This window comes from Schistocerca piceifrons, chromosome 7 (genome assembly GCF_021461385.2).
Source record: "Schistocerca piceifrons isolate TAMUIC-IGC-003096 chromosome 7, iqSchPice1.1, whole genome shotgun sequence".
In the NCBI taxonomy this organism is placed as follows: domain Eukaryota; kingdom Metazoa; phylum Arthropoda; class Insecta; order Orthoptera; family Acrididae; genus Schistocerca; species Schistocerca piceifrons.
Window position 1 is genome coordinate 141,596,773 of NC_060144.1, and position 72,089 is coordinate 141,668,861.

The following is a 72,089-nucleotide window of genomic DNA, read 5'->3' on the forward strand; positions in this document are numbered from 1 at the left end:
CACAACAGCTTGGTAACTAGAAAGCTCAGTTAGAATAACGACGCAACCGTTTAATTTATTGTGGATATTTTCCGCTCGTCAAGCCATTGCTTCGGCATGACTGACAAGTATCGCAAAGGCTTCACTTTTATCCTCAATGCAATGTAAGGTTCCTTTTTTCACGCACGTAGAAACAGAGGTACCGCGCAACACCAGCGACAAGGAAGCCCTACACTTGAACTACCGCAGCAGTTAAGTTCGTCAATATACACCGTGTTCATAAAACACTCAGCGCCCACGACAAGATGTTCTGACACAGTTAGAAATTTAGTATCCAAGCTACAGTGCTTACAGCAGACACAATATTTCATCCGATGCGGGCAGTACACTATTTGCAGCAAATGATACTTTTCACTCAAGCTAACTCCAACGTAATTCTGCCCTATCCTGTACCGACCATTTACCGTCACATGACACATGTCCACTGCCAATGTCCGGACGCGTCCCCCGTTCGCCTTATCGCCTTATGTGAGTGTTCAGGGACCGTTTGTTTTTTCATGGACGACGACCAAAATGCCAGTCCACTCCTTGCCGAACGCCGAACTGCCTCGCGTCATCCACGACGGCGCCCTCTTTCGCCGCTGGTGGACAACCGCTGTTCTCCGGTGGCGTGCTCTTCTCAACCGCCGGCCACGGAGGGAAGTTCAAACACGAGCGCTCGGTGTGACCCCGTAACTCACAATTACGATCTTCATCGACATCAAATATTTATAATGTTCACAGAATTCTCACAATGATTTTCTGCATGCCTAGTTCGTTATCTATACAGGGTAGTCCATTGATAGTGACCGGGCCAAATATCTGACGAAATAGGCATCAAACGAAAAAACTACAAAGTACGAAACTTGTCTAGCGTGAAGGGGGAAACCAGATGGCACCATGGTTGGCCCGCTAGATGGCGCTGCCATAGGTCAACCGGATATAAACTACGTTTTTTTAAATAGGAAACCCCATTTTTATTACATATTCGTGTAGTACGCGTTTTAGTTGGACCACTTTTTTCACTTTGTGATAGATGGCGCTGTAATAGTCACAAACGTATAAGTACGTGGTATCACGTAAAATTCCTCCGGTGCGGGCGGTATTTGCTTCGTGATATTAATATGGACTGCTTACCAATTGCGCAAAAGGTCGATACCGTGTTGATGTATGGCTATTGTGATCAAAATGTCTAACGGGCGTGTGCTATGTATACTGCTCGGTATCGTGGACGACATCATCCAAGTGTCCGGACCGTTCACCGGATAGTTACGTTATTTAAGGAAACGGGAAGTGTTCAGCCACATGTGAAACGTCACCACGACCTGCAACAAATGATGATGCCCAAGTAGGTATTTTAGCTGCTGTCGCGGCTAATCCGCACATCAGCAGCAGACAAATTGCGCGAGGATCGTGAATGTCAAAAACGTCGGTGTTGAGGATCCTACATCAACATCTGTTGCACCAGTACCATATTTCTATGCACCAGGAACTGCATGGCGACGACTTTGAACGTCGTGTACAGTTCTGCCACTGGGCATAAGATAAATTACGGAACGATGACAGATTTTTTGCATGCGTTCTATTTAGCGACGAAGCGTCATTCACCAACAGCGGTAACGTAAACGGCATAATATGCACTATTGCGCAACGGAAAATCTACGATGGCTGCGACAAGTGGAACATCAGCGACCTTGGCAGGTTAATGTATGGTGCGGCATTATGGGAGGAAGGATAATTGGCCCCCATTTCATCGATGGCAATCTGAATGGTGCATTGTATGCCGTTTTCCTTCGTAATGTTCTACCGATGTTACTACAAGATGTTTCACAGCATGACAGAATGGCGATGTACTTCCAACATGATGGATGTCCGGCACATAGCGCGCGGTTGAAGCGGTACTGAATAGCATATTTCATGACAGGTGGATTGGTCGTCGAAGTACCATACCATGGCCCGCACGTTCACCGGATCTGACGTCCCCGGATTTCTTTCTGTGGGGAAAGTTGAAGGATATTTTTTATCGTGATCCACCGACAACGCCTGGCAACATGCGTGAGCGCATTGTCAACGCATGTGCGAACATTACGGAAGGCGAACTACTCGCTGTTGACAGGAATGACGTTACATGTATTGCCAAATGCAGTGAGGTTGACGGACATCATTTTGAGCATTTAATGCTTTAATGTGGTATTTACAGGTAATCATGGTGTAACAGCATGCGTTCTCAGAAGTGAAAAGTTCGCAAAGGTACATGTATCACATTGGAAGAACCGAAATAAAATTTTCAAACGTACCTCCGTTCCGTATTTTAATTTAAAAAACCTACCTGTTACCAACTGTTTGTCTAAAATTGTGAGCCATATGTTTGTGACTATCACAGCGCCATTTACCACAAAGCGAAAAAAGTGGTCCAACTAAAAAATTCATATTTCCTTACGTACTACACGAATATGTAATAAAAGTGGGGGCTCCTATTTAAGAAAACGCCGTTGATATCCGTTTGACCTATGGCAGCGCTATCTAGCGGGCCAACCATAGCGCCATCTGGTTTCCCCCTTCAAGCTAGACAAGTTTCGTGCTTTGTTGTTTTCTCGTTTGACGGTTATTTCGTGAGATATTTGGCCCGGTCACGATCAATGGACCACCCTGTATACCTAATGGGGGAGTTAGTCTGAGATCCTTGAGGATGATGATCCATAATTTTTATTATTTACTTTTGCTATCACTATAAAGTCAATTTCAAAAGGAAATTCAATTTCACAGTAGTTCCTAAGGTATTAATTTTGAATTTTTTGTGAAGATTCCTAAGATGCTGTATTAAGCATCATTATTTAACATCTGCCTTGAACGTTATTACTGGGCTATCTAATTTATTTTTCGTAGAGCCAGAGCATTGGTTTCTTCTTCATGAAAGAGAATGAATATAACGATAACGTATCATCACGTGGTTTAGTCTGATATGTCTTTTCTAACACTTTGTAACCATTTATGTGAATCTAAAGGTCTACTGTACAGAATTTTTAAAATATGTTAGTGATCACTTCTCATCCGTTTTATAATGGTGTTTACAAAATTTATCCCTTAAAGCTTTTTGTCCATAATATAAAGGTGGCCTCTTTCAGAGACAAAGGCAACTTGCTTAAAATATATCCTAGGTGCATTGCGTAGCTATGTGAAGGCAAGCCGGGAAAATTGGAGTCCCGAGGAGTGTTGGGTAATAAGGTCAAGAGCACTCATAACGCGGTCGGTGGGGGTGGGGCGAGGGTGGAAGTAGGGATTAGCTGCAACTCGGCGCCCCACCCCCAACCCCTACCCCTGCGGCAGCGTGACGTCACGTTAGTCGGCTGCGGTCGCCCGCCACGAACTCCTCCAGCTCCTCAACGCACAACTCTGCCAACAGCGCCAGGCGACAGGAAAATTGGATAGACGCCGCAGGATCCCATTAAAAAGAATAAGGTCTTCTGGAAGTGTTAAAACTTATGTGCAGAGAAACTCCCAGTAATTGCTTCTTTGCTAAGTCAAATTCGCGTTCTGTCTCGGGCACACCACCTCCGCACAGACCTTCTTTATATTACGGAGCTACCGCTGTTAAAAGCCCTCTCCGTACTGCTGTGAATGTAATGTTTTACCGCGGGGTTAAGTGGATTCACTTAATCAGTGCGGCAGGCTAAATTTACTTGTGTTCTAACTTTTCATGATTCTAATTAGAGCTAGGCCATATACTACGGGGTATACTACAACTGCAGCTAAAACACTCAAATTTTTAAAGAACTTTATAGTCATCACCTTGGAGAAACAAAAAAAAATTGAATAGCGTTCCTTCGCCGATTAAAGTTATTTTCACCGGGAGTTCTGTCAAAGTACATAACTTACGCAATGTCCACTGTAAAATAACTCGAATAAAACTTCGAAAAATCGTGAGACTAACCGTTTTGTATGAGTTTTGATTGAGACGCTTAACACTTGTAACTCAACTAACTTCTGACTCGTAAAAGTTATTTGTGACCTCTTTTCCATCTACTTTAATAGTGAGCAGGGCCTCATGAGACAGAGTCGAAGGCGATTTTGCAACTCCATTAATCTACGAAATACATTAACAGACATTTATTTGTGGAACTATGGAATATTTTGCTGTAGAATAACAGATCTGTATTTCACAGTGCATCTCTTTGTTGTGATTTAAATGCTCAGAAATGTAAAATTGTACAGTTCCAGAAACGAGAAATACCATTATCCTGTAACTATAATATCAATGAATCACGTTTGGGATGGATCAATTTACACAGAAATATATTTCATACAGCAACAATGTGTCGGAGATGCATATTCTTGAAGCATTTGAGTAGGCAGGAAGATATTGTGTGTGATTGAGAATAAAACAGTGTTTAATGTTTGTCATTGTTTTATTGTTCTGGTCACTATTTAGTTACAATAAGGGTTCCCAATGAGCACCACTAACCCCAGCGCTGAGTTTGTATCGGCGTAGCAGGAAGTCCGGTGTACGCTGGAAAATAATTATTGTCTTCTGTATTTGTGTAGCCACTGCCAGAATTCTCTGAATCAATTCCGCTTCCGAGACAACAAAGGTAGAGTACATCTTGGCCTTCACGTAGCTCCAGAGAAAGAAGTCCCCTGAGGTGACGCCCTGGGATCTTGGAGGCCAATGTGCAAGTCTTCCGTGACTGATACACCGATTGCCAAAAATAAAGATCATTACTGCTCGGGCTGGTTCAGCAATGTGCGATGGTGTCCCATCATGCTGAAACCATATACTGCTTCTGCCTTTAACCTCAACATAGACAAAGTGAATGTCTCGCAGTTCCTCCCATATTTAGCGCTCCATGTGGTTGGTGGACACATACAAGAGGACGGGACATTCATTTGCGGATAGTTTCAGAATGAGTGGAATTTTCATGTTACGAGAGCAAACCAGTCGCATGTGACATCTGTGGAATAGTCGATTTACGGCAGTAACGGTAGTATCTCTGAACTTGTGTACCTCTGGCTCTGTTATAGAACGGAGAGTAGTCGAGCGTTGGATATGCAGTAAGCCGGCAGATCTTCCAGCGTAGTGCACACTGGAGGAGGATTTTTCTGAAGAAAATTGATAGCAGTTACTGATCCGATGGAAAGACTCACAAACGCACCATTTATGGAACATAGAGAATAGATTTGCATTGAGTATATGTTTCTAAGGTAATAATTTTTGCTTGCGCGTACTGATAATATTAGCGATCCCTGCAACAGTCCTACTGCCCACCTGAGTTTAGCTCATTTTGGTTTAGTTCATTTCAGTTTGCTTAATCGTAACAGCATTGCCTTGGAAGATGTAAGGATTTTGATTTTCTGTGAGTTTTATGATCTTCTGAAATAAGATTTTAAAATTCAGAACTGTCACTACGATGAACGGATTGGTATTTTCATTTAAAGGAAGAAGGTTTTTTCTGAAGAAAATGATCCCAATCTTTCTCCCCAAAAGTTTAGTTTTAATTTAGCATATTTTTGCTGTTGTGATTTCTTCATGCTTTGCTATTGCTGCTGCTTATGCTGTAATTTTTCAGGTGACATTCTTTTCATATTTCTTTGTTTCTTTCTTTTCTCACCCCACGTTTCCAAAGCGAAAATTCTAAGCATTTCTTTTGTAATTCAGGTGTTTAACGGGCCAGTGAAGAGAGTGTGTTTCGTAGTGTTGGTACATCAACTCAGTGTTTCAATTTATTTATTTATTTTTATTAATTAATTAATTTATTTATTTGTATTTTGTTTTGTGGGGGGGGGGGCGTGCACAGTTTGATTTTGGAAGTGGTTTTAGAGTAACAGTTTTGATTTAATTTCCTGTAGAGTGTACGCCAGGTAGTTTTGTCTTCATGCAAATGTATGCACTGATACACGTTGTTCAGAGTAGTAGTCTCAGTTCAGTCTTTTATAACAGAGGACAGTGTACTCAGTTATGAGTAAAAGGTAGGCAAACATTTTAATGATCATGATCGAATGATCGATCGGGTTAGAGGAAATAACTTTCTCATGTTGACACTGCAGCTATCATGTGGGCACTAGTTCTACCCGCTGTTTAATGACTTAAGTGTCGAAGAGTGTGACATCACATCATATTGCGTTCCTCAAACTAACGTTTGAAGTAACAGTGTTAGACACAACGACCTCTTCTCCGTTCAAGTATTACTTACTCATGCTCACTGCTAATGTAGTATGGGTTCCCGACACATGGTTGCTTTCCGAAATATATTTGCTTTTGCCTCCAGTATAATCCTTGTTAGTTTGTGCGCTGAATTTTTGAACGCCCTGTATAAATATCACAATGTAACACTTTGAAGATTTATGAAATGGAACGATAACATAGGCTCAGACGAAGGTAAAGTGGGTAGCAGTCTTACTTTATTGGTAGAATAATAGTGAAACGCAATTGATCTACATAGGAGATAGCTTACATATCACTTGTGTGACCCCTCCTAGGATATTACCAAAGTTTGTGGGATCCATATAAAATAGGACTAACAGGGGATATTGGGTCACAGGTTTCTTTTACACATAGGAGAAGTCACGGAGATGCTGAAAGAACTGATCTGGCAGACTCTTAAAGGTAAACGCAAACTATCCCGAGAAAGTCGGTTTAGAAAATTTCAAGAATCGGCTTTATGTGTGACTCTAGGAATATACTACAACCCCTATTTATAGCTCTCGTAATGATCTTGAGGACACGGATGGATTAATTACAGCGCGCACAGAGTCATTCAAACAGTCGTTCTTCCTAGGCACCATACGTGAATGGAACGGGTAAAGGCCCTAATAACGGGTAAAATTGAACATACCATTCGTCCCTCCGTCGTGCAATTTCACAATGGTTTTCAGAGTATAGATCTAGATGTAGATGTAGAATCAAGCCTGTTGTATATTTTTATTTTCAGTTATTTATTTATTTCATCAACAGGTCAGAATAAGAAAAAAGTAAGGTGGGTCAGATGCTTGTAAATCTAAAAACAAAGACTAGCTGTTAATGCTACTTTAAATAATATAAAGAACATAATATGTAAAAATTTCTCTAAGCTTACAGAGAATTGAATTCCTAACAGTAGTTACAGTGGTTCTACATAATACATTACTGGCCATTAAAATTGATACACCACGAAGAAGACGTGCTACAGACGCGAAATTTAACCGACAGGATGAAGATGCTGTGATATGCAAATGATTAGCTTTACATAGCATTCACACAAGATTGGCGCCAGTGGCGACACCTACAAAGTGCTGACATGAGGAAAGTTTCGAACCGATTTCTCATACAAGCAGTGGAGATGACAGGCATCTTATGCGCATGGCTGTAACGGATCGTGCAGCCACGTCTCGATCCCTGAGTCATCAGATGGGGACGTTTGCAAGACAACAACCATCTGCACGAACAGTTCGAAGACGTTGGCAGCAGCATGGACTATCAGCTCGGAGACCATGCCTGCGCTTACCCTTGACGCTGCATCACATACAGGAGAGCCTGCGATGGTGTACTCAATGGCGAAGCTGGATGCACGTATGGCAAAACGTCATTTTTTCTGATGAATCCAGGTTCTGTCTACAGCATCATGATGGTCGCATCCGTGTTTGGCGACATCGCAGTGAACGCACATTTGAAGCGTGTATTCGTCATAGCTATACTGGCCTATCACCCGGCCTGATGGGATGGGATGCCATTGGTTACACGTCTCGGTCACCTCTTGTTAATATTGCCGGCACTCTGAACAGTGGACGTAACATTTCAGATGTGCTACGACCCGCGGCTCTACCCTTCATTCGATCCCTGCGAAACCCTACGTTTCAGCAGGGTAATGCACGACCGCATGTTGCAGGTCCTGTACGGGTCTTTCTGGATATAGAAAATGTTCGACTGCTGCCCTGGCCAGCACATTCTCCAGATCTCTCACCGATTGAAAATGTCTGGTCAATGGTGGCCGAGCAACTGGCTCGTATCAATACACTAGTCACTACTCTTGATGAACTGTGGTATCGTGTTGAAGCTGCATGGGCACACGCCATCGAAGCTCTGTTTGACTCAATGCCCAGGCGTATCAAAGCCGTTGTTACGGCCGGAGGTGGTTGTCCTGGGCACTGATTTCTTAGGATCTATGCACCCAAATTACGTGAGAATGTAATCACATGTCAGTTCTAGTATAATATATTTGTCCAATGAATACCCGCTTATCATCTGCATTTCTTCTTGGTGTAGCAATTTTAATGGCCAGTAGTGTATTTTTCTGCCTAGTTGAGGAGAATATCATTTACATAATGCAAATATAAAAAAGGTATTAAAAATGTGCTGAAAATAAGTTGCAATATGTAGAGGGAAGTGGTATACTATATTTGGCTATGTAATATAGTCTAAATAGCTTGTTGGTTGATAACAGCCTATATCTACCTATTTCAGGTGATAAGGTCTCGGTTTAAACTCGACCATTTCTCATCTTGAATGGTTTGCATTTATGTGTGTTTGTCGTGTTTATGTGTATCGCTATATTACTTAGGGTGTTGCATGTCAGGACACTAAATAATATCCAGCAGCTGTTTGTCTGATAGTTGGTACTTGTGATGTATTGCGTGTAACAACTTAGATACATATACACCTAGTCATATACAGATTATATACTAATTGAACATTTGGTACACGGAATACATAAATACTGCATTCAGGTGAAAAAGTTCTATGTTACTTAACGTCACCAGCGTCTCCAATGTACGGAGGTTGGTGTCCCTTCCTATTCAATATGAAGGGGTTTCATTCATTTACCACGACAAGCACTAGTTGTCCTCTGTCGTCAGGTCTATCTGAGTTCCACAAGCTTATATAGTTCTTTGGGGTTTCTTTGGATGATGTTCAACCCTTAGGATCGTCCTGTCAGTTTTTTGTGTAGTCGGGAAGCAGAATTTATCCCCATTCTCATGCTTAAATGGCTCTGAGCACTATGAGACTCAACATCTGAGGTCATCAGTCCCCTAGAACTTAGAACTACTTAAACCTAACTAACCTAAGGACATCACACATATCCATTCCCGAGGCAGGATTCGAACCTGCGACCGTAGCGGCCACGCGGTTCCAAACAGAAGCGCCTAGAACCGCACGGCCACACCGGCCGGCATTCTCATGCTTAGTTCATATTACATAGCGAACAGCTGTTTGAAATACATCCTTGTTTTCTAGTCTGCTAAGTGGTAGGTCAGCTTCTAAGTTTTCATAGTTTACTTGATTAAAGGTATGCAACTTCGAGTTCTTCGTTGTGTCTGGTTCGAGTGTTCGTCTGTTGCTCCGATTTCGAGTAATTTTGTAGTGTAGCATGTTTTCCCTGCTTTATGGTTTCCGTTAGTGTGGAGGTTGATGTGTTTTTGCTGAGAATTTCCCCTGACAGTGACTTGTTGTATCTGATCTTCGCCGGGAACTTGTTGATGAAAGCTTACTGTTGTGTGTCCATTTCTGGGGTGGTTATATCTGGTGTTATGCCGATGCCGGATTTGTCCTTCTGTTCGGCAACCTTACTGTTTTGTTTTTCGTAGTGACTGTTCTAGCCCCATAGACAAAACGATCTGGTGTTGTATAGGGTGTAGATTTGGTTGTATCATATTCTACGTGTTGTGCATGTAGTGTACAGTTGTCTTCGTTTGTGTTTGCCTGTGGTATTGCATTTCTTGTGAACTCTCTGACATCTTCATTCTCAGGTTGTTCAAGGACGTCGTTACCTTTCTGTGTACTATCTTGTAATATTTCGTCCTCCAGTTCGCCTAGTCGTAAAAAGAAACCAGCCTAGAAGATGGTTCAATCAAACATGTGATGTTTTAGGTGCCCGGCCACATCATATTCAATTGCAGCCTGCATGCGCATATCGTCTATATAGAGATAAAGCTGAAGTGCCTGAATTGTATTGTCAACCAGAACTGATGCATTACATTAGTATTGGTATTAGGATTTGGGGGTAGTAATGGGAGGCGGGAGGGGTGTTCTGACGAGCTGTGGTAGCGTTCCTTGTTAATGGATGTTGCCAGGTACATCGTACTCTGTGCTTACTATTTGTCTTTCGTAGAGTTGTTTATAAGTAGAAATGTCTGCCCCCCCCCCTCTCCAGCATCTTACAGCATGTTCGGTTTCTGTGTTTGAATGGAATACAACCTACAGGATTCTCCCAGCTGCATTACGACTTTTTGTGTCCCGGTTTGCACGTCTCCCACATACTGGATCCCTGTCGTAAGGATTCGATGGGTGACCGAAGCCCCAACAGTTAAAACATTTTTGTACAGCAACAAAGTCGTTGATATACAAGGATTGAACAAAAACCCTTCCTATTTGATCTAGAAGTAATCGTATCCTTGATGTCACTTCTAAAATATTTTTTACTGTCCTTTTGCCCTTTGGTCCTGTTCTTTAGTAATGTGTTCCTCAAAATAATTTCGTATAGTTCTCCTAAGAACTCTTTGTCAGTTAAACACTTTCAGACATGGTGTACTGCCAGCAGCGGCCTAAACTTCTTGGCTTCTTCACACCTAATGTCCTTAAACTGTGTTGCTTTTTTCTATTACCTTTTTCTTATCTACTTGTGATTCTGTGTCAATTATTATAGTTTATGCTGTTGACTCGATTGATTTTATTTCTAATTTGTGTTGCTTGGGGTTACTATTTTTAGTGATGTTTCTCTAATGGTTCTGACATCTTTGTTAGTTTCAGATTTAAAGAAAAGTCTGCTGGACTGATTAGATTTTGTTTGTTGAATGCGTTGTTGTTGTTTGCTTCTATGTTTTGAAATTTGACCTGCAGTCCCAGGCACTGAAATGAAAGTGTCTGACTTTAGTCTCTGGTATTCGTATTTGAGTTCCGCTACTTGCTTCAAGCGCTGAGTCCGTTCCTGAGTATAGTGAATTTGCAACCGCTAGTTCTTTTCTGAGTCTGGCGTTTCAAGTTCTGATCTCTTCATCTAGTCCGTAAAGCCTCGACTGACCTAGTTCGGGTGCCCAAATTTTATTTCTAACGTGTGATGTAACTGTGATACACGACTTGTTTTGTTTTAATTCATTTTGGAACTCCGATAAGATCTCATCTACAGCATTTATCATTTTACTTTCTGTTGTGTCTAGAAAAGACAGCCAAGACACAATGAGAGGAAGCCGAAAGGCACGCGTTTAGCAGGCAAGAGATAGGTCTGTAACAGGATACGTAATGAATGCTATAAAGAAAAGTACGTAGCTTCTGTAATACTTAACTTTAATCCATCCTTGGTACATCGCTATTGACGATGTAAGTGAGACTCCATAGATACATGCAAAGTTACTAATGGTTACTAATGGCGCCTTGCTAGGTCGTAGCCATTGACTTAGCTGAAGGCTATTCTAACTATTGGCTCGGCAAAGGAGCGAGGCTTCGTCAGTATAGTCGCTAGCTACGTCGTCCGTACAACTGGGGCGAGTGCTATCCCGTATCTCGAGACCTGCCTTGTGGTGGCGCCCGGTCTGCGATCCCTGACAGTGGCGACACGCGGGTCCGACATGTTCTAATGGACCGCGGTCGATTTAAACCTACCACCTAGCAAGTGTGGTGTCTGGCGGTGACACCACACTTTCCATTTTCTGTCTTTTGGGAGATCTCGACGCTGGATACCAGTCGTCTTATTGCCCCCGTATTCCTGCCCGTCAGAGTTGCGACACTGCTTCGACGTTCTCCGCGTAACGTGTAGCTCGTATTAATTCCTGGAGCAGCCAGTTTTCGAAAGTAGCAGCGGCTGCCGCCAGCGTGGACCAGACTGTATGCTCCAGTGTCCGCATATACACTCCTGGAAATGGAAAAAAGAACACATTGACACCGGTGTGTCAGACCCACCATACTTGCTCCGGACACTGCGAGAGGGCTGTACAAGCAATGATCACACGCACGGCACAGCGGACACACCAGGAACCGCGGTGTTGGCCGTCGAATGGCGCCAGCTGCGCAGCATTTGTGCACCGCCGCCGTCAGTGTCAGCCAGTTTGCCGTGGCATACGGAGCTCCATCGCAGTCTTTAACACTGGTAGCATGCCGCGACAGCGTGGACGTGAACCGTATGTGCAGTTGACGGACTTTGAGCGACGGCGTATAGTGGGTATGCGGGAGGCCGGGTGGACGTACCGCCGAATTGCTCAACACGTGGGGCGTGAGGTCTCCACAGTACATCGATGTTGTCGCCAGTGGTCGGCGGAAGGTGCACGTGCCCGTCGACCTGGGACCGGACCGCAGCGACGCACGGATGCACGCCAAGACCGTAGGATCCTACGCAGTGCCGTAGGGGACCGCACCGCCACTTCCCAGCAAATTAGGGACACTGTTGCTCCTGGGGTATCGGCGAGGACCATTCGCAACCGTCTCCATGAAGCTGGGCTACGGTCCCGCACACCGTTAGGCCGTCTTCCGCTCACGCCCCAACATCGTGCAGCCCGCCTCCAGTGGTGTCGCGACAGGCGTGAATGGAGGGACGAATGGAGACGTGTCGTCTTCAGCGATGAGAGTCGCTTCTGCCTTGGTGCCAATGATGGTCGTTGCGTGTTTGGCGCCGTGCAGGTGAGCGCCACAATCAGGACTGCATACGACCGAGGCACACAGGGCCAACACCCGGCATCATGGTGTGGGGAGCGATCTCCTACACTGACCGTACACCACTGGTGATCGTCGAGGGGACACTGAGTAGTGCACGGTACATCCAAACCGTCATCGAACCCATCGTTCTACCATTCCTAGACCGGCAAGGGAACTTGCTGTTCCAACAGGACAATGCACGTCCTAATGTATCCCGTGCCACCTAACGTGCTCTAGAAGGTGTAAGTCAACTACCCTGGCCAGCAAGATCTCCGGATCTGTCCCCCATTGAGCATGTTTGGGACTGGATGAAGCGTCGTCTCACGCGGTCTGCACGTCCAGCACGAACGCTGGTCCACCTGAGGCACCAGGTGGAAATGGCACGGCAAGCCGTTCCACAGGACTACATCCAGCATCTCTACGATCGTCTCCATGGGAGAATAGCAGCCTGCATTGCTGCGAAAGGTGGATATACACTGTACTAGTGCCGACATTGTGCATGCTCTGTTGCCTGTGTCTATGTGCCTGTGGTTCTGTCAGTGTGATCATGTGATGTATCTGACCCCAGGAATGTGTCAATAAAGTTTCCCCTTCCTGGGACAATGAATTCACGGTGTTCTTATTTCAATTTCCAGGAGTGTATTCGCGGACGTGCCGGCCGGTGTGGCCGTGCGGTCTAGGCGCTTCAGTCTGGAACCGCGTGACCGCTCCGGTCGCAGGTTCGAATCCTGCCTCGGGCATGGATGTGTGTGGTGTCCTTACGTTAGTTAGGTTTAAGTAGTTCTAAGTTCTAGGGGACTGATGACCACAGATGTTAAGTCAGTGCTCAGAGCCATTTGAACCATTTTTTTTTACTCGCGGACGTGCCGCTTAACTTGGCCAACAGCCGATGCACACGTCCCAAACGCTTCACAAAGTGCTGCAAAGCGAGCGCGCAGCGGACGAAATTTGCTGTACTGCAATGAAATCCCGAATTCTAGAACCGTTGCGCCTGTACCTCGTCTGTAAAACGACTGCTACCAGTTCCGATAGATGCAGTACGCTCTGTGACTCATTCCGCAGCTTGCCGAGCTGTTACTAGGTAGTGCAAGGAAATAAAGAGTCACTCGCCGGTGAAAATACCTGCAGCCAGTTTTCCGTAGACGGCGTCTGCAGAGTCCGCCGCTGCTGTCTGGGACGCCCGACGCAACGAACAGCTGTGGCTCGCGCAGTCAGCCCGCTGCAAGCCGCGCTGTCCGCACAGTCCGGGTCTGACGTCACCGCAGTCCGCTGCACGCAGCACCGTCAGCAGAAGGCGCAACGCGTCCCTGCCGACAGACAGTACAATGAATGGCATTCGCTCCGCCGACAAACTTGCCACATTCACTATCACGAAAAAACCAGACTACAGTCCCCGAACTAGTCTTTATTGCGTAACGTGACAGATTACACATTTAACTACCCGCGCAGAAACTTGCACTGCACTGCGACTACCTCTTCCCACAACAGCGCAAAAATAAGCGAAGCGCGCTCCAAACACGTCCGCACGCCACACCACGCCTGCTGTTGTATGTTCGTACGATAAGTAATTACAGAGTAAAAATTAAGGAAAAAAAGTAATTTTGTGTTGTCTTTTGAGGCTACCCTCCACACAAACGAGCGCCGCCGAGCCGCATGATACATCAGAGTTACGCTATTCTCGACAGAAAAATGTACTAGGAGCGTTCTATAAGTAAAGCAACACTTTTTTTTCAGTCAGTTCCTATTGAAAAATGCGGACTACTCCCGCTTCAGTCCATAGAGTTTCATGAGGTTCCGATAGGTGGCATCGCTATTCGTAGAATTCTAAATGGCGTCTTAATGGAGATGCGTTCCTAGCAGAGATCTGTCGCTGAGTTTCTTTGGGGGGAAACCCAGAGCATCGCAGATAGTCAGCGGTGTTTGAAGAATTTCTACAGAGACCTGGCAGTGGACAAAAGCAAGGCGAGTTGCTGGGAGAAACGTCAGTCATCATGGTGTAAGTAGGCTGTTTAGGTTTTTTTATTGGTAACGCCACCTCTGTATAAAAATCACCGGCTGTGCTGTGTGCAGTCTGTGTCCAGTTTGCATTGTTGTCTACCATTGTAGTGTTGGGCAGCGGCAGCTGGATGTGAACAGCGCGTAGCGTTGCGCAGTTGGAGGTGAGCCCCCAGCAGTGGTGGAGAGAGATGGCGGAGTTTTGTAAGACTGTCATGAACAGCTATATATAATATGACTATTAAGGTAAATACAGTGTTTGTTCTCTATTAAAATCTTTCATTTGCTAACTATGCCTATCAGTAGTTAGTGTCCTCAGTACTTTGAATCTTTTATTTAGCTGGCAGTAGTGGCGCTCGCTGTATTTCAGTAGCTTGAGTAGCGAAGATTTTTGTGAGGTAAGTGATTTGTGAAAGGTATATTTTAATGTTAGTCAGGGCCCATTCTTTTGTAGGGATTATTGAAAGTCAGATTGCGTTGCGCTAACAAAATATTGTGTGTCAGTTTAAGGACAGTCGTGTATAATTGTTCTAAGGGGACGTTTCAATGGCAATAAGTTTGAACGAAACTGTCCTATCTCCTGCGTGCCAGCCGTCCGCAAACAGCTATGACTCCTGCAAAGTTGGAACGTTCGGACATTCTCATTCGAGATGATCATTGGATCAGAATCGGCCATCTCGCCACTCAACGGGACATCTCCGTTGGGAGTGCTGACACGATCATCCGCCAGTTGGCATTCTCAAAGTTGTGGGCCCACTGGTATACAGAGCAAAGAAAGAGCTTACGGGTTACGAGGGTGACGGTGCCAATTTTTTGTCAAATTTCGTTACAGGTGATGAAACATGGGCTAATCGTTTTTGAACCGGAAATAAAACGGCAATCCATTGAGTGACGCAACACCAACTCTCCTCCGAAGAAAAATCTTAGCGACGGTCTTATGGGATTCTGAAGGTGTTATTCTGTTTGGTGACCTCCCTCATGATACAACAGTCAACACTGAAGTAAATTGTGTCACTCCCAGAAAACTGATGAAGCGACTCTGTTTGGCTTCCTCCCTCATGATATAACAATCAACTCTGAAGTAAAGTGTGTTACCCCCAGAATACAGGGGAATAATACGGCGTATTGGAATCCTGAATGAAACCAACCTGCTTTCAAAAAATAAAAGTATTGCGCATCCTTCCCAATACCCCTCGTATAATAGACACCAGAGATCCTCTTCAGTTTAGTTGTTGTTTAGAGGACCTCACTGAAATATACTGTAACTACTACCTATGTGATTCGTGTTTGTTATGAAGAGTAATTTTTCTCGACGACGGATGTTTCTGTTTGAGAGTAGCACGAGGTTTACATATCGCAGAAAGACGTTGCGTCCGACGCCGAACAGTACAGTTGCCGTGCGGAGTGGACTGAAATAACAGGCTACGCGCCATTGGAAGACTGATAACAAAAGTACAATTATCTGGCTATTGAGCTTATTTTTATTCGAATTTCAAAGGAACCGCTTCCGTATTTTCGTTAAGTGGCTTAGAGAAGTGACTAGAGCCCTAAATCTGGATAGTGGGATTGGGATTTCATCCGTCACATTTCTGTGTGCGAGTCCTGTATCTCAGCACACTGCCACCTCGTTTTATAAATACAAATTACTAAAAACCACGCGCGTGTCCTAAGATGACATCAAGCTACAAAAATGAGTAGCGCATTGCCATCTCTAACAAAAAAAAATTGATTCGATCCGAAGATTCATCTAGCTCTGTTAAATAAACCTAGTGTAATATCACAGTTTTTGTAAGCGGTTACTGATCTAAAACACAAAACAACTTACTCGTCAGTTTTCATACTATAATTTGTCCAAATTCTTGTCACGAGGGCTCCAATTGTTTACCAAATACACTGGTGTGCAGAACATACGGACACAAGTAACCTCCACTTGTGTCACTACTACCTAACGTAGCCCGATTAATGTTCGACAATTTCCTGGGTGTATTACGTATCCTGATATGGTGAGAGATGGGAACACGTAATGCACCCAGGAACAACATCGAACATGCTCGTTGTGACGGTCCAGGTGCTATAGCGTGGGAAGGCATAATGCTGCATGGGCCTACTGACCTACAGGTCTTTGTACACGGCACATTCACTGGTGAACGTTACTGACACAATATTACATCCCAGTCCGGAACCGCGCTGCTGCTACGGTCGCAGTTTCGAGTCCTGCCTCGGGCATGGATGTGTGTCATGTCCTTAGGTTAGTTGGGTTTAAGTAGTTCTAAGTTCTAGGGGACTGATGACCTCAGATGTTGTCCCATAGTGCTCAGAGCCATTTGAACCATATATTACATCCCCACATGAGTCTTTTCATGGGTACATTGGGACCAGACTTCATTCTTATGGATGAAAATGCGCCACCGTATCCAGCTGAATGGGTGTAAGACTCTTGGAACAAGCAGATATGCAGTGAACAGACTGGCCTGTCCAGTCCCCAAACATAAATATCATAGTGGCTTAAATTCAAAGGTGGCCTGCGGAGTGTAAAAAATGGCTCAAATGGCTCTATGGGACGTAACATCTACGGTCATCAGTCCCCTAGAACTTAGAACTACTTAAACCTAACTAACCTAAGGATAGCACACAACACCCAGCCATCACGCGGCAGAGAAAATCCCTGACTCCGCCGGGAATCGAACCCGGGAACCCGGGCGTGGGAAGCGAGAACGCTATCGCACGACCACGAGATGCGGGCGGTGTGTAAAAGTAGATGTAGTTGTAGAGGGCGTGAAGGATGCCCTAGCGTGACATATTGCAGCACGCCCCCATGCACCAACAACCATCCTCTAGTGGTCCACAATGTTGGTGGAGGAATGGAACGCCCTACCACAAGGACTTCTAAACAACCATGTGGCTAGCATGGAGCAAGTTGCAGAGCATGCACTGCTGTCTGTATTTATCCACGAATCATGTGCTGTGAACCACACACACCTTTTGTAATGTCCGGGACACCAGATAAATCGCGCTGACTTCAGTGTAAATATCATCTTTAAACAAAAATGTCATTTCTGTTTGTCTCACTCAGAAGTTCTTTCAGTTACCCTCTGTACCTTACTTCAGCCAGTGTTTCTACGTAAGGTCGAACTTTAATCGAGCTACGATACTTGGCAGTGACACATCATGCAAAATTTGCTTTCGCCCTTACGTTTTGCACAAAAGTCTATGAGGAGCGTTCAGAAGAGCGTTCAAAATCCGGTAAAAGATCCGACACTGAAGTCACTGCAAAACACGATAGTTGACTCAAGTGCACCGTTAGTCGGTTTAGTAGTGTTATTCTATGAAAAATATGATGGTGTTTATCTAGGCCTACTACGTTATGTCCACATTTTCAAATGGTTCAAATCGCTCTAAGTACTATGGGACTTAACATCTGACGTCATCAGTCCCTTAGACTTAGAACTACTGAAACCTAACTAACCTAAGGACATCACACTCATCCATGACCGAGGCAGAATTCGAACCTGAGACCGTAGCAGCAGTGCGGTTCCGGACTGAAGCGCATAGAACCGCTCGGCCACAGCCGCCGGCTGTCCGCATTTTTATTAGTATGAGAACCAAAAAATGTTTCTTTTCTGTATGTTGCAATGTTCTCTATAGGTACATTATTAGATCTGTCATTTTGGTAGGCATAAAATTTCTGTCAGTTGCCTTTTCTTATCTTACACACAGCCAACTTGGGAAACATAATTTTGAAATACATAATAAACAAATTGCAAAAATAATCACTGTGTTTGAGTAAATCAGTTTTTGAATGTCGTGCAAACATGCTCCAGCCCCTCGGTTACACTTCCCTAAACAGTTCTTAGTGTGCACAGCCGTATTTAATTACCTTCCGTAGACGGTGTCGGGATGAATTGAGTAGGCCAGTGGTGACTGCTAGGTGTGGGAGGTGGCATATACATTGGAGGCACCCGAATACTGATGAAGTTCGTTATTGTTAACCATGAACAAATGTAGTACTGTGTGACTGCAGTAGGCAGACAGTAGATGACGGTCGTCGAACCTTGGACCCAGGTGCGCAAGTGCGAACGCGCGTCGGTAATCATTCCCTGAGGAGATAGTGGCCAGGGTTTGGCCATGCGAGCCAGGCATTCCAGTAGTCAGTTGTTGCTCATGTCGCCCTGACAAGGGACGAGGCCGCTAACGTTGACGTAGAAGTGGACAGAAATCCATTCTCGCGTGACACTGTGCCCGCGAGACATGGGACGTGCTAGTTAAAGTGATTTGCGACTGTAGCGGTCTCCCCAAGCAGCTATCAGATGTATATGGCTAGCAAAGCACACTTTTTGTTTACGAATATGGATATGCGTAGAATTACTACTGTAGTTGTGTTAAAACACACATTTCTACCAATGTCCATAAGCTAGTCCTGCTGTTCTGTTTGTAGGGTACATATAAAAAACTGAACTTCCATATCCCTCTCCAGTTAGTAAGTACATCAGCTTATAAAACCTCACTAATTCGGACAAACCCGCTCTTCACAGAGTGTATATTGTTATTTACGAAATATCGAATATTCCAGCAACTATTTCTAGTAATTTAATAAGTAAGTGCACAGCCTTTTAGAAAAGCAGAGGTGAAAAACCTAATGTGGACTTAGCAAGTCGCAAACCCAGTACACACAGTTTCGTAAGTCGGCGTCTCTAACAACTACGGTACACAATGAACTTCTGCAGCGAGTCACCTCGAATCGTATGTTCTAAAGGCTTTAATCCCCGGTAAGTTACTGATTAACATACACCCTAACAAATAAAAAAAGCGGCACAGCACGAGGGCATTATCGGAATGGGACGAAATCGGTAGATGTACATATACAGACAAAAAAAATGATTAAAATTTCATAAAAATTGGATGATTTATTCAAGAAGAATAGTTTCATAAATGGATAAGTCAATAACGCTTTGGTCCACCTGTGTCACTTATGCAAGCAGTTATTCGGCTTAGCATTGGTTGACAGACTTGTTCGCTGTCCTACTGAGTGATGTGCAAAATTCTGTCCAATTGGACCATTAGATCGTCAAAATCTAGAGCTGGTTGGAAAGCCCTGCCCACAATGCTCCAAACGCTCACAGTGGTGGAGAGATCCGACTGGACAAGATAGTGTTCGGCAAGCAAGAAGACAAGCAGTAGAACCCTCACAGGTGGGCGTTAACTCGCTGAAACGTAAGCCCAGGATAGTTGGCCCAGAAGGGCAACAAAACGGGGCGTAGGATGTCGTCGACGTAGGGTTGCCACGGATGAGAACAAAAGGAACCTATAAATCTATTAAAAGAAATGGCACCATAGACCATCGCTTCTGGTTGTCGGGTGATAGGTTGGTATCCCACCGTAGTCAGGGGCCTCTCCTCTTCGCCGGTCATCAGAGCTCATTTCCAAGCAGGACTCGTGACTGAACACAGTTTGAGTCCAGTCAATAAGATTTCAAAGCCTAATGTGCCCGACACCATTGCAAACGGGCTTGTTAGTGTACAGAGGTCAAAGGCGGTGCAAGGGGCGCCGTGTTCTCAGCTCCCTTTTCTATGAGCCGACTATTAATTGTCTTTGTCGTCACTGAAGCACCCGTTGCATGTCGGATCGAGGATAATGATAAATCCGTGGCTCCTAGTGTCTCTCTGACGACTGCTCCGTCCTCACGTTCTGTAGTCTCTCTAGGTCGACCGTGTGGTATCGATAGTAACGATGCCACACAGTTTCAAAGGTTGGCACTACCACAAGGCACCGACCACAGCGCCCTCTCGCCGCTGCTGTCGAGGTCTACGAGCTCCGCGACTACAGATTCTCCCATTTCATCAGGTGCAGCCAGCCAGGACACTTCGACTTCGCACCACCTTGCAAGTTATGTAAGATGTTTGCATATGTTTATACACTAGCAAAGGTGATTTAAACTGATATCGCAGTACCGACGTATATTCCTTGTTCCCGCTCCTACGCACGCGCCGCCTTCCAGGCGGGATACAAAAGACCGCTTCCTTCTTGATGCAGTGTTGTGCCATGGCTCACCTATTCCTGCCGACATTGTCGAACATGGCATCGACCCTATTCATATGTCGAGCGATTCGCTGATTACTCAAACTGATCCCTTCGAACCCAGCTATACGTCTGTTCTCCAATGCTGACATCTGCCTTCATTGCTCAAACTCCTGTCTGCGAGGCATAATTACTGTGCAACTGAGCAAACGGAATTAAATTTGCCAAGACCCTACGTCCTGGTATCGAAATATCCCCCGTTTACTATACTTGCCAATTGCACTGTGAAATTACTCTATAGACTCACATATTCATCCATCGGCCGCCATAATGTACATTTATGCATTTTCCGTCAATACCTACATGAATATGACTTTTTGAGCAATTTCTATAACTCCTTCTTGTGCCTTTTTTATCTTGCAGTGTATAACCACAACAAATTCTACCAAGAGCGATATGTTTTTGATAAATCTTCAATGTCCTGTGGGCTTAAAGCAGAGTTATATCACGAAAATAACTAAAGACGGAATTTTTTAACCACTAATATGTCGTTTCCCACCATTTTATTAGAACCACTCGTGCTCATAACGACACGTTTCCGAGAGGTCCTCACTGTTTTGGTGCTTAGAAACAGCATTTATTGATAGGCTGTACGCTATAAAACCAACAAGAAAATGAGGTTCAGCCTTAGAACAATAAATACAATAAGAGGCCGTGCAAGATCTTCTTGTGTGATAGTATTTTTGCTTATTGTTGGTTCTGCTTTACTTGGCACGCTGCCGAAATATCGCAGAACGTATTTTGTCTTTCACGTTACTACATACCTCCTAAAAGACAAACACCAGGAACTGACGTCAATAAGCTACCTTGTGCCTCGTGTTTCCCTTGTGATGCGGCTTTAGGGTGAGGCGACATTGTCGCTGCGCCCGGTGTCTGCATTGCGGCATGTGATCGTGTACTCCAGTGCGAGACGAACCGTCGATCTGCGGTTGAAGACAGCAACAGCTGACAGCAAAGTCTAGCAGTTCGAAGTTCGGTGCATCTCAGTTCACACCTCCGACCACTAAGCGGCTTTAGAGTCCCAGGAAGGCAGCCTCGTGGAATGGCAGTGGAATGCAGGCGACCTAAGCCGTGAGGCAGTGGTCGTTGTCTCGAAGCCCAGCTGCGGCGATGATAGCAGCAACAGTGCATCAGCAGAAGGTCGTCGGCCCCATAGCGGAGACTGGTGTCGATGTGTATTGCGGCCATGTCGAGGACCTTCTCTGCTTGCTCGGGGGCGTATACAAGCTGTAACAAAAAGTATGACCAAACTTTCAGGAAACATTCATGGCGCTTAGAGGTAGAAAATATGTTACATAGACATGGCCCATAATCGCTTTATTTCTATGTTAGAGCTCAGTTTCTACAACTCTTGAACACATTAACCATGGAAAACACACAGGAAGAGGTCGCATAAGTACCGTGTGGGACCTTTTCCTAAATGAAATGTTGTATTCCCTCTATTAACAAAGATACAAGCGTCAACTAACTGTCGCATGAGTCGCTGACAGGCACTGACGTATCCTGGAGAACTGCGTATTGCTTCACAGCCTTCTACAGTACAGTCAAGAAGACACTGTAATTGCTGTACCAGGGTTCCATAGTAACAGCTTTTCAGTGCACCCATCAACAAAAATTTGGTGGAATTAGGTACGCAGAGTGTTGAGGTAATGAAATGGTCTATCTCTACCTATCCATCTGTCACGGCATCTGTTATTTAGAAGCCAACAGAGATTAACATTGAAAGGGCAGGAGCTCTGTCCTGCATATAGTACGTGTTTTGCCGCACATGTTATGGCTTATGTTCTAGCAGAACAGATACAGTGATCGCTAACAAAGCATGGCAAGTTTCCCGTTGTGCCTCGTGAAAGATTATGAGGCTCTAAGAGTTACCAACTATGCCGGTCCAAAGGTTGACAGAAAATCTTTGTTGATGACGTGACTGCAACATTGTGTGAAGATCCTCGACGTCCCATATGTGCTGAACGCTATCTATTACAATCTCATCAAGTTGAAACGAAGCCTCAGTCATAAACATCGCATTTACACTAGAGTGAGGTTCGAATCCTGCCTCGGGCATGGATATGTGTGCTGTCCTTAAGTTAGTTAGGTTTAAGTAGTTCTAAGTTCTAGGGGACTGATGACCTCAGATGTTAAGTCGCATAGTGCTCAGAGCCATTTGAACCATTTGAACTAGAGTGAGGGTTGTAACATTGTTGAATGAACCATTAGCAAAAGTGTACCCATGACGTAAAATTAGTCTTAGGTATTGCCTGCACACGTAGTACATGGTAGGGATACAGCTGTTTCTCAAGTAACACTGTCCATAAAGTCAGATTGTCAACATTAGTTGTTGAAGCTAATTGTCTTGTGCTGATACCAATGTTATTGTCAACTGCAGTGAAGGTGCCCTCGCCACGCGGGATTAGCCGAGCGGTCTAGGGCGTTGCAGTCATGGACTGTGCGACTGGTCCCGGCGGAGGTTCGAGACGTCCCTCGGGCATGGGTGTGTGTGTGTGTTTGTCCTTAGGATAATTTAAGTTAGGTAGTGTGTAGGCTTAGGGACTGATGACATTAACAGTTAAGTCCCATTAGATTTCACACACATTTGAACATTTTTTGAAGGTGCCCCCGTCCTTGTAGGCCTCTCTCAGTCGCGAGTAGTAGACTTTATAATTGTCCCCTGTTCCCTAAGACGGAGATGAGTTGCTTCAAACGTTTCAGAACTAAAACAGTCTTGGTTGCGAGATTATGACATTAAGTAACTTCGCAACCCAGACTTTTTTTGTTCCGAAACACTTTTAAATCGGTTGGTGTAACAGTCTACCACGATGGAATGGGAAAATGTTTGCGTCAAACGTCTTCCTGTCGGGGCATCGTCCTTCTCGAAACCTGTGCCGAGACAAATGTTGATCGCTACGACCATTGCCATCAGATAACCTATACAGCAAATGGGCATCTGCTGACTCCGCATTGCAGTACACTTCTACTGCACTATACCGGACACCTAGTACCTGATAAAGCACTAAGCACTTTACACTACGTGCTCGAAGCTAGTAGAGCCATGAAATTTGCAGCTTGCCAACACAAACAACGCAGTTAATCCCATGTTAACACAAGCAATGAGGTTAGTCGCATGTCTGTACAAGCAATGAAGTGAGTTACTTGGCAACTTTATTTTCGTTCAGTTGGAAAAACAATCCTGGCGGCGAACATGAGAATTTCAACTTAGCATACGTTCTAACCAAACCTAATCAAGAGGCTTTTTTGAACATTTATTATAAGAAAACGTTTCATGTAATGCTAGTACCTTCTGTTTCTGTGTGTTTCCCATGACTGATGCGGTTATGAAGAAAAGTAGAAAATGAGCTCTAACACAGAAATGTAACTCTTCCGTACCCATGTCGACATAACGCAAATTCTCCTCTACTGCGAGAAATATTTCCTGAATGTTTCACCATACATTTTTCTAAACTCTGCAGTTGGCCATAGTGAGCTTATCATAGCGTGTAGGCTTTCACGGCCGGCGTCTTCAGCAATTAAAACTTCCGGGCTAAGAGGCCGTGGTCCAATAGTAGAAATACTTCTCCCTAACGTTTCGTTGCCAGCTGCGGGCAACATCATCTGAGGTGAGTCATAGTGAGCTTGTTAGTGCAGAAGACAAAAACCGCCACATACTTCAGCACCGTCGAAAATTACTGAAAGTTAGTCATTGGCCGGTGAACGGGGTCACGATTGAGGACATGTGCTGTTATGGAGCAACGCTACATTGGCTGTCTGCCACTCACCCGCTGAATTCCTCACTCGGCTCTTGTCTCGTGTAGTCGTACTTTGCAATGTTATGTTGTGCAGTAATGCCTATTCATAACATTTACCTGTACGAAAATTTATGTTTTGCATTACCACAAGAGGTTTTCTAATATGTTATTGCATAACATATTGAAAGCCTTATTCTTTTCATGGCATCCAGCTCTCCCAAAAATGAATTTAGAGTTGTTGTGTCGGCTACTGTGGTAGTCAGTGCGGACACAAACAAAGAAGGAGAGAAGTTGAAATGGATGGCGGCAGGAATCCAAAATGAACTGTACATCAAACATGAACATTTTGCCGGCCAGGGTGGCCGAGCGGTTCTAGGCGCTACAGTCTGGAACCGCGCGACCGCTACGGTTCGCTAAGAAAGCATGGCTGGTTTCCCGTTGTGCCTCGTGAAAGATTATGAGGCTCTAAGAGTCACCAACTATGCCGGTCAAAAGGATGACAGAAAATCTTTGTTGATGACGTGACTGCAACATTGTGTGAAGATCCTCGACGTCCCATATGTGCTGAACGCTACCTATTACATTCTAATCAAGTTGAAACGAAGCCTCAGTCATAAACATCGCATTTACACTAGAGTGAGGTTCGAATCCTGCCTCGGGCATGGATGTGTGTGCTGTCCTTAGGTTAGTTAGGTTTAAGTAGTTCTAAGTTCTAGGGCACTGATGACCTCAGAAGTTAAGTCCCATAGTGCTCAGAGCCATTTGAACCATTTGAACCATGAACACTTTATTTCGGAAAATAAAATAAATATAATTTAACTTAAGTACTGCGCTTCCTGTGCTCTTACATACAAGTACTTTACTCTCTACTACTGCTCGCAGAACGCAGTCGAAGCAATATCTTCCTATTACTCAGTTCTGATGCTCTCAAAGTGTGCTAGCGAACTGGGCCGGCAAGCAATGGGCGGCTGATTAAATCGGAGGTGAAAAGGGCCGCTTGACTCTTGTCTTTCCCGAGGTGTGGCGCTGACCACTCTTTCCATTGGCGCGCTCGTCAGCGCCTTCTTAATGTCATTTCGCGGCTTAATGACTGCATGTTCCATACGACCCCCCACCCCCAAAATGGTGCACCACTGTCGTGTAGGAAGGATCCAGGACCCGTACCTGGAACGGATTCTGACCCCCAGGCAGCGACCCGATAGCTATCCTGCGCTCCGAAGGGAACGTCGGTAGGAAAACTCCCAGAGAGTCGCCACCCTCTTCCTGAGCCGGTCCGACGAAAAACGGAGAGGGCAGCGATGACGACAGCGGTGACTATGGTGTCGATGAGGGCACTGGGTCCACGGCGGGGGTGGGAAGATCGAGCGCCAGGAAGTTGAGCTGCTGCGCCAGTTCCACAGGCGGTGCGGGGGCGGTCGCGCCACGCAAGATCCGATAACAAGCGAATCTAGGGACAGATAATCTGCGGAAGAATCTCGTAAGCGACAAGCACGAATCTGGTTATGATGGCGGCGCAGCAACCCAGCAGGACCCAGAATTAAACACGTGCAAGGGCTCAAATTTCGAAGAATCGTTCCTCTCTCCTAGCGCCTAGCACGACCAAAAACTCTAGAAAGAATTGTATTATTAGGTGCAAAGCGGTACTCGCAGAGCGTAGGAGGAGCCGTACGCTGCAATGGTTGTAGCAAATGGAGCAGCGTGCAGTGGCGCCGGCCATGTACAAGATCAGCCGGCAATGGACCGTCGCGAGGTTTGGAGCGGTACATTGCGGGTATTTTTGAAAAACAGTAGCCTGCACCAAGCCTGTCCATTAACGCCTCAAGGAGATGCAAAGGATATCAATTATTGTTTGTGGATTCACAGTGGATTTAAATTCAACACAAAGACAAAATGGTCCACTAGATTTTGGGAATATTGCTAAGGGAGAAGCCCACTGACAGATCTTGATAAGAGAAATAACACCATTGCCTTGCCATTCCTTAAGTTCACTTACAACTCTGTCTCAGTGCATGATGGATGGGACGCGGACGAAAACACTTGAGTCACGTACTGCCCTTAATTGTCACGTGCACCAAATATTATTTGCTCAGGCAAGTCCTTCAGAAAATAAATCAGGGAACTCCTCAATCAACTGAGTAACACTGTCTGCTGGGTTGAAAGTAGAAACAGAAAGTACATTGCCCTCCACATAAACATCAAACAAATAAAAAGAATCTAACCCAAAAATATCTTCACAGTATCGCGAATGCAAAATCGTAAATGCCGCTGTTCTGCGGTGAGACTGGAAAGTTTTAGGCCAACTACATCTAGCAAACAATGGAATGCCCTGACTGCTACACGCTCTAGGTTGTGTGCAAGGTTTTGTCAGCTGTGGTGATCCCAACCTTTCATAAGTGGCATGAGTAAACAATGTAACGAAGCGCCATTGAGTAATTGAAGTTGCACACAGCGTCTGGCAATGACTAAGTTCAAATGGTTCAAATGGCTCTGAGCACTATCGGGCTTAATACCCGAGGTCATCATTTCTCTGGAACTTAGAAGTACCTAAACCTAACTAACCTAAGGACATTACACATATCTAAGCCCGAAGCAAGATTCGAATTTCTGACCGTAGCGGTCGCGCGGTTCCAGACTGAAGCGCCTAGAACCGCTCGGCCACAGTGGCCGGCCAGTGACTAAGTTCAGTGTACAGCATATGAGCGGGGTTATTGCAGATCCTAAATTTGGTCTTTACTAGTACAGGTAGCCAGTTTAGAAGAAACTTCTTTCACTGAGTGAGAAGTTGCTCACTAGAGCGTACGTGAGTAGAGTCCCCTTTGTTGCAAGCACGCAGACTATTATCTACGAGCAAAGCAAGTTGCGTTCCGCACGGGGCAATGTTGTCTTTTATGTGTGGAAAGGAAGCGGGGACACGATTTCGCAGGAAACACACGCGTTGAACCTTGCTTGAGGAAGGCGCTAAACTTCTGTGTGCCGGTCGCTGACAAGAAATAAGAAAGTTTCACAGTACCTTTCACTTCCTGTGTAGCACAATGGGCCTCGAACTGATCGTACTACTCGTTCCACTCCTCTTTTTATGTACTGAATCGTCGGAATAGTGGACTGCATGGAGGCTGTGCAGTGGATGTGGCTGGCTGTTGGTTCAAATGGCTCTGAGCACTATGGGACTCAACATCGGAGGTCATCAGTCCCCTAGAACTTAGAACTGCTTAAACCTAACTAACCTAAGGACATCACACACATCTATGCCCGAGGCAGGATTCGAACCGGCGACCGTAGCGGTCTCGCGGTTCCAGACTGCAGCGCCTAGAACCGCTTGGTCACCCCGGCCGGCGCTGGCTGTTGTGGCAGTGGTGATGCAGCAGCGGCTTGAGCATTAATGAGCTACTGGACTGCCATCATCAACTGCGACAGTTGTTGTTTCTTAAAATGAATAAACTGCATTAGATCAAAGCCAGCAGCGAGCGGAGGTGTATGCGAAGATGGCGCTGGAGACAGGTTAGAGACCATTATAATGAGAGAAGTGCCGCAAGAAAATAGTTATAAATAAATCAATCAGTGCCAATGCGCCTCTAAAAGAAAGACAGAAATGTTAGTGGAGCGCTGTGATGGAGCGGCCTAGAGCGAAGGTAGTTATGGTTCTGCAGTCGTCATCGCCAGATGTTGTGTCGGCTACTATGGAAGTCAGCAGAGAAATAAATAAGGATGATGATGATGATTATTAGTGTTTTAGGGCGAACAACAACGAGGTTATCAGCGCCCGTTCCCAAAAGTTCAATTCAGAGCCGAATTGTGAGAGAATTGGTATTGTTCAAATTGCAAGATTGGACACAGCACATCAAAACAGGGAGATAAAACTAAAAATAAAATAGCAGTACAAACAGGTAAAAATAATTAACGGTGGCTGAGTGACCACTTACAAATAATGGGTGACCAAACCACTGGACAGCACATTAAGACTTCAATTCCAATATTTTGGGAAGAAGGCCAGACATCACACAAAAACGTAAAACTCTAGCGACACTCGCCTCATTATTAGTTAAAAGAGAGGTCTGGTGGGAAGTAGCGAGGGCTGGTGGTAGGAATGCAAAATTATGTGTACCTTACACCAGAATCTTAATTGAACACTTTATTTCTGAAAAGAAAATAAATATAACTTAACTTGATTCCTGTGCCTTCCGTGCCTCCTACTTAAAGTACAAGTACTTTACTCGCAGAACACCGGCTAAGTAACGTCTTCCTGTTACTCAGTACTGATGCTCTCGAAGTCTGCGACCAAACTCGGCTGACTAGAGATGGGAGGCTGGCTAAATCAGCGTTGATAGGAAGCGCTGAGCTGTGTATTCCTAGAGGTGTGGCGCTGCCCAAAATTTCCACTGGCGCCCAAGTCAGCGCCTTTTTGATGCTGTTTCCTGGTGCTACGCTGATCAGTATGCAGACAATAATTTAGAACAGCACAAGAGTCAATGTTGTTTGTATGTTTTAATACTTCTATGTTACGTAAACTGGTGCATGATGTTTGACATTCTGAGAAAAATAGGGGTAACCTATAGGAAAACACGGTTAACCACGAAGCAGATGAAGCTGAGAAATGCTGCTACCTTAACAGCAAAATTGCCCATGAGTACAGAGGAAGGAGGACATGAAAATCAGACTAGCACTGGAAGTAATGGCTCTCCAGGCCAAGAGAAGTTTCCCAATGTCAATTGTAGGTCTTAAATTGAGAAAGAACTTCCTGAGAATCAACGTTTTGAGCACAGCATTGTATGGTAGTCCAGTAAGGACTGTGGAAAAACGGGAACAGAACAGAATCGAAGCTTTTGAGATTTGATTTTACAGAAGAATTTTGAAAATTAGGTGGACTGATAAGGTAAGGAATGAGGAGTCATTTTGCAAAATCGGCCGCGCAAGGAGTATATAAGACACTGACAAGAAGAAAAGACAGGATGATAGGACATTTGTTAAGATATCAGGGAATAACTTACATGGTACTAGTAGGAGCTATAGACGGTAAAAACTGTAGAAGAAGATAGAGAGTGGAATACATCCACAGAATAATTGAGGCCGTAGGTTTCAATTGCTAGTCTGAGATGGAAAGTTTGACATGGGAGAGAAATTCATGGTGGGCCACATCAAACCAGTCAGAAGTGTGATAACTAAAAAAAAGGAAGAAAAAGAAAAAAGTCAGGGAACTAGCTCAGGGCTGGTTGGAACATGCTGTGTAACTATATGATTAGAAGTTGCTGGCAGTTTTTACATTCAGAGGACTCTGAAACTGAGAAACATTGTGCACCCAGTGAACCTTCGTGTGATATTAAACTGTCAGAGGCCTTAAGATGAGGAGAAAGTGCTCCTGAAAATGCAGTTCCGGACGCACTACGGGGCGGGCCTGAAAACGCGACAGCGCCTGGCAGCGCGCAGCTTTGAAGTTGCAGTTGCTAGCCCTGGCGGGGAATTCCTGGCGGGCCTTGCGGCTCCCCTCCGCCGTGCCCCACTCGGGCCCTCCAGCCACGAGTAGCCTGCGGTGTACTCCGCCAGCCCTGCCAGGGCCAAGCCGGGCCTGGAGAGGGCTCTCCGGAATTTGCGACAGGTGGGCTGCACTCGGGCCCTGTGCGTGTTTTCGTGGCGTGCGTAGTACGCACTTGCGGCATCCCCACACTAGTTGTGCAGTGGCTGTCGAGGCGACTGCGTGCTGGCCAACCCTCCACTACGTGAAGCACGCTGGCTGCACTGCACAAGGCTAGAGACATTAAGCATAATGAGCATGTAAGACAATATTTCTTGAACAGGACATGTAAATGTTTTATTAACAAGTTAAAATTTATAAGAAAATACGCAAGACAAACAACAATGTTATATGTGTAGGGCGTATCACAAATATTAGTGTAAACTAATGTGGCTGAATGGATACGCCAGTAGAATCACAAAGGTTTCAAGCATATTGCAAACGGTATTGTAAGGTGTTCAAAAATGTTATTAGGAAGGCAATGAGTACGTGGTACGTAAATAGAATAGCTAATTCATACGATAAAATTAAAACCATATGGTCAGCTGTAAAGGAAGTGTCTGGTCAGAAGCACAAGGTCGACGATATAAAGTCAATTTGTAGTAAAAATATTTCTGTTACTCATAAGCCAAATAAATGTACAGTGTTTATCAATCATTTTCGGAGCATTTCTGGTGAATTAAATAAAAACTTAGTTTCCACAGGTAATCATATAACTCTCTTGGAAAATGCCTTTCCGAGATTGATCTCTGAAATACTCCTCTATGATGCTGACAAGGTGGAGAATGGTCAATAATTAAATCACTGAAGTCTAAGGCCTGTCATGGATATGATGGAGTGCCCAGCACGATTTTAATGTGCTGCACATATTACCCCTAGACTTAGCCATATTTGTAATTTTTCCTTTAAGAATGGTCAGTCTTCTGAACGGTTAAAGTACTCAGTAGCAAGGCCACTTTATAAAAATGGAGGAAGGGATAATGTTGACAATTGTAGAGCTATGTGATCAGTGTTCGCTAAAGTTACTGAAAACGCAGTGTATGTAAGGATAATTGATCATTTTATATCGCATAATTTACTATCAAATGTACTGTTCGGCCTTAAAAGTTGTTTAACAACTGAAAATGCTGTATTTTCTCTTCTCTGTCAGGTAGTGGATGAATTAAACAAAAGGTTTCGAACGCTAGGCATACTTTTTATATTTAAGTAAGGCGTTTGATTGTATTGATCACAAAATATTAGTCCAGAAGTTGGACCATTATGGAATGCAGCGAGTAGCTCACAACGCGTTCACCTCTTACTTTAACAAGTCATTATTCACAGTATTGATAGTGGCTGTGATGTGCGGTCCGAGTGGGGTACAGTCAAATGGAGGGTGCCCCAAGGATCAGTGTTGGTGCCACTCCTGTTCCTTGTTTATATAAACCTCTAGCATTACATGTACTTCTAAAATATAAAATATTTTTTGTTCACTGATGACACTAGCTTCGTAGCAAAGGAAGTTGTGTACAACATTGGCTCTGATTTTAGTGCAGCTCATGACATAAGTTGATGGCGTGTAGAAAATACACTAATGGGCAATTCGTGCAATAAGTGGTGTTAGTTTATGAAATTCTTGTCAATCGCCGTTCACTTTTCTTGGTATTCTGACACCAGCCTCTCAATATATATATATATATATATATATATATATATATATATATATATATATATATATATACCTTACTGTCGTTTCTTGTTAACAATATCAGGTTATTCACCAGAGTTAGCAGCTTTCACTCAGTTAATATTTGGCAGAAATCCAATTCTTGTGTAGAAAGGTGTCCAGTATGCTGCTGCCTCCATTATTAATAGGCTACCATTCGAACTAAAAAATCTTAGTATTAATCCACGTGCTTTCAAATCGAAACTGAAGACTTTCCTCATGGGTCACTCCTATTCTGTTGAAGAGTTCTTTGAAAAATTAAGTTGATTCTTACGTTATTTTGTTGACTGCGTTTACTTAAACTTATGGCTTGACTTTTTTGGGTTCATCAACATTTTATTTTCTCTGTTATTACTTTTATGTGGTAATTACATGTACTGACACGATCCATGACCTTGGAGATTTGCTTCTCAATTTGGTCCTACGGAAGTAGACGAGTAAATTAAATAAAATAAGCCGTTTGGGAGATAATTACCAATAAGCAGTTAGTAGCCACTACTTACTTCAGTTACCAGTGATGTTGTAGCGATTACAAATGTTTTTAAAACTAAAAATTCTCGTTTAAAACTGATCTAATTGAGCTCTATAGTGCGGTCCTGTTTTACCTTACCATCACCAGTTTCGAGTTCAGCCAGAATTTACCCCACCTCGGTTCAATGCTGTAAAGTGTTGATTAATTCTTTAATGTTAGAACCGTTCTGATATGTACACAAGTGTGCCCTTACTCCCCTGCCGAGTGTCACAGTGATAGTTTTCCAGCCTCCATCACAGAACACAATGCTGAATAAGCTTTCCCAACCCGTGAGTCACATCGGTTTACTGTGCGTCACAGAACTATGGGGTGTGTCATGAAATTATGTTCCATGCAGAGATGAAGACGCCGTTATTGAATTGGTTAGACAAATCAGTTTTACTTTTTAACGCGAGCCATATTAATCCATTAACAAATTTCAACACTGCGTAACACAGCACCTGCAACGACCAAAAACCATCAGTTCTCAAACTTCCTGGCAGATTAAAACTGTGTGTCGGACCGAGACTCGAACTCGGGACTTTTGCCTTCCGCGGACAAGTACTCTACTATCTGAGCTACCCAAGCACGACTCACGCCCCGTCCTCACAGGTTTACTTGTGCCAGTACCTCGTCACCTACTTTCCAGACTTCACAGAAGCTCTCCTGCGAACCTTGCAGAACTAGCACTCCTGGAAGAAAGGATATAGCGGAGACATGGTTTAGCCACAGCCAGGAAGTTTCATATCAGCGCACACTCTGCTGCAGAGTGAAAATCTCATTATGGAAACATCCCCCAGGCTGTGCCTAAGCCATATTTCCGCAATACCCTTTCTTCCTGGAGTGCTAGTTCTGCAAGGTTCGCAGGAAAGCTTCTGTGAAGTTTGGGAAGTAGGAGACGAGATACTGGCAGAAGTAAAGCTGTGAAGACGGGGCGTGAGTCATGCTTGGGTAGCTCAGACGGCAAAGCACTTGCTCGCGAAAGGTAAAGGTCCCGAGTTCGAATCTCGGTCAGGCACCCAGTTTTAATCTGCCAGGAAGTTTCATATCAGCGCACACTCCGCTGCAGAGTGAAAATCTCATTCTTGTACCATCAGTTCTATTCGATGGTAGTTTGAGGGATGCTAAAAATCTGAAACACTGTTTACCTTACTGTTTTCAGTAATGCCTGACATTTTCAGAGAAGGTGAAACGAACCTTACGTGAGTTCTGAAAAACAGAATAATCTTTCTTCAAATACATTTTAGTTGTCGGGACTGCGTATATGTATAGAAATTAAAATATGATGATTAGACTAGTTCCAGTTATCAATGCAACCATCCTCAGATCTTGTTTGTACGAGATACAATTTGAACAAAAGCTACATATACCAGTAATAACTATATCGTATTGTAAATTGCACTTGCATAAGAGGAAAGTCAACAAATTTTTTGTTGGAACAACACATCAGTCTCATTTCTGTGTGCATTTCCAACGAAAATTTTACTGAACTTACCGCTTATACAAGTGCAAATTGCAGCATGTCATGTTTACTACTGATATATTGTGTTTTGTTCAACTCGCAACTTTTACGAGCACAGTGTCAGGATGGCAGCACTGAGAGCTGAAACTACCGCAGTCATTATGTTTTATGTTCTACGTATGTACGCGATATTGGCAATTCAAAGATTTTATGAAGAACTATTTTCTTTCCATTTAACTTAGTGAAAACAAGACAAAGGTTACTCTGGTCACTTGGTCAGCTTCGGCGTAGTCGTCCTAAAGTATTATTACTCTTCCATGATGGAAATACTTATTTCTCGTAAACAGTAATTTCTTCTTGCTGTGTGAATGGATCTAATAAGAATAGAGTGCAAGAAATTTATTGATTATTTTGCTCACTTAATACTTCGCAAATCTAGCGGTGAACACATCCTCTGTGTCCAGGATGACGCAGAGAGATATTGCCCGCAACCATAGGGCTCTTTCTACCTTCACAACAAGCTTGTGAGACGTTGTATCGCATGATTTACCTGACTGTCATACTTGTTGGTTTTCAGGTCGAGGGGCTTCAGTTAATCTCCTTTCCGTAAGGTGCACATTTACCAGTTTTTCTAATACCTTTAATAGAATGGAGGAGAGACTGTCAGGTCTCACATCCTTAGCTTTGATACAATCAGTTCTCCCCGGCTTCAGAATGGAAACAACCTTTATGTCCTCTGCACATTACGAATGGCTCATGCTGATAGACTGAACAGTCTGCATAAGAGTCTAATTATTTTCTCTCCTGCTTATTGCAATAGAAAGACAAAAATTCCATCTGGGCTTGAAGACTTGAATGGTTCAGAGGTTCATAGTGCCTACTGGATTTCCTCGGTATCAACACATTACTTGCTTCCTAGTTGTCCTGTAGGTTACCGGTAAACTACTACCTCACTGGGACTGAGTCTTTGTCTCTATCATCAGCCAAAGGGCTTTGAGGGAAGCGAGTTTTGAGGAGCATACCCAGCGTCTCATGCGCTTTCCTTGTATACCCACCATCCACATTCCTTAGTCTGCTTTTTGGATTTGTTGGTATTTTTGTGAGGATTCTGTGAAGTCTGTTTCTGGCAGCTGTATGTTCTACCAACTCACAGAATCTGTCCCTGGTAGCTGAACATTCCACCTGGTCACAAAATACTTTCCAGGATGATTGTTTCGATCACTACAGTGCTAGATTGTATTTGGCAAGGGTTGTCATTTCCTTCATTCAATTCTAAATTATTGTTCCCCAGGTTACTTCCTGTTTTTGCCGTTTTGATGATTGGGCAAATTTCTAAGAACGAAATCATCGTGAAAGACGTCACTTCATCAGCCATCGAATTTAAGCTATTCCTTCCTACTTCAGACAGAGGTGAGACTAGGTCTCTCTTGTGAGTCACAGTCTGTTTTCTTAGGATTTCCATCGTCGTCTTGTACAGCAGTTTCGTCGCCTCTCAAGGAGATATCTTGGGCACCACCTCCTTCAGCCGATAAACAGAACACATCCCCACACGAACGGGGATTAGAGTGCCTTTGTCCGGTGAGACCATCCTGAATTTTGGATATCGATTTGCGTCTTCCCCAATCTTTTCAAACAGAGAAAGCTGCAGCATCTCAGGTGATATAAAAAAGTGTATATCCTGTTAGGATTACAGTTGTAACGCACCTACAACAAATATAGCATATGTTTGTCTGCAAGCAACATGAGCTACCAGTCATCTGAATTTAACCTGCATAACACTGTGTGCGTAGTTTCACTGTCATTTAAGCCCTTAACAGGTCGTTACATGAAGAACTTGAAACTAACATTTGGATAAGCTATCTGATTGCGTATTTGAATATGAAAAACTACATGAACAAATGATCTTTCAAACGGTTTCTGGTATAATATACTGGTTTTTACGAGTGTCTGCATTGTTTGAGACCAGTACGTTGTCAAAAAGGAGCGCCGGAATTCTGCCAATGATCGGCATTGTTGCCCTATTGAACGCGTTCTGGAAGGTGACTCATTTTCCAAATAAGAGCACATGAATTCCAACCTGTTTGCAATCGGCCATTCAGAGGGTAAAGAATAATGGAATTGATCAAGCCAGGCCCTTGCATATATTTCTTTACTAGCATTACGAAATGTTTTAAACTTTCGTTTCTGAAGGAAATGTTTGTAATCGATCGTATTGTCCCTTCTTGGTCCAAAATTGTGGGGATAGAATCTCACCGATTGGTCTGGTTGTTGACTATCGTAATGTTCACATTTATGGACACTAGTGCAAAATTGTTCTGAATGAGGCTGTCCACTAATATTGTCGCCTATACGGTCGACGGGTATCTCACCTCTGACGCAATCCGATTGTTGCGTAATTTCACGATCTGTTTGCGCTCCAGTAGGAGCTCGTATTTTTTCAGCGTTCAGAAATTTTCTTTCTAAAGAATTTAATTTATCTTTTACTTTGGTGTTGATGAACATTTGCCCTTCCTGTATTTTTAAATACTCTTTGTCTGAGAGAACTGTACAGGGACAGTGACGTCAGTGCTTGCCTTTACATTGTTGGACAAGTCTGTAACTTTTGTCTTACCGTTGTCAGTTTTCTGAGAAATGGTGCCTAGCCGCTCTACAATAGAGTTAACAGTTTGCCCTACATATTCTGTTTTGGAGCTAATTTCTATAATTTTACAGGCACTTTGATCGTTGTGCTGTCTGGGATCCGTGATCAAAGTGGTGGGTATTGCTGCTTTAACGGCAGTTAACATACCCTGTTTGTGCTTTTGTAATCCTCTCTCAGTCTTTGAGATTCTTTCTGTTTGTTGAGTTTGCACAGTGTCAACGGTGTTAATTTTAGTTTCTTAAGTCTGCACTTTAGCGAACCATTGTTCATGCGATGTTTTGGTCAGTTCATTCATTATTGTTTTATTTTTTGTTTGCGATGTTGTGATTTTAGTGTTCAAGCCTTCTATGATTGTTTGAGTGTCCTGTTTAAACTAGTTAAACATGGTTTGCGTCTCTGGTTGGGATTTTGTAAGCATGATTTTTTGGAACTTTAGAGTATCTTGTTGGAATTGTTAAACATGTTTTCTAACAGTGTTTGCATTGAGTCATTCATGCCAAATTGAAAATTCTGTTATTTAAAGCCGTGTGATGTGCTGCTTGTACCTCAGAATGACTTACAGAACCAAAATTTACTGTCTCTGGAAAGATTTGTCGTGATGTTTCACGGTGCTGTGATACTTCACTATTTGTTAATGCTATCTGCAGTGTTGCTGACTTCATCCGTTACATTGTTTAACCCTTGTAATGAGGCAGTAGAAACTTATGTCTCATTATCTGTGCGAACATTTTCCGCTTCAATGTTCTGGAGAGTTAATCTCGTCATTAGTGGTATCTGCATTTGGAAGTTCCCTAAGGTCCCTAATGCGACTAGCGGATCTCGTGTTGTGAGCCATCGTTAGTAATAATCAGAAAAGTATGGCAGAAAATAATTTCTCAACAACGAATGTATCTCATTAAAAAATCCCTTACGAAACATCGAGAATGAGTTCTGCTAATGAAAGATAAATTGCCTACCACTTAGCATCAATAATGCCACACACAATTCTTGTAATTAACATAGACAGACAACAATACACAATTACTGCTGAAAAAGAAGGTACATATAAAAATTAGTAACAAGGCAGCCCAGCTGTAACCACTGTGTGTCTAACGTTGATCTGATTACAATTTCATTATTTCCAATGCCGTCGTCTAGCAACGGAGTTAGCCATATGTAACATGCATACAACAAATATAGCCTATGTTTGTCTGTGAAAATGGACTCGATAAGCAAACTGAGCTATCAGTGATCCGACTCTGACTTGTATAACAGTGCGTACGTGTTGTATGAGTGTCTGTTTCACGTTATTTAAGCCCTTTAAAAGATCGCTACATGAAATACTTAAGACTAATATTTGGATAACCTGTCTGATTGCGTATTTGAATACGAAAAACTACAGGAACAAATGAACCTGTAACAATGAATACCTAAGCTTTCTGACTGCGTATTTAAATAAATATTTTCAAGTGATACAGAATGTGACTTGTGCAGCGGAATTTACTGGATTAGAGTACATGACATGTTGTGGTGTGTCAGTGTCTCTGATTTGGCCCTAAGTTTTCCACTCTGTCTTTTTCCAAGTGGTTTATAGCAATTCGCAGCAGCGACTAAAGCTTAATGTTACTAAGAATGAATTTAATAAAAAGGAGTTTGCTTGCGTCCTGCTAACTACTAAGCAATTTGTAAGAAGGGATTTCGCAAATTAACCTCAGAAATCATCATGACCAATAATAGTTTGACAAGTATTAATAATGGCGAAATGTCTAACAATGACGTAGCTACCAATAATGGCCGAGTGACAGATTAAAAAATTATTTCAATCAGAAGAGGAGAATAAGGGAAGATTTCAGTTAGATTACATCTTGGTCCAGTAGAGATTCCGAAATCAGGTACTGAATTGTACTCTGAGGCAGATGTAGACTCCGATCCCAATTTATCAGAGATGAAGAGTAGGCTGAAGTTTAAGACATTAGTCAGGAACATTCAGTGCCCAAAGAAGTAGGAAACGGATGTACTAAGGGATAAAGAGATACGCTTTGGGTTCTCTGACGTTATAATACTACTATAAGTAATAGTTCAGTAGGCATTTCTGTCGAAGATGAACAGACATTTCAGAAAAAGGACAATCACAGAAGATGGAAAGAAAAACACAGGTACACAGAAGGTATCTGCGAAAGAACCATAGGTGTCAGAGGAAATTATTCAGTTGATCGATGAAAGATGCAAGTACAAAAATGTTCATGGAAATTCAGTAAAACAAGTCACTTAGAAATTAAATAAGTAGGAAGTATAGAGAAGCTATGGCGAAATGGCTGCATAAAAATGTGAAGAAATCGAAAAAGAAATGATAGTGGGAAAGACTCAGCACGCAGAGAAGTCAAAACAGGACAGAGAGTATAGGTGGAAAAGTTCATTGAAGACATCTATGAGTACGCAGGCTTGTCTGAAGACGTGACAGAAGAGGAAGCAGGAGTCGATATAGAACTGATAGGCGATGCACTCTTAGAATGATAATTTAAAAGAGCTTTGGAAGACCGAAGATCGAGTAGAACAGTAGGGATAGACTATTCAAGTTGGTGTCATGTATGAGTCTGGTAATATACCATTTGACTTTCGAAGAAATATCATCCACACAATTCCGAAGATTTCAACAGCCTATAACAGCGAGAATTATTGCTTAATCAACTTAACAGCTCATGGTTGCTGCCAAGGATAATTTACAGAAGAATAGAATAGAAAATTGATAATGCATTATAAGACAATCAGTTCATTTTAAGAAGGGGAAAGGCACCAGAGACGCAATTCTGACGTGGCGGTTGATAATGGAAGGTAGACTAGTGAGAAATCGAGACACGTTCGTAGCATTTGCGACCTGAAACAAGCGTTCGACACTGTAAAATGGTACAAGACCCGAAATTCTGAGAAAAATAGGGTTGGGCTATAGGGTAAGGTGGGTAATATACAATACGTGCAAGAACCAAGAGGGAACAATAAGAGTGGAAAACCAAGAACGAAGTGCCGCGATTAAGAAGAGCGCAAGACAGGCATTCAGTCTTTCGCCCCTACTGCTCGATCTATACATCGAAGAAGCAATGACGGATATTAAAGAAAGGTTCAAGAGTGGAAATAAAATTAGTGGGGAAGGATATCAATGACAAGATTCGATGATGACATTGCGTTCCTCAGTGAAAGTGAAGAAGAATTACAAGATCTGTTGAATGGAATGAACAGCCTAATGAGTACAGAGTATGGTCTGAGAGCAAATCGAAGAAAGACGAAAGTTATGAGAAGAGGCAGAAATGAGAACAAAGAGAAACTTAACAGCAGGACTGATGGTCACAAAGTAGCTGAAGTTATGCAATTCTCCCATCTAGGTAACAAAAAACCCATGATGGACGGAGCAAGATATAAGGCTAATTACCCAGGGAGGTCGCCTGTACCTCTGAGGCTCTATTCACGACACACCTTCATACGTGGCGCACATTTGTGGGGTTGGGCGCCGTGAGCCACGCTGCCAACAGCGTTGCATGATGGTTAACGCCACTGAACGGCATACACTGGAACGCCAGTTCAAAACCGATCATGCACAGTGGTTTGGCATTTAGTATTTATAAGTTGTGGAAGATTACTAATTAATAATGGATAGTCTGGAATAATCAATGTTTGCTACACTGCCGGCCAAAGGAGTCAGTAACACTATAGATGAAAGTCGGTGTTCATTAATGAATGTGTGCCGGCCGATGCGGCGGAGCGGTTCTAGGCGCTACAGTCTGGAACCGCGCGACCACTACGGTCGCAGGTTCGAATCCTGCCTCGGGCATGGATGTGTGTGATGTCCTTAGGTTAGTTAGGTTTAAGTAGGTCTAAGTTCTAGGGGACTGATGACCTCAGAAGTTAAGTCCCATAGCGCTCAGAGCCATCTGAAGCCAGCCATTAATGAATGTGCTTTCAGTGCTAAGTACTTTATTAACGATCTGCTTTCGGGTTTGGACTTGTTCCTGATTGCGGCGTGACAATATTGCAGAGTAGTAACCCAGTACCTCATCGGTGCAATGGGCCTCTCACGTCTTAATATGGCACTGTCTGCAACAAACGATCGACATGTGGTAAGTCCACTGTGAAATGTGTAGAGAGCTCTGTTGATACTGTACTCCTTTCCAATCGTAGAGCACTGTGAAAGTCAGAAAGAGTTTTTAATGGTGATTGACTGGCTGCAGTTCGTCTTTCCAATCCTCTCCAGACATGCATAATACCATTAGTAAGGGTGCCTTGTTGCACAGGCCGTTAGTGTATTTTGTAGCGAGTGAGATATTGACCCATCTGAGCAACTTCATGAGGGCAACCATGGCTACGAAGGAAAAAAAATAATAATTTCTGAAAGTTTGCTATAGTTTCTCATCTCTGTACCTCTTGGCCGTAACAGTATTCCTTCGACAACGATCGACGATATGAAGTTCTCCACATCAATACAACATAACGATTCTTGACATCAGAAACTCTCCAATATGTAATTGGTCTTGTCTATGACGTTCCATCAGAACTACTGACAGCCTTGGGAGAGCCAGTCCTGACAAAACTCTACCATCTGGTGAGCAAAATGTATGAGACAGGCGAAATACCCTCAGACTTCAAGAAGAATATAATAATTCCAATTCCAAAGAAAGCAGGCGTTGACAGATGTGAAAATTACCGAACTATCAGTTTAATAAGTCACGGTTGCAAATACTAACGCGAATTCTTTACAGACGAATGGAAAAACTGGTAGAAGCCGACCTTGGGGAAGATCAGTTTGGATTCCGTAGAAATATGGGAACACGTCAGGCAATACTGACCCTACGACTTATTTTAGAAGCTAGATTAAGAAAAGGCAAACCTACGTTTCTAGCATTTGTAGACGTAGAGAAAGCTTTTGACAATGTTGACTGGAATACTCTCTTTCAAATTCTGAAGGTGGCAGGGGTAAAATACAGGGAGCGAAAGGCTATTTACAATTTGTACAGAGAGCAGATGGCAGTTATAAGAGTCGAGTTGCATGAAAGGGAAGCAGTGGTTGGGAAGGGAGTGAGACAGGGTTGTAGCCTCTCCACGATGTTGTTCAATCTGTATACTGAGCAAGCAGTAAAGGAATCAAAAGAAAAATTCGGAGTAGGTATTAAAATCCAAGGAGAAGAAATAAAAACTTTGAGGTTCGCCGATGACATTGTAATTCTGTCAGAGACAGCAAAGGACTTGGAAGAGCAGTTGAACAGAATGGACAGTGTCTCGAAAGGGGGATATAAGATGAACATCAACAAAAGCAAAACGAGGGTAATGGAATGTAGTCGAATTAAGTCGGGTGATGCTGAGGGAATTTGATTAGAAAATGAGACACTTAAAGTAGTAAAGGAGTTTTGCTATTTGGGGAGCAAAATAACTGATGATGGCTGAAGTAGAGAGGATATAAAATGTAGACTGGCAATGGCAAGGAAAGCGTTTCTGAAGAAGAGAAATTTGTTAACATCGAGTATAGATTTAAATGTCAGGAAGTCGTTTCTGAATGTATATGTATGGAGTGTAGCCATGTATGGAAGTGAAACATGGACGATAACTAGTTTGGACAAGAAGAGAACAGAAGCTTTCGAAATGTGGTGCTACAGAAGAATGCTGAAGATTAGATGGGTAGATCACATAACTAATGAGGAGGTACTGAATAGGATTGGGGAGAAGAGGAGTTTGTAGCACAACTTGACTAGAAGAAGGGATCGGTTGGTAGGAAATGTTCTGAGGCATCAAGAGATCACCAATTTAGTATTGGAGGGCAGCGTGGAGGGTAAAAATCGTTGAGGGAGACCAAAGGATGAATACATTAAGCAGATTCAGAGGGATGTAGGCTGCAGTACGTACTGGGAGATGAAGAAGCTTGCACAGGATAGAGTAGACCACAACAACAGCTACAACAATGACGTTCTTGCGAGTGTGCCAGCTGATGGTGTAACACTGAGGGCTTAGATACCCAATCTGACGCACTGCTTTAAATTCCACCACTTGGGCCAAATCACTTTCGTTTGTAAGAGGGAGGCAACCAGCTGCGAATGGTGTAATCCTGCCTACGATGGAGTCGTTTGTTCGTCTTCTTCGGGGTACTAATTGCTCTGGGGACCATCCTCTCTGGGGTGGAGTCTATACTGCGTACCTTGAAGAAAGAAAACTGTAGTACGTAAACACAGCTATATGTATTTCGTATGGTGATGTAAAAGTATTTTTAAAGCAATCTAACACTCACATTCGCTTCTTCGTTCGCTTCCGCCCTCGAAAATACGAATCAGAAATAAGAAGCCTTTACACAATAACGAATAAATACACCCAGCACAAACACCTGCATTTATAAGGGAAATTGTTAAAGCGCACGTACTTCTCTGCAACCGTAGAACATATCACCGATGCACACGTGTAGAGCATCTTACCTCTCATCCGGTATACTGTAGAAGACAGTGTAGCACTGTCAGTCCACGTAGATCTCACAGTGTCCTTCAAAAGTAAAAGAAAGAGGGATGCGAAAACTGCAAGAGAAAGAGAGTCATAAACAGTCAGGTCATAAATATTTAATAATGTATGACGGTTCTAACGCTTTCGCTTCGGAGACGAAGATAAATGATGTCTTCAACTAAACTCACAACCGTAGAAGTATCTCTACACATGTTGGAAGTTAGGAGAAAGAAAAGAGTCACCTATGTATTGGTTCTACGTTTTTGTGTGTTTGTGTTTGTGTGTGTGTGTGTGTGTGTGTGTGAAGAAGTAGCGTATCTTGGTATAAGCGCTGATGACCTAGTCGTTGAGTGTCCTTAACCCACCAACTCACACACACACACACACACACACACACACACTACATCCCTCCTCCCCTCTCTCCGCACACACTAAATAGCTAATGACGTCCATGTGACAGACACGAAGCAGAAGTAAGTCTTACCATAATATGTAGAGCTTTACTTTTTCTCTTCTATAGTTGTACTATAGCGATTTCATAATGACTGTAAGGGCTGGAACAGTATTCTAGAAATGGACACTCTAGTACAATACTCCAAAGTCACTTGGCAGCCGCCTAAACTATTTCCTTAAACTCTAGCATTTATTGTGAATTTTCTAACATACCCAACAGAATTCGAGCAATATTACTATAAGGTAACTAGAAACTTTGTATTTATTTAGGTAAAGAGCGACGTACTTGAGTCTGGTTAAGTAAATGTATTTGGGGTGGTTTGTTAACACTGTCCTAATTATTGGAGAAGGAACGCGTTTTGAGAGTATCTTTCGACACTGATTACAAAGAAGTTCTGCCACTATTTATAGTTAAAGATGCCAGGCTTGTAAGGAGATGATAATTCGGTAATAGATGATGTGGAGTAGATTGTACGTTACCTGAACTGAATGCCAAAGATAACGGCGTCATTTACCCACGATTTGCAATGTGGATTACTTAACTGCTGTCGACTGTGAGGAGTTTCGCGCCATTATGTTAAGCGCAGAGGAACTTCGCCAGGCCCGTTTAATGGGAAATCGTTTCGATTGTCTCAGCAAATGCGAAGCGTCCTCTCTCTGCCAATAGCTTAAAGTCGACTTGATAAACGGCGCCGTAGAAGTGTAGAAGAGGGAACAACGAGAGAAAGTGGAATAGATAAACAGAAGTTTGTCGCTGGCCGAAGCCAGTCGTGCGAGCAGAAAGTTATTTCCACTACTGTGGCCCGTGCCCGACCCTCCCTTCCCCGGTCGCTGCTATCTTCCTGCACGGATTTGGCAACGGGTAGAAGAGACGCTGTTTTCGAGTCTTCCGAGGAAATTGTCGAGTGCCGGCCGGGGAAACTGTGTGAAAGCGGCGCGATCGGTCTGGTGGGACGGATCGGAAGGTTGGGGCGGGAGGAGGGGGCCAGAAATTTGAGAGTGGGCCCTAAAAAGCGGTAGGGGGCTGGCCGCAGCCGGACGAGCTGGGAAGATTATTTGTAGCTCCTTAGTGAGGATAGATTGCTGTAGGAAGGGGAGGTAAGCGGCGGTCATAAATCAGAGCCACTCTGAGTGTGGTTCCGCCGGTTCTACGGTACTCCCTCTCTATCGCGCTACTGTGCATATGTACGTGTGCGCGCTCGCTCTAAAGGCTGTACCAGGGCCCGCAGTCGGAGCTGCCGGCGCTTTAGGAAGGGGCCTACCAGCGGTAATTAGTACCCAGGACGTCCACCTCAGGGCGACACCTTATCAAGGCAGCGCTGGTGGCGGCGGCGGTGGCGGCGTCGTGCTTCCAGCATTAATTACCGGAGCGCTACCACCCCACTGGGATGAGGGTTGTGGTGGGGTGTAATGCTTTGCGGGTAGGAGATTTCACTCCCCCAGTATCAATTTCTTCATTTGTTAACGCTAAACGGTATCGATCTATTGATTACGGCGTTTCCATAAATTGAATCCGGTTATGTGATTGTACAAAACTTTTTTAGGTAATACATATGTAAGTAAGTAACGTTTTTGTGTATGTTTCTGTCACATAAAAACCATCGATTAATTCTTTTTCCTTTTTAGCATTTAAATTCCCAATGTCTGAAAATATGTAGTTTACGTACTCATGAAGACATGAAAAATTTAACTGCTTAATCAATGTAAAAATCTTTGGATTGTATGATTATCGCGGACGAGTGCGCTTTGTTTGTTGGGTAGCTAAGCTGAGCTTTAGCATAAGCTCGGTTAAGAATTTAGGAACTCAAGTTTGCGTAACTCCTTCGGTGTACTGATTAGTGTGGCCAAAAGTAGCTGATTTTGCCTAAACCGGACCAGATTAATGTGTTGGATGAATAAGTCAGAAGTAGGATCATAAAATAATCAGAACCATTAGTTGCTCTTGTAGCGAACTACTCCTTTGTCTCTGGTTCTGAGTACATGAAAGTATGTTTTCAGAAACTTGTCCAAAATCAAATCTCTTTTTTAGGTATATTTAAAAACTAAGAAATCCTTTCTAACGCCATCCGGCTAAATTAAAGAAAGGAAACAAACTTCCTGGCAGATTAAAACTGTGTGCCGGACCGAGACCCGAACTCGGGACTTTTGCCTTTCGTGGGCAACTTTGGAAGGTAGGAGACGAGGTACTGGCAGAAGTAAAGCTGTGAGGATGGGGTCTGAGTCGTGCTTGGGTAGCTCAGATGGTAGAGCACTTGCCCGCGAAAGGCAAATGTCCCGAGTTCGAGTCTCGGTCCGGCACACAGTTTTAATCTGCCAGGAAGTTTCATATAAGCACACACTCCGCTGCAGAGTGAAAATCTCATTCCGGTAAAGAAAGGAACATTTTAATAGAAAGACCAGAAGTCATAATCAATATTAAATGAATTGTACGATCACAGTTACTACTTGCAAATACATAATCTCTTGTCGGGAACGTGTCGATAGCCCATCTTACACAAGTTGCTCTGTGGTATGACTTGCCATTTCTGTACCTAGAAAGTTAGAACATATTTAACCAAAACTGCCATGTCAAACATTGTATGACAAGCAACCAGCATTCTCGGAATCTCCCCGCCGTTACTTACGTACTGACCTGTAAGGTATGCAAGATTAGCAAGATTTGCTGTTCTTATAATGTATGTAAGATTTTCTCCGGTCGGGCACTGTATGTTGTATTGTCCATACTTTCCTATCTTCATGAATGACATTCCACTATTGAAGTGGCTGAATGAGCACGTCCCAAAAGCCAATAAATTAAATTTATAAAAATGTGTATATTATTGCAATAGTAACCCATTTTGACCAGCACTGCTGTTGAAAGCAGGTAAGGTCGAAAGGTGCAAGTTGTAGTTAAAAGCAGGTTGCAACATGCACATAATGGCACGAAATTAAGAGTCTTTAAACATGATGTTAAGTTAAACTGATAATTATTTCCCCTCAAAACATAAATACTGATAGGAGAATAAATACACTATCCAAATGTGAGACACATGGCATATTGTGCCACCAAAATAGAAAGAACCGAATAACAAGAAATCCTATATGCGTTGAAAAATGCTAGAAACATCTAACTAAACTAGAATGTGATGAATTCCACAAGTCTGTCATTCTGATGGCTGAATGAAAAACCGATCCATACCATGTGCCTCAAAATTAACAGTCTCACTGAACAACGAACAATGAACGTGAATATAAGTAAATTCCCGTTAAAGACATGAAAACGCTGCTAAAAATATTATGCCAATCTGTGCAATGGTAGCCACAATCTCACCGTACATTTGTTACTCATTACATGTGGATGATCATCAGAACTCCAAAGCAAGATAATACATCACTCATCTACAGCAAAGCTGCAGCAGTTGAAACACCTGTAAAAGCGGACAGGAAAACTTATGGACCAGATTCCACTACACTGCTGTGCATCTTGCAGAGGCTCACGCACAGAGGACACGGCTGCACTCCCTTGTCATAGGCTAGCACTTCACCTTTCCAAAGCATCTTACTTCTCAGCTAGTCAAAGACTATCATATCACCAGTAATCGAGCTTTCAGTACAGAATATGCTATTACCAAACGAAACCATGATCGTCCGACCATAACTGTGGGTTCCTTGATTGTTCTGGGAGATGGCTTATGGGAATTACAACATACGAAACATTAATTTGCTTTATTATATGAGTGATAAAAAGATTTACCTAGCTTTATACAATTCTTTTCCACACAGTGTTTTATAATTTACATTTGTCATTTACTATTAAAGCTTCACAGTACTTAACAGACTCTTTTCTTAAAGTACTATTTTCAACATTCACTGAAGTACGAATTCGTCAAAACTTGAATAACCGTGGGCATACTGGATGATACTGAGTGCTTCAGCTGAGGTCATGAACAGGGGCAGAGCACTTCTTTGCTCAGCTCTATATTTACTTCCGTGGAGGGCATTACCCTGTTGAGAGAGATGACTGTTATATTGCTAGAGGAGGCCGAAATGCACGCTATAAGCTCACGCAGGATGGCGTGAGGTCTGAAACAGGATACGTAATGAATGCTATAAAGAAAAGTACGTAGCTTCTGGAATACTTAACTTTAATCCATCATTTGTATACATCGTTCTTGATGAGACATGCTTCATACTATAACTATCAATTGCTATGGCGCCTTGCTAGGTCGTAGCCATTAACTTAGCTGAAGGCTATTCTAACTATCTTCTCTGCAAATAAGCGAGGCTTCGTCAGTGTTGCATCGCTAGCTAAGTCGTCCGTACAACTGGGGCGAGTGCTAGTAAGTCTCTCGAGACCTGCCGTGTGGTGGCGCTCGGTCTGCGATCACTGACAGTGGCGACACGCGGGTCCGACATGTACTAATGGACCGCGGCCGATTTAAAGCTACCACCTAGCAAGTTTGGTGTCTGGCGGTGACACCACAATGACATGTTCTCTTCAGCCTCTAACATGGAGTATTGCTGCGAAACATCGCTGATGTCTGTGGTATCAATGTCGGTTACCACCTGACGTGTGGCCCTGCGATCATTTGACGATACCACAGAATTTTTTTGTCGTATGCCTGCGAACCACAGTGCATGGAAAATCGAACAGTTTTGCAAGATGGGACTCTCACAAGCACCTTTCACACTTACAGCATGCTAAAATAGAGATGAACCCACAACTCTAGTAGAATGCCTACAATGATCATTCGTGGAATCAAAGTTATAAAAAATAAGTAAAAATATGCTGTACTACCTGTTCTGAAGTGTAGCTTAATATATTGAAAAATACCAGATTTTGTAATATGCAATTAAAACTGGACATTGAATATATGATGTGTTAGGGTTGTAGGTACAGATATTGTGATAACTGGTACCTTAATATGTTCCCAGTTCAGTGAGTTTGTTGTTTCCTCTTTGCATCTAACATTTTTGCATGGTCGTATCTACGCCGTGAAGTGGACTACACATTCCAGTATAGACTGCCTGTTTAGCGTCCACGCATCCACACTCCAGTACCTGACCTACAAACCAGGGTAAAATAAGCAGTAATGGCTTGCTTCTGCGTTTGGTACTTAGAACTACTAACCAATCCAAAAACTTAGTGCTCATAATGCCCATAATAATTAATCTGCAGATGGTGTAAATACTGATGTAATGTTGTTCCGTACACTATCCTGAACCAACAATAGATATATCTACGCTTATACCTGTAACATCCCGTATTTAGTAGTTGAGGTCATTAGAAGAAGCATTACAGCGAGTATCTTGGTAGAAGCGACCCGTGGCCCCCAATGGTTCGTTACTGAGTAATTATATTCCATTTCATTTCTTACCCCATTAATCTTTGCATCGATGTCACACTGAGAACGTATTCACGACGTGTGTTGTTTGGAAAGAAACTTCTTCCAAAGACGCTCGGTAATCGTCCTTCACAACTGAAATGCGCATATTACTCGTCTTCCTCCATTCAGTACTACTTGGTTCTTTCTGCCGTTTTTTGGCGGCGTATGCACCTCCTGTATCGTCTCACTGATAGCAATGGTAGAGATACACGGCTATGGTATGGTGAGCATTTCCCGTAGCGACGGCAATCACATCACTATACTTCTGTACCTGAGTATCGTTGGATTACTTCAGTTTTTTCTTGTACTTTTTGGTGATTCCGCATTCCAGACTTTTTCATCGTTTTGAAGGTATTCTCTCACGAGCAAAGGTAATTGGCGTAACAAACCAACGTAAAGAGTCAGCTACCGTAGCCGACTGATCAACGCAGGTGACTGCCATGCAGGGGAACGGGTTCGATTCCCAATAGTACCAGGAATGTCCCCTAGTTGGAGGATTAGAACAGCATCCACTGAGCCTCGTAATGCTAGCTGAGAAGTTGATTGAATGAGTAAGTGGCGTCACTGGGTATGCTAAACGAACAGTGGCCGCAGTAGCGGTGTGCTGAACCCACGCCTCTCCATGCACTATCCACATGTTGCCATCGGCTGAAGGTGACTGTCGATCAGATGATATTACTACAGACTACGATTACTACATACTTAATCTGCAACGAGCCCGTATATACTACCCTCCATAATTTTGGAAACACCATGCTAGGTATCACAATGGAGTAAGATGGGAGTGATTTTTGAATTATTCGTTAGCATTGAGAACAGTATGTTCAAGTAACGTTTAATAACAAAGAATCGTATAGATAATTATTGCCCATCTACATAAAACATTTTTACACATCACTATTGTTCAGTTTTATATAAACTGGCTCTACCAGTCCAATCACTTCCACTAAGCATACCACATTGCGCCAGCAAACGGTGCGACTGTGTAGTTCCCTTTGTAAGAAGGTAAGAAGTTAATACCAGCGGCGTACGAAATTGGCTCAAATGGCTCTGAGCACTATGGGACTCAACATCTGAGGTCATCAGTCCCCTAGAACTTAGAACTACTTAAACCTAACTAACCTAAGAACATCACACACATCCATGCCTGAGGCAGGATTCGAACCTGCGACCGTAGCGGTCTCGCGGTTACAGACTGAAGCGCCTAGAACCGCTCGACCACACCAGCCACTTGAAAGTAAATTAAAACGGCCCCAAAGTACCAGATTTCTATGTATTCCTGGGAAGAGACAATCACCTTGCACCAAGAAGGCAATAATGTCCAAAAAATATCAAAGAGATTGGATGTTTCCATCAGCGGATTTTTCAAGGCCAACACTGCCTCCTGCGATGAACGTCCTCACTCAGAGGCAACCACGAAAATACCAGAACGCCAAGAAATGTATTTGGTAGTGACATTTAAACCCAGTAGATTAAGCACTGCCCGTGAACTGACTGCTGAAGTAAACACATCTGATGATACATCAGTAGATGAATCAGCAGACGGCGCCTGACAGTGAACTACTTCCGATGTTAAGCAGCATCAAGGAATCCACTGTTGCTTGAAGGGGCCATCACTGAACAGCTGGGGATTGGAATGTTATTCTCCAGTGATATGCCAAGGCATCAGGTTTTTGCCTGATTGCCGAAGGGTTTGTCATGCAGCAAGACAGCGCCCCAAATATACATCCCGCTTGCGTTAGAACGTCTCTAGACGTTCAGAAAATTCTGAAAAACGTAGAATGGCCTACATTCCCCTGGCAGTCGAGCTGCTATAGGATGAGTTCGACAGGAGGATGCGAAAACGGAAAATCATGAGCAGGAGATACTTGTGAGAGATAGAGCAGCAAGAATGGACACTAATTCCAACTGAAACCCTGGCAAAATGGACCCCTGCGTTCCGAGAGTATTCAAGGCGGAGATTAAAGAGTAAGGAGGCTGTTTTGAGTAATCTAAAATCTGATAGTTGCATTTACCTGCGTATTGTCTGAGCTTAATAAACAATAAAATGCAACTTTATAAAGTATTTCCTTTCTGTTATCCACAATCACTTACTATTTCCAAATTTATGGAGAGTAGTGTACCACAAACTCACAAAATATCCGAAAACAACGTTTGAAATTATGTCAATGGAGTTCGTGTAATCTCTCTATAAAGATTTTTCTTGAGTTTCTTGAGATGAATACGTAGCTAAAGATCCCAAAAACGCATCTGCTAAACCCTGCGTGATTGACAGCTGTGGCTACAACTCACCTGGAGCTTTTCAGTACAAAATGAATTACGAGGCGTGTTTTTTAAGTAAGTACCGTGTAAGAGGTATGCGTTGCCTGCGATATAGAATCGCTGACCAGAGAGCAGTGTAGACTGCAGTACGAACTGTGTAACTGTAGCAGTTAGTTGTTGCTAGTCGCTTGTCTGAGGTTGTCTGCGCTTGTGTGCAGTCTGCTCTGGTCGGGAATCTGGAGATGGAGTATTATTGTATGAGGTAAAGAAGCAGCGTCGCGCATATCTAGTAATGTATCTGAACTGTCACCCAAATGTTTTAAAAATGTCCTAATAATAATTTTGATAATATATAGTAATTTTTTTTAAAAAAAGCATTCATTTCAAAACAATCAGTTGCTTCCTTTCACAAATCACAAGTGTATAGGCCAGCATTGCACGGAGCTGTGCCGAAAAAATCTTTAGGTAAGAGGAGATATATTCGCCGTTTTTATTGAGGTAAGAATTTTTGCTTTTTATTCAGAATGATTTTACAGGGGCACGACGCAGCACTGCTGTCGTCCAAATTTTACCAGGTTACTGAATTTATTTTTTATTACGAGGTTTAGGAATTTTTCTGTTTCGTGCTTACATTAAATGACAAAAGAATTTTGAGGGTACATTAAATGTGAATGCATTTGTGCACGGAGATTATAAACGGGAAACAATTTTGTTCTGAGGTCACACAAAAACTAGAATCTTTAACCAAATATTTTAATTTATAAAATTTTGTGGGGAGATTACACTTGGCGACAACCGGACAGGATCGTATTTCTTTGTGAATCTCTGAGAAGTAGTCATATATCTGCTCTTATTTACTTAAACGTAGTTTGCATCTGGCGGAACGCATTTACTAATTTGTCACTCTTTCTTTCACAGATCATCGGCAATTTATTGCTCTTTGTTGTAATTGTGTTTGTTCCATTTTTTTGCTTCGTCTTTGTTTCATTTTGTGCTTAATTTTGATTAGTGAAAATGCCGCGAAAAATTGTTAACAGTACATCGCGATGTGCAATGAGTGAGATAGCCGACTCGAATAATTTGACCGATAATACTTGCGACACTCAGTGTAATAATGATAATCCTCCATTTACAGACAATCAGTGCACACCGATCACTAACAATGATTTTAATGCTAATGATGAGCAAACAAATTCAATTGTGTCCACTGTTAATTTAACTACAATTGATGACGCGGCACGTTGCTTTACAATGAACTCTGTGCAGTTTGACACTCCTAATTTGCAAAATTTATGTAGCGAACAGATAATTGTTTCTAACGAAAGTGAACAATATACGCAAAACACGTCAGATCTATTTGATTCCGAGGTAGTGACCCACAGTGCACACCAGATTGGCAAACCTTTTCAAGAATTACAGAACGACCAAATGGTTACACAAAACGCGACAAAAGCAGATACACCATCACACAGCACAGAGGATACAGTAGCTAATTTTGGCATGGATCGAGTTATAGCATTAATGCTACAACTTAATGAAAATCTAAAACAACAAATTAATGAACATAATTAAAAACAAGATAACAATTTCAAACAGTTGAATGAAAAACTAGACAACCTTAATGAAAATTTCAAACAGTTGAATGAAAAACACGACCACCTAAATGAACAGAACAAACAACTTAGTGAACAGATTTCAGCCGTTGCCGCGCAATGTCATGATACTAAAGAACAATTACGTGATGAAATTAAGGCTTGTGCTAGGAACAATAGTGAAGAAATTAGATCCGTGGCTCAAGAGTTAAGTAATACACATGCAGCCACAACTAAAGTACTTAGAGACGAAATTAGTGCAGTCGCTAAACAATGCTCTGAAAACGCAACACAGGTACGCGACAAGTTTTAATTAATATCAGCAGAACTTTCGCGCACACTGGATGCAAAAATAGACGCAAAATTTGACCAACAGAACAAACAAATTGACGAACGCTTTCATCACCACCTACAAAACAGTGAAACGCGTTACCGTAAATTTATACAGGAACAGAATAAAGTAAAGCGACAAGTCATGGAAAAAATTACTGCACAGAGACAGGAAGATAAGCGTAAATTGTTTACGAAAGCAAAAACATACGTAGACAACTGTATTGCTACAGTATCAGACGAAATTAATGCTATCAAACAGTTGTACACCGACTTACATGATGAAATCTCTGATCTTAAAACAATAACAGACACACACACAGTAGACTTTCAGACAGTGACCGACAGACTTGAACAATTAGAACTAATACAGGATCCCGATGCCATCAAAGCAGACATTAAAAAATTGAACGAAACCACACGTAAAATACAAAAACAAATTAATGCTTGTAATAGTAAAAACGATGATCAGGCAAAAGCACTGACTAAAAAATATGATGAATTGGCCAGTCGTATTGATGTTATCGAAAGTAATAATGACACCAAATCTGACGATACTTCACCGATTTCGTTGAATCAAACATCTGCATTCCAAAATTTACAGCAGACAATCAGTGAGATAGGTTCGTCCAATAATACATTACGTAGAAAGTTGTCAACTTTACAACAAGAAGTAACAGAGATGAAAAATGTTTCAGCCTTTAACACATCACAGCATACGCCACTTTGCGAACATTTATCAGACTCACACCGCCAGTATAATTTAGGTAATTTACAGGGAGTACGTGAGTTAGATTCCGAACAGTCACAGACAAATAGATTCTCATACAATCCTGAACCTGTTCAGACATACAGAGACGATAATTTTGATTACAAGCATTTTCTACCTGTGAGAAAATTTAAAGTATTAGAAAATGACAGAACACAGATTCACCCATTGGATTTGATACAACAGTTTAGTTTTGCTTTTCCACCGACTTGGCCCGTAACACACAAACTTGAATTTATTTGCAGTTTTTTGGAAGGCGAACCGGCAACTCGTATGAGACCGATCACGAGACAATGCTATTCGGTAGAAGAATTTCTGAATGCTTTTCTGTCAGCGTATTGGTCGAAGACGACACAGCGCGGAATCAAGGATCAATTAATTAGTTTACCGAATTATGAGAACTCAAATTTTTCCACTGTTACGCAATGTTTTGAACACACGGTGCAACAAAACCAGTACTTAAGTGAACCATACAGAGAATCTGCACTTATTCAATTATGTATTTCTAAATTACCACGATCATTAAGACTACCACTTTTAACGGGTAAGCAGAAAGAAAATATTTCAGCATTCAGAGATCTGTTACAGCTTTTGGAAGTTCAGCAATCAGATTATTCCTTCATAAACAAAAATTTTTAACATAATAACCCAGGTCAACAAGGATACAGCAATTTCGATCAGCCACGCTATTTCAATAGCAAAGCTAATAGACGCTTCAGGAACGACAACCACCAGAACCTTAATAACAGACAAAATTTTTATTATCAGTATCGTCAAAATTATCAGCAACAGGAACCGCATTTAGGCAACAATAGAGGTTTTTCCCAACAACAGCAACGAAACCAACCGGTTAGCATACCTAACCAACAATGCAGTCTGCAAGGTCAACCAAGCTTTAATGTTTCGCCGCCTATACGTATAGCGTCAGCTCCAACAAATAGTAACGCACAGCAACAAGGGAATCAGTACGTACAGAAAACACACCATTTCAATTCCTATCGCAATGCACCGTATAGAAATGACCATCATGACAGACGAAAAAGTAATGAGCACAATTTTCAGCCTACGTTTAATAACAGTCGGCCTTACCAACAGCAAAATCATCCGCAACAACAAATTATCATGAATGAACCAGACAGTAGATGTTATCCCGAACGTAATACGTCAGGAAGAAATAACAGAACAGTACAAATAGTTGAAATGCCACAGCATCCTCCCGAAAATAATAGCACGTCAGATAGAATTTGATTAGATACAGTACAGGTTGCATCTTCCAGTAACGCATGCAACGCTTTTGACACGCAGAATCTTGTTCACGAAAATGTTATTACTTTTGACGACATCCGAGACACTCTTTTGCAGGAAAGACCAGTTATTCAAAAAACCATTTCACACCCTGTCATTGAAGTAAAGATTGGATCATCCAAATTTTCAGCAGTAATCGATTCTGGATCACCTATGTCAGTTATAAATGAGGAAACATTCAACGAATGTAACGAAGAGAGTACCTATCCTACGTTACCATTAGGCAAAACTAAAGTAAAAGGAGCAGTATCTGGTAAAGGAGTAGATGTAAATTTACAGGCACATTTATCATTTTGTATTGCAGGTCATACATTTCACTCAAATTTTTGGATTGTTCCCTTATTGACGACAGACGTTATTTTAGGTACGAATTTTCTGGTACAACACGACGCAATTATTGACTTTCAAAACTCCTATTTAATGTTAAAGGATGAAAATGTACAACTGGCTTTAGAATTTCAGCACTCTTTATCTGCAGAAGAACAAACAATTAATTGTACAGAGGTCATTTCCGCATCACGTAACATAGACTGTCATTCCACATTGTTCACAGATACGTACGTACACAACTATAATACTCCAGACGAAGCCAACTATGACGTTATACAGATGATTTCTGATAAAGTTAAACAGAGCAGTGCAAATACAGACGACGAACGCACGCAACTACGCAAAATTCTTTTGCAGCAAGCTCCAGTTTTTGACAACGTTCCTGGTACTATGTCCGGTTTTATGTATGAATTTCATGTTAAACAGCACGACACATTTAAAGCCAAACATTATCCCATTCCGTATATTCACAGAGAACAAGTTAAGAAAGAATTGCAAGCTATGCTTGACCAAGGAATTATTGAACCGGCAGTTAGTCCGTACATAAACCCGCTCCATATTGTTAAGAAAAAGGATGGTTTACTTCGTCTCGTACTTGATCCGCGTCACATCAACGACAATATTATTAATGAAACAGATCGCCCACAGACACTAGAAGAACTTCTACAGAAATTTCATGGTACTGCTATTTATTCCACATTAGATTGGAAATCGGGATTTTGGCAAATTCAACTCCATCCGAACTGTAGAAAGTACACGGCTTTTCTATGTTTTGGTGACTGTTATCAGTTTTGTAAATTACCGTTCGGTTTAACTATTTCTTCTGCAGCATTTATTCGCGGTTTGAATACTATACTTCCGACAGAACTTAAAGACAGAATCACAACGTACGTAGACGACATTCTTATTGCAGAAGCTAACTGATCTGAACACAATCTGATTCTTGAACAACTGTTGCAAACTTTTCGTGCACAAGGACTCACAGTTAATCTCAGTAATTCGCACTTTGGCAAAACCTCCACAAAATTTCCTGGACATGTGATTTCAGCAGAAGGCATTGCGCCTGACCCGGAAAAACTTCAAGCTTTACGTGACATTACTGTTCCTACGACGAAGAAACAACTACGCAGCTTTTTTGGTTTAATTAACTTTTTTCGTAAATTTATTCATTACTCCGCTTTAGACACCCACAGATTATGTCAATTGACAGGTAAAAACACTATTTGGTCCTGGGATAGCCAAGCACATTCTGAATTTATGAACCTGAAAGAAGCTTTGTTGAATGCGCCACTTTTATCACATCCAGATCTTACTAGAAATTTTTCCATTGCCACCGACAGTTCTAACACCGCTTTAGGCGTACACATTTTTCAGGAAATTGAAGAATATGGTACTACAGTAATTAAAACATGCCTTTGCAAGTCGCATTCTGTCACCTGCTGAACGCAGTTATTCTGTTACAGAACTTGAAACATTATGTTTTGTTTGGACATTTACGAGATTTCGGCATTTTCTTTATGGAAGACACACTACCGTTTACACAGATCATACAGCTATACAGTTGTTACTTTCCGCTAAATTTACACACGACAGATTAAGCAGATGGGAACTTTATTTACAGGAGTTTAATTTTACAATTGTTCACATTCCCGGCACACAAAATATTGTAGCAGACGCACTATCCCGTTCTCTCAGCAACAATCAGCAAGACATCGCAACCAACTTCTGCAAAGCAAATTTCAGCGTCATGTACATTCAACAAGTTGCATTTGAAAATTTCATTTCGTCGTCATTACAAGACATAGCATAAGAGCAGAGTAAAGACAACGTATGGAAAGAAATTAAACACCTTTGGCAAGATAGGAATAATGTTACCATTAGAAACCATTACATTGTACGGAATAATATTCTGTTTCGCCGCTCTCACCCTGACAGCAACAATTGGTTATTATGTGTTCCTGACGAGCTTGTTAACAAATTAATTTGGTATACTCATTTAAGTTACGCACATTACGGAGCCAGAAAATGTTTTCTTATACTGAGACAGAACTGTTATTTTACCAACATGGAGAAACGTATTCGACGAGTTTTAGCGTCATGTAAAATGTGCCAGAAAGCTAAGTCAGATACGACTTCACATATTACTCCCTTACATCCCATTGTACTTGGTAAATTGAGACACATGGCTGCTGTAGATATTTCTGGTCCGATTACCAGAACTAATAGATGTTTTTGCTACATCTTTGTCGCTATTGAACTCATTTCAAAATTTGTTATCTTCACTCCGTTACGCGAAGCTACTGCTAAAACTGTTTCGAAAGGATTTGTAAAACATTTTCTATTCCATGTAGGGTATGTATTGAAAGTAATTTCCGATAATGGATTACAGTTTCGATCTGCTATATGGACACGTATGTTACGAGCTAGAAACATTTCTCCGATCTATATATCCAGGTACCATGCTTCTTCGAACCCTTGTGAACGACTAATGAAAGAAATTGGTAAACTGTATAGAATATACTGCTAATAAAAAACATATTGATTGGGACACACACATACTCTCATTCCAAGATGTAATTAATTCCATACCAAATGAATCTACTATGCTATCTCCGACTGTTATACTGAAAAATGTTGAACCACCTAACAAAATTAAAGAATTAGTAACCTTTCCTACATCTCGTCGAGTACGACACCATGAAATAATTGACATTGCGCTAAACAACATCAAACGTGCCGCAGAGCGCCGGAGAAGACAGCAAAAACAGGTTTGTACACGCCATGACTTTCACATTGGACAGAAGATATTAGCACGTACACACTATTTATCCAACAGAGGAAAGAAGAGGTGTAGTAAATTTGAGCTTCTATACGCTGGTCCATATCGAATTCGCAGCATTCCTCGCTCCAATGTAGTACACATCGAAACTTTGAGAACCAGAAAAAGTAAAGGCAATCACCATGTCTGCAATATTAAACCCTTTATTAAATGAATATACTTTATGATTTATCACACTGTAATGCCATTTCCTGATTTTTATATGACCAATGATGCAATTTTATTTATGTGACTATTTACTGATGATTATCGTATTTTTTTCTTGGCAAGTGCCAGGCAAGGTAAAGTTAGTAGGTCGCTTTTCCTGTCGTTACACATCAGACCGTGCACATTTTTCCAGATAAACTCACATATTTTATGACTACTTATGCAATTATATTTATATGAACACTTACTGATGATTATCGTATTTTTTCTTGGCAAGTGCCCGGCAAGGTAAGGTTAGCAGGTCGCCTTTCTTGTCGTTCCACATCAGACTGTGCACATTTTTCCAGATAAGCTTACATATTTTATGAGAAATTATGCAATTCTATCTAGTGAAATATTAATTTTATCAAATTCTTTCTCCATTAAAGTCTTCAACTCTCGCCTCTATCAACTACACAACTTACAAGCTGAACAAAGGAAGACATTTCTTGTCATTACACATCAGACCGTGCACATTTTCCATTCTTCATTCTTTTGTTTGAATGCACTATGAAATATTTAAGATATAATAAACACCAGTTGACTTTGACATTTTGCCTTATGATATCTCAACATCGTGACTATTTTACATTTTTTGCTGCTACATTATGATACTCTGTGTACAATTTTGCACCTGCACACTGTCTATGTTTATAACATTACGTTTTCTGTCATGCTATGCTGTATGCTCAATTATATCACTAGAAACCAGTTTTTACTTAATGGGTATATGATTTAAATGCAAGACATTAATCATTGTTCATCATTTTCAGAAAGCAATAACGTGTAAAAGAAATAAATTAAACAAACCACTGTGGATTACTATGAAATGGGAATTTCACCTTCGGAATGAACGAAAGACGATGCAATACCCCGTCACGAAGAGTAAATGGATCAGAATTAACAAGCCTTAACAAGAATATACTATACACATCGTACGATAGCGGTCTTAACTAATTTTTTCTTTCAGAATACGAGGCGATTGATGCAGGCTGTCAGACAGAACTACACATCTTAGTTTTAGTGATGAAATATGCTAGAAATAAGGAACTCTATACTATGAATAGTTGTATGAAGTAAATGGTAATATGAATACTGAATAATGAAGTGTCTTTTTGCATATGATAATGAATGGTGATGAATAGTGATGATGAATATGGTAATATGAATAATGAAGTTTTTCTTTACAGGTGATGATAATAATGAAGTTATGGTGATATGAATAATGAAGTTTTTGTTTACAGGTGTTGATAGTGATAAACTTTATATGGCCACTTCTTTGCAGATGAGGATAATGATGAAGTTTAAATATTTACTGTTAGTTAAGAAATGCCATGTAGTTATCTAAGTATTTGTTGCAGTTCGTTTTGACAGTATGTCTTATGTCGCATGGTATAATGACTGAAGGTTTTGGAAAGGACAGCTAGAGAACATATATATTTAATACACATTTCATTACCTGTTAATTCGAAGTTCACTACTTTTCAGCATAATATGCGTTTCTTCTTTCAGCTTAATAATCCATTTTGTATTTTTTCCAGGAGAAGCTATTCATGAAATTAATGTGCTATAAGCAGTTGGTCATTAAACCTGTTCTAGTACTTGTATTTTTTTACCCATTTGTGTGTGTTATTTATGATTGTGATCACATATACTCTATTTGTTTCATAACCTTGCTACGGCAATAAGTCAAGAGTAAATATTGTTATGCCCCAGCAATTAATCATCGATCCCAACGCAATGCATTGCTAGTATATATAAAAAAAAGTATTAACAGTCCCAAATAATGCTACCAGTTTAAGAGAGTCCTGAGTAATACTGAATGATGTTTTCTAATCACAGATCTTGAGTAATAGTTACAGTGTGTTACATTTACAAATATGTCGTATGTCACTTGAATGCCCGTTTGAATGATGACTTCTGATGATTTGTAACTGGCCAATGACTGCCAATAATTATTTTAAATATGTCGTATGTCACTTGAATGATGAAAAATGTTTTTTACTATTCAATACTTGCTATATGTTTAGTAACTGGCCAATGAATGCCACTGTTTCTTGTATTTGTATTATGTCACTTACATGCTATTTATATGAATACTAGTAGCTTGATGCTACACTCTTTAACTCCTGTTTTGAAGGATGACTTCTGATGTTTCGTAACTGGCCAATGAGTGCCAATGATTACTATAACTAGCTGAATTATGTAAATAGTATGCCATTAATTAACTCCTGTTGAATGATCACTTTTGAATAATGCATAAAATGGTTTGTAACTGAGCAATGAGTGCCAATGACTTATGAACATTATTCTGTAATACTTCATACATAGTACAGAAATGTTCAGTAACTAGGCGATGAGTGCCACCAATTACTCAAATCAGTTGATAGACTAGTGTAATTCTCTATTATGACTGGCATAAGACTTAATGTCCTTCACCTTCTGACCTAATTAGCAGGAATTACTGATATATCCGGTTGTCCTGTCTATCCTTATCATCATGGAGCACTATATTTGGTTTTTGCCCTAATTCTACATTGGTGTACCTTACAAGAACGTGGTGTTGACACGACATGCTGTCCACCACCTTGAGTGATGGAGATGTTATTATGGTCCCACTGTTTGGTGTACCTAGTGTACTACCAAAATGATAGCATGGAATATTATTACGACATTTCAGTGTCTTAGCTACACTGATTAATACTTCAGGGAAGAGAACTTCAGATTGTCTCACTTGGTGTTGTGCTTCTGTAAAAGGATATGGACTTTCAGTGCAGCTACGTGCAACCTACTGTGCTACAACCATGATGCAATCGTTCCCTTTCCTATCCCAGTTCTTGTAAAATGTTAAAAAAAATACTACAGTGGTTATGCACTTTAAGTCATTTGTTAATATGATTTGTACTCACTGCATATACATTTTGTGATTTCTTGATATGTTCTGTACTACAGTGTGTGTGCACTTTATGTCATTTGCTAATATGATTTGTACTCATTGCGTATACATTTTGTCATTGCCTGATATGTTCTGTACTACAGTGCGTGTGCACTTTATGTCATTTGTTAATATGTTTTGTGCTCATTGCGTATACATTTTGTCATTGCTTGGTATGTTCTGTACTCAGTGCATGTGCACTATATATTTATTTCATGTTCTGCACTTATATATATATGTATATATTCTGTGACTGTAAACTTAGTTAATGAAGAAAAATTTGTTGCTCATGGCAAGTCCAATTGACTCACCATCGCTGCCAAATTTTTGCCCCCCCCCCCCCAAGTGGAGGGTTATGTAAGAGGTATGCGCTGCCTGCGATATAGAATCGCTGACCAGAGAGCAGTGTTGACTGCAGTACGAACTGTGTAACTGAGCAGTTAGTCGTTGCTAGTCGCTTGTCTGAGGTTGTCTGCGCTTGTGTGCAGTCTGCTCTGGTCGGGAATCTGGAGATGGAGTATTGCTGTATAAGGTAAAGAAGCAGCGTCGCGCATATCTAGTAATGTATCTGAACTGTCACCCAAATGTTTTAAAAATGTCCTAATAATAATTTTGATAATATAAAGTAATTTTTTTTAAAAAAAGCATTAATTTCAAAAAATCAGTTGCTTCCTTTCACAAATCACAAATGTATAGGCCAGCATTGCACGGAGCTGTGCCGGAAAAATCTTTAGGTAAGAGGAGATATATTCGCCGTTTTTATTGAGGTAAGAATTTTTGCTTTTTATTCACAATGATCTTACAGGGACCAGGTTACTGAATTTATTTTTTATTACGAGGTTTAGGAATTTTTCTATTTCGTGCTTACATCAAATGACAAAAGAATTTTGTGGGTACATTAAATGTGAATGCATTTGTGCACGGAGATTATAAACGGGAACCAATTTTGTTCTGAGGTCACACAAAAACTAGAATCTTTAACCAAATATTTTATTTTAATTTATAAAATTTTGTGGGGAGATTACAACCGTTTTGAAATTAAAAAAAGACATGCTAAGATATCTCAATAATTTTATATTTACATGAAAGCCTGTACCTTAATCTACTTTTCTACATAATTTCCGTCAACATTGAGGCACTTGTCATAACGTTGTACCAGTTTTTGAATACCCCCCTTATAGTCTGCCGCCTGACTTGTTAACCACTGCATCACCACTGTTTTGACTTCGTCATCGTCTTGAAGACGCTGACCGCCCAAGTGTTTTTCAAGTGCAGGAACAGATGGTTGTCACTGGGCGCAAGATCGGGGCTGTACGGAGGATGATCTAGCATTTCCCATCGAAAAGATGTGGTCTGATTCGCCACATGCGGATGGACATTCTGTTGCAGCAAAACGATGCCCTTGCTCAACTTACATGGACTGTTGCTTTGATTCTGGTGTGACGAAGGCCACCCATGTTTCAATGCCCGTAACAATATGGCTTATGAAATCATCGCCGTCGTTGTGGTACCGTTCAAGGAAAGTCAATGCACTGTCTAAACGTTTGGTTTTGGGCACATCCACCAACATTTTCGGTAGCCAACGTGCGCACAATTTTCGGTAATTCAAGTGCTGGTCACAATGCCATACAAAACACTACGAGAAACATAAGGAAAGTCATCCCCCAAGGAGGAAATCGTAATGCGTTTGTTTTCTCTCACCTTATTGCCCACTTCCTGCACCAAACTATCATTAACGACCGAAGGACGCCCACTCCGTTGTTTATCATGCACATTTGTGTGGCCATATTTAAATGCTCTCACCAAGTTTCTTACCATTACATCACTCATAATGTTTTCTCCGTAAACTTCACAGATCTCACGATGAGTATCGATCGCTTTTAGACCTTTAGCACAAAGAAATCTTATAACGACCCGTACTTCACAGTCGGCGGCAGTCACGAGTGTCGGAGGCATCTTAAACACTCAGTACACAACGCAAACAAGGAAGAATCATAGACTGTAATGGCCTCAGTGCGTAGATTAAGGTACAGGCTTTCATGTAAAAATAAAATTATTGAGATATCTTACCACATCTTTTTTTAAATTTCAAAACGGTACTTACTTAAAAAACACGCCTCGCTCTTTGTGCTAAAGACACAGCTTTTTCCACTGACGCGAGATGTGAACACAATTGAGCTGCGGCTTGTTCTACGCAGTAAGGGGAGCGCCGTACAATGGCGAATTGAATGGAGCCCAGCTCTGGTTGCGTCTATTGTTGGAAGCGGACAGTGGGTGACCGAGACAGAGCCGACGACCTACGGTAACACTAGACGCATTCGCGGGAAACGGGTCACTACAACCCTGCTGGCCGGTTGGCTGGCTTTCTGACAACCTGCCTGAGCTCTTAGCGTCGCCAGCGCAAACACCATTGTCTCGTGCGTGCGCCGTCTCGCGTTGCAACGACGTCGTCTGGTGATCAAGCTGCCTCTAAGCGGCGTCCTGCGATGCGTGTGCTGAACAGGTCTGTGCTGTTCTAGAATCAGTGCGAGCGTTGCTGATTTAAGTCCATTTTACATGAGCGACGTTCTTCTCTGAATCGACAGTAGCAAGTGATTTTACTACTGCACCCCTTTCGTATTACTGCTGCACTCAACTTACGTTTACCAGGAAAGAATAGCTCATAATAACATTTTATGCAAAGGAATAAAGCTATAAAATAAACTACCTGAGTAGATTAAATAAATTAATCAAATAAACTTGTTTTGAATGCGCAGTTAGAAAGTAACTGCTACGTACACTACTGGCCATTAAAATTGCTACACCAAGAAGAAATGAAGTTGATAAACGGGTATTCATTGTACAAATATATTATACTAGAACTGACATGTGATTACATTTTCACGCAATTTTGGTGTATAGATCCTGAGAAACCAGTACCCAGAACAACCACCTCTGGCCGTAATAACAGCCTTGATACGCCTGGGCATTGAGACAAACAGAGCTTGGATGCCGTGTACAGGTACAGCTGCCCATGCAGCTTTAACACGATACTACAGTTCATCAAGAATAGTGACTGGCGTGTTGTGATGTGCCAGTTGCTCGGCCACCATTGACCAGACGTTTTCAGTTGGTGAGAGGTCTGGAGAATGTGCTGGCCAGGGCAGCCGTCGAACATTTTCTGTATCCAGAAAGGCCAGTACAGGACCTGGAACATGCGGTCGTGCATTATCCCGCTGAAATGTAGGGTAAAGCAGGGATCGAATGAAGGGTAGGGCCACGGGTCGTAACACATCTGAAATGTAACGTCCACTGTTCAAAAGGCCGTTAATGCGAACAAGAGGTGACCGAGACGTGTAACCAATGCACCCCATTCCATCACGCCGGGTGATACGCCATATGGCGATGACGAATTCACGCTTCCAATGTACGTTCACCGTGATGTCGCCTAACACGGATGCGACCATCATGATGCTGTAAACAGAACCTGGATTCATCCGAAAAAATTACGTGTTACTATTCGTGCACCCAGGTTCGTCGTCAAGTACACCATCGCAGGCTCTCCTGTCTGTGATGCAGAGTCAAGGGTAACCGCAGCCACGGTCTCTGAGCTAATAGTCCATGCTGCTGCAAACGTCGTCGTACTGTTCCTGCAGATTATTGTTGTCTTGCAAACGTCCCCATCTGTTGACTTAAGGATCGAGAGGTGGCTGCACGATACGTTACAGCCATGCGGATAAGATGACTGTCATCTCGACTGCTAGTGATTCATATTGCCCTCCTGAACCCACCAATTCCATAATCTGCTAACAGTCGTTGCATCTCGACCAACGCGAGCAGCCATGTCGCAATACGATAAACCGCAATCGCGGTAGGCTACAATCGGACCCTATTAGTTATAGGGAGCTCCAACGTTAGACGGGTTATGGAGCCCCTCAGGAAAATAGCGGGTAGGTCGGGGAAGAATGCCAGTGTGCACTCGGTGTGCTTGCCGGGGGGTCTCGTCCGTAATGTGGAGGAGGCCCTTCCGGCAGCTATTGAACGCACTGGGTGTGACCGGCTGCAGATAGTAGCACATGTCGGAACGAATGACGCCTGCCGCTTGGGTTCTGAGGCCATCCTTGGTTCCTTCCGGCGGCTGGCTGATTTGGTGAAGACAACCAGCATCGCACGCGGAGTGCAAGCTGAGCATAATATCTGCAGCATAGTGCCCAGAATCGATCGCGGTCCTCTGGTTTGGAGCCGTGTGGAGGGTCTAAACCAGAGGCTCAGACGACTCTGCGACTATAATGGTTGCAAATTCATCGACCTCCGTTATTGGGTGGAGAACTGTAGGGCCCCCCTAGACAGGTCAGGCGTGCACTACACACCGGAAGCAGCTACTAGGGTAGCAGAGTACGTGTGGCGTGCACACGGGGATTTTTTAGGTTAGAGGGACCCCCCCTTGGGCGAAACGATAAAATACCTGACGGCTTACCAGAGAGGACATTATCATCGTTGATAAAGAACGTCCGTCCTCAGAGACCAAAAACAGGAAAAGTTAACGTAATATTGGTAAACTGCAGGAGTATCCAGGGCAAGGTTCCTGAATTAGTATCTCTTATTGAAGGAAATAGTGCGCATATAGTATTAGGAACGGAAAGTTGGTTAAAACCGGAAGTGAACAGTAACGAAATCCTAGACACAGAATGGAATATATACCGCAAGGCTAGGATAAACGCCAATGGTGGAGGAGTATTTATAGCAGTAAAGAATTCAATAATATCCAGTGAAGTTATTAGCGAATGCGAATGTGAAATAATCTGGGTTAAGCTAAGTATCAAAGGTGGGTCAGATATGATAGTCGGATGCTTCTATAGACCACCTGCATCAGCAACCGTAGTAGTTGAGCGCCTCAGAGAGAACCTGCAGAACGTCGTGAAGAAGTTTCGTGATCATACTATTGTAATAGGGGGAGACTTCAATCTACCAGGTATAGAATGGGATAGTCACACAATCAGAACTGGAGCCAGGGACAGAGACTCTTGTGACATTATCCTGACTGCCTTGTCCGAGAATTACTTCGAGCAGATAGTTAGAGAACCAACTCGTGAAGCTAACGTTTTAGACCTCATAGCAACAAATAGACCGGAACTTTTCGACTCCGTGAATGTAGAAGAGGGTATCAGTGATCATAAGTCAGTGGTTGCATCAATGACTACAAGTGTAATAAGAAATGCCAAGAAAGGAAGGAAAATATATTTGCTTAACAAGAGTGATAGGGCACAAATCGCAGAATATCTGAGTGACCACCATCAAACGTTCATTTCTGAGGAAGAGGATGTGGAACAAAAATGGAAAAAATTCAGAAACATCGTCCAGTACGCCTTAGATAAGTTCGTACCGACTAAGGTCCAAAGCGAGGGGAAAGATCCACCGTGGTATAACAATCATGTACGAAAGGTACTACGGAAACAAAGAAAGCTTCATCATAGGTTTAAGAGTAGTCGAATCATAGCTGATAAGGAAAAGTTGAACGAAGCGAAAAAAAGCGTAAAGAGAGCAATGAGAGAAGCATTCAACGAATTCGAACATAAAACATTGGCAAAGAATCTAAACAAGAACCCTAAAAAGTTTTGGTCGTATGTAAAATCGGTAAGCGGATCTAAATCCCCTATTCAGCCACTCGTTGACCACGATGGCACCGAAACAGGGGACGACCGAAGAAAGGCAGAAATACTGAATTCAGTGTTCCGAAACTGTTTCACTGCGGAAAATCGTAACACGGTCCCTGACTTCAGCCGTCGCACGGACGCAAAAATGGAAAATATTGAAATAAACGATATCGGAATTGAAAAACAACTGCTATCACTTAGTAGCGGAAAAGCATCCGGACCAGACGAGATACCCTTAAGATTCTACAGTGATTATGCTAAAGAACTTGCCCCCTTTCTATCAGCAATTTATCGTAGATCGCTGGAGGAACGTAAAGTACCTAGCGACTGGAAGAAAGCGCAGGTCGTTCCCATTTTCAAGAAGGGTCATAAATCAGATGCGAATAATTATAGGCCTATTTCGCTTACGTCAATCTGTTGTAGAATAATGGAACATGTTTTGTGTTCTCGTATTATGACGTTCTTAGATAATACAAATCTCCTTCATCATAACCAACATGGATTCCGCAAACAGAGATCATGTGAAACTCAGCTCGCCCTATTTGCCCAAGAAATTCACAGTGCCGTAGACACTGGCGAGCAGATTGATGCCGTATTCCTGGACTTCAGGAAGGCATTTGATACGGTTCCGCACTTACGTTTAGTGAAAAAAATACGAGCTTACGGAATATCGGACCAGGTTTGTGATTGGATTCAGGATTTCCTAGAAGAAAGAACACAACATGTCATTCTTAACGGTTCAAAATCTGCAGATGTAGAGGTAATTTCGGGAGTACCGCAAGGAAGCGTGATAGGACCTTTATTGTTTACAATATACATAAATGACTTAGTTGACAACATCGGTAGCTCCGTGAGGCTATTTGCAGATGACACGGTTGTCTACAAGAAAGTAGCAACATCAGAAGACTCGTACGTACTCCAGGAAGACCTGCAGAGGATTAATGCATGGTGCGACAGCTGGCAGCTTTCCCTAAACGTAGATAAATGTAATATAATGCGCATACATAGGGGCAGAAATCCATTCCAGTACGATTATGCCATAGGTGGTAAATCATTGGAAGCGGTAACGACCGTAAAATACTTAGGAGTTAGTATCCGGAGCGATCTGAAGTGGAATGATCACATAAAACAAATAGTGGGAAAAGCAGGCGCCAGGTTGAGATTCATAGGAAGAATTCTAAGAAAATGTGACTCATCGACGAAAGAAGTAGCTTACAAAACGCTTGTTCGTCCGATTCTTGAGTATTGCTCATCAGTATGGGACCCTTACCAGGTTGGATTAATAGAAGAGATAGACATGATCCAGCGAAAAGCAGCGCGATTCGTCATGGGGACATTTAGTCAGCGCGAGAGCGTTACGGAGATGCTGAACAAGCTCCAGTGGCGGACACTTCAAGAAAGGCGTTACGCAATACGGAGAGGTTTATTATCGAAATTACGAGAGAGCACATTCCGGGAAGAGATGGGCAACATATTACTACCGCCCACATATATCTCGCGTAATGATCACAACGAAAAGATCCGAGAAATTAGAGCAAATATGGAGACTTACAAGCAGTCGTTCTTCCCACGCACAATTCGTGACTGGAACAGGGAAGGGGGGATCAGATAGTGGTACAATAAGTGCCCTCCGCCACACACCGTAGGGTGGCTCGCGGAGTATAGATGTAGATGTAGATGTAGATGTTATCAAAGTCGGAAACGTGATGGTAAGCATTTCTCCTCCTTACACGAGGCATCACAACAACGTTTCAGCAGGCATCACCGGTCAACTGCTGTTTGTGTATGAGAATTCGGTTGGAAACTTTCATCGTGTCAGCACGTTGTATGTGTCGCCACCGGCGCCAACCTTGTGTGAATGCTCTGAAAAGTTAATCATTTGCGTAGCACAGCTTCTTCTTCCTGTCGGTTAAATTTCGCGTCTGTATCACATCATCTTCGCTCTGTAGCAATTTTAATGGCCAGTGGTGTAACATATTTCATACAGTGCAGGATTAAGTACATAACACAGCGTATGTCTTCCGTAAAAAAAAAGTAAATGACGATAATAAATGTCTATAATTTCACATAACACTTTAGCAAAACATACGTACTTTTTTCTTTTCTAGAAATTCCTACTCTTGAAGATACGGAATGGATATTACTAACACTTCATTCTCTGTCTGAACTCAGCGTGTCTCTCACTATCGAGAGCTGCTGACTCGCTTTTTCAGGCAAGCAAATGGGATGTTGCGGTATCCAAAACGGAAACCAGATTTTTTCGCCATGGTGCTGATATCAGCTGATGTAAATGTCTGTATAGATTCTGTGTTGTGTGTGAAGAGGATACTGAGAATGAACGAATAGTGTAACATTAGGTTCTCTGTATTTTTGAGTAACTTCTCTGCCTAATAACATTGTACACTAGGGATAAAGTCTATGTCGTTTCTCTGTTTTAAGGACTATTCACAATGATGGCGGCTTCTGTCCCTATTCTCTCTTTCTGACGTAAATTTTTACTAAATTACTTCTGCCAAGTGCCAGAAATGTTCCTTTACGAAGACATGTCCCATCCTTCTGTAACAAGACCAGCAGAAGTACATATGAATTATGTTTTTGTTTGTTTGTTCACAAACAGCATTACCGTGACATGTATAATACCCTTAAAAAGTGATCCATGAGCGAAAAAAAAAAAAAAAAAAGATTACTGCTTCAGAGATGGGAGAGTTGTAAGAGATCATTTCTGTTTAAAGTCGGCGCTAAACTTCTTGTATTGAGAGAGCTAAATGCTTGCCTGTTTGGTACATAAATGTTAAAAGGTAATTTTTTGTGGTACTGACCAAAAAGAAGGAATAATGTACCAATGATAATGATTGTTCAATTTTTTATTCTTTTTTTACTACTGGTTGGATGATTAAATTCGGTTTTTGAACAGAAAAGTCTTCTGACTCTTAACTGTGAAGTCATGAATGAAAATTAATAAAATGCTTTACGGCCATCTGCCGAATACACACCACCAAATATATCTCAAATAAACTTGTTAGGAAATTTAATAGTAAATGTTCTCAGTTGTATTTTCCTCTGTGTGGTAAATTTTACGACTTATTTCTCTTGCGGTGCTCGTCTCGAATACAACCACCATAGAAGTTGCTAATTGCTCGCCGTGTGGCCTAATAAAAGAAACTCAGATTTAGAGGCCGTGAGGTGAAATGTTTGTCAGAGAAATAGACGGGTACTGTAATTCACTTCACGTTATTTGTATTTACCCAAATCCAATATCATTAACCAAGCTGTTACCATCGGAAGAGTGATAAACTGATTGGCTTTTTCTAAATCAAGACACATCACAGACTCTTCCTTTCTGCCCACTTCAAAAAAATTGATAGTCACATCACTCTCACCTATCAGCATCTTTGCTGCAGCGCTTCTCTTCCTTTTTTAGCTTACACATGCCTCTTTGGAAACATGTAGCAAGTGCCATAACATCTGTCCCCTACTGCCGGCTGTAGATTCATATACATACCCCACAGTACAAAATTCCCATTTATCATTAATTTATACAAACTTATACAATTTACGTTTCTTATCCAGAGGGCCACTGTGCAGTCGTCTTGTGCTGTTTGACTAATGTTCATCAGATATTTGGGAACCTCGTTTTTGTCAAATTCGGTGTATATCATACGTGGTGCGGCTAGAAAAAAACCGGGCTGATGCTGGAAAAAAGATTTATTTACAATTATTTACAATTTCATGTTATCTCCTTCAATGTACTCTCCTCCTCGGTCTCTACACCGCTCCATACGAATTTTCCACTGTTCATAGCAATGCTGCAGATCATTTTCGGTAAGTCCATACATTACTTCCGTCGCTTTTTCTTTTACTGCTTCAACAGTCTCAAATCTAGTTCCTTTCAAAGCTGACTTGACTTTAGGGAAAAGAAAAAAGTCACAGGGGGCCAAATCAGGTGAGTAGGGTGGATGATCTAAGATGGGAATGTTGTGTTTTGCCAAAAACGTCTTCACTGACAACGCACTGTGAGCTGGGGCATTGTCTTGGTGAAGGATCCATGACTTTTTTCTCCACAAATCGTTCCGTTTTCTCCGTACTCGCTCACGTAGGATAGCCAGGACGCTAATGTAGTAATGCTGATTCACTGTTTGTCCCTCTGGTACCCAATCAATGTGCACAATCCCTTTGATGTCAAAAAAAAAACAATCATCATTGCCTCGAATTTCGATTTTGACATTCGTGCTTTTTTTTGTCGTGGAGAACCAGGAGTTTTCCAATGCATCGATTGGCGTTTAGTTTCGGGATCGTAAGTAAAACACCACGATTCATCGCAAGTAATAACATTTTGTAAGAAGGTGGGATCACTTTCAATGTTTTCCAGGATGCCAGAACAAATCATTCTTCGGCGTTCCTTCTGTTCAATTGTGAGACACTTTGAAACCATTTTTGAACACACTTTGTTCATGTTGAAACTTTAATGAAGAATCTGCCTAACACTTTCCTTGTCAACTCCTGTTAACTCAGACACTGCTCTGATTGTTAAACGGCGATCTTGTCGAACAAGTTTACCGATTTTTTCAATGTTTGCATCAGTTTTTGCTGACAATGGTCTGCCAGTGCGAGTGTCATCACTGGTGTCTCCGCGGCCATCTTTAAATCGTTTAAACCACTCAAACACTTGTGTTCGCGATAAACAATCATCGCCGTACACTTGTTGTAACATTACAAACGTTTCACTTGCAGATTTTCCTAGTTTGAAACAAAATTTGATGTTAACACGCTGTTCTTTCTGTACACTCAACATTTTCCGACGCACAGACAAAACGTCAACTACTTAAAACAGACGCCACGGGCAGACTGAGTGCAGGAGGCAGATGAAACTCGAGCAGTAGGCGGAGCGAGAGTCACGTGACAGGCCACGCGACTTTCAGCCTTACTGCATTCGTTTTATTGTTTCACCAGTACTAGTCCGGTTTTTTTCTAGCCACACCTCGTATATTTTACCAAAGATTTTCTTACACTATATTGAAATACACAAAAATAAAAAAAAAACAATGAAATGGCTCTGAGCACTATGGGACTTAACTGCTGAAGTCATCAGTCCCAAAGAACTGAGAACCACTTAAACCTAACTAACCTAAGGACATCACACACATCCACGACCGAGAAAGGATCCGAACCTGCGACCGTAACGGTCGCGCGGTTCCAGACTGAAGCGCCTAGAACCGCTCGGCCACACAGGCCGGCAACAATTAAATATTTTTCTATATTTATTTACATGTATGACAAATGCATGTCTCTCCTTTAGTTAGCAACAAAAATTTGCGTCTTCTCTGTCCTTTGTTTTTCTATTGTCGCTGAGTCGTCGGCATGAACTGGCTACATTCTTTGAAGTTCCTCGCGGCTATTTAG